Below are 72,089 nucleotides of genomic sequence, written 5' to 3' on the forward strand. Positions count from 1 at the left end.
TTAGCCAAAGAACATGTCTTCATCGAAATGTAATAAATGTAAAATTGTACATGATTATGAAACTTTTATTTAATGTTTTAAATTTTATTTCATATTTTAATAAATACGGCCGGGAGAGTGACTCCCTCCCGCCTTCCAAAAGTTCAAGCCTGCGTCCGACTTCCCATCCTTGGGGATTGTGTTGGGAGGGGGTGACGGGCATCCCGGCCATATGGAAAGGGGCGACCACTCGGTCCCCCCGAACGTATGGTTGGGTGCCCCTATCCTCCCGGGAAGCCATTTTGGGCGGGGGCGTGTCTCGGCTGGTATGCCCGAAGCGGCGTAGCCGGGGCGCGCCTTTTCCCGCCCAAGAGGGGTTGTCCTAGACACCTACACCGAAGACCACGCCCAGTGGGCGTACCGGAGGAGGGTACACGCCCTCCCGCAGAAGAATAAATAGAGCGGGAATCCGAAGAAGCGTCCTCTTGTTCCTGTGCTCTGAAGGCTGCACCCACTCGTTGCTCGTGAGCCCTCGACGGAACAAGCAGCAATTTTGACCCACCCACCAGCCCCTTATGGCAATGTTTGTTTTAAATAAAGTTTTGCTGAGAAGCCTTTTTTCCTTTGTAGAAAAGTAAAGGAATGTTTAAGATATGGATGTGACTTCTGCCTGTAGGATAATGTTTTTCTTGGTAGGAGTGAGCAGTCGATGACACATCGAGGAAATGCAGGATTTTTTCCTTCTTTAGTAGGTAAACAACTGTCGTATTTTTTTTGGTCGGGCGGTAAGGTCATGATCGGTGAGCAGTAATTTCAAGGTCCCTAGAGGGGGGCGCCACCCAGAATGGATGGGAGCGCCCGGGGGGAGGCGGCCATTGGCCCCTCCCACGCCGAGGCGGCACCCACTAAGGATGGGTCACCTAAGGGGAGACGGCCATAGGCCCCTCCCAGGGGAGGAGGCGGCTATATGCCCCTCCTACTAATTTCCCGGGGGCCGGATATCCGCGACGGTGGATAGAGAGTGTGGGGATGGGGGGGAGTCCACACTGTCCTTCCTACAGATACCTCACACGGGAACTCGGACGACCTTTAAGATGGCGTCGAGTGGAAAGGGGGCCCCCACCACGACAAGGGAAATTACAGTTGGCAATGAGGGTAGAGTCCTCTGCGCATGCGCCACACACACCGTGAGGGCGAGAGTTTTGGTAGTAGGGATCTGACACCGGTTAAGACCTTGCCGTTGGCCCTTAATGCTAGGATGTACAATTTTAATTTAGAATGTATGCATTTGCAGGATGTTAGACTCGGCTAGGAAACCTTTGTATTAGAGATTTGTTAAGGTTAGCCAAAGAACATGTCTTCATCGAAATGTAATAAATGTAAAATTGTACATGATTATGAAACTTTTATTTAATGTTTTAAATTTTGTTTCATATTTTAATAAATACGGCCGGGAGGGTGACTCCCTCCCGCCTTCCAAAAGTTCAAGCCTGCGTCCGACTTCCCATCCTTGGGGATTGTGTTGGGAGGGGGTGACGGGCATCCCGGCCATATGATGATGTGCTGCTCATCACCCTGATTAATATTGTTCTTCTATTGTGTTTGTCTATGTCAAACCTTTTCCAAACCCGCTTTCCCATCCATTCATCAAGCCCCTAGTCCTCCTCCCCCTGGCTGCGTTATTTTTGAGTAGAGTACATTTAATTACCCTCTCCAAAATGTTGTTATCCTTAATGTATATATCACATGGTATTCACAACACACAGAAATAATGGCACATTATCAATGAAGAAGACAGAAAATGACATACACCAAAAATTATATACATAAACACAGTTATACATTACAAAAAATTCACAGCGGTCATCAGAGCTGACACACGCTGATGGCCATTGCGAATTGATGAGATAGCACTTTATGCAAATTAAGGAGACATCATTTGATGCAATACTGACAGGAAGACGCGGAGACTGGGTCTTATAATGGCAGACTGGGCAAGTCAAATACAGAGTGTGGAGGGTTTTCCACTACAAATGAGAGGGAGGTAGCTGTACCTCAAGCCTCAAGATGCCATTGTGGCGGTGCAGGTCTAGGCCCACGTTATATAAGATTGATTAATGTCCCATTACCCTTGTCCTGAGGAGGCCAAAGAAGAAAAGGCTGAAACGTAATCACGTTGACAATTCTAAGGAGGAGTCTTTGTAATCACAGATATTTTTTAAATTGTGTAGTGGCGAATTAGAGCTAGAAAAGTAAGCCCCGAGGCCTAAGGTGTTTCACTTTGACTACCTCCTAGTGTATCACCCAGAATTTGTGGGTGGACACCAGTGAGAATAAATTCTCGGGTTTTTTGTAACGTACAACTGGGTTTATATTGATGTATATCATTTTTTGTGTATGTAATTTTCTTGTTTCTTCATTGATTAGATGCCACTGTTTATGTGTGTTGTAAACACATTGTGAAATATACGTTAAGGATAACAACTTTGGAGAGGGTAATTAAATGTACTCTACTCATAAATGTTCTTGTATTTTTTCCTTCTTACCAATTTAGTCTTGTATTGGAGAACCAGGCCTTATGGGCCAAGCGGCGCAGGGCACGCCTTAAATCCCCGAGTTCACCTGCCTTGTCGAACAGAAACACGGGATACTCTGTTGGGCATAGAAAGCCAGGTTTATTAGCTGCAGCTAAGCACAGTTGTCTAGAAGTACACACAGAATGTAAATTCTAAGGAGACTGCCACTTCAGTCCGTGGCACACAATCTCTTATAGTACACATATTTACGACTATACTCCCAACACACACAAAGCAGACCAATAGGAAAAGTTGGAAACAAGCTATCGGGTGTCTCAAATACGCCCCTTTCTCAAACCCCGTGTGTTACTCCTCCCAACAAATTAATCAGTGCTAGTACCCATAATCCAATTTGCAGGTGGCAGAACATATTTGAATGTCTCAAAGGATAGTTGTGTAACAAGAGAATACAAGGAGAGAATAGTGAAGGCCAGTCGGAAAAGATAATGTAAGGAAAGAATAGGAGAAGCCAAATAGTCAGCCGAGACAGGGATCAATCAACGCAGACATGGATTAACGAACTCGGCCAGACCCTGACATCAGTTTCGTAAACAAGGGCACGGGGTTACTCTTTAACAGAAAGGACAGGTAGCAGCTGAGTATAGCAAAAACGCTTCGTTCGCCATGCTGCCTGAGTGAGGGCAACACAAAATGGCGACGAGACACAAAATGGTGGCCAAATACGGGACGGAGTCAGAAACCAAAGAACCTCAGTATATGAGTATGTCCCAAATCCAGGTATAGGAGGGTGATTTGGGTATAACCCTTTTAGCTTATGTATGATTTTTTCAGAACAGTGTCTTTATTTACACCAAATTGATCAAACACTTGATGAGGCCGATCTGGTTAAATGTGACACCAACTCAATGTGAGGCCTTCTATTACCTGGGAAATAGCCTGCACCAGGCCCACTTACCCAACCATGCATAAGTAATAACGTCATTCCTATAAGTCAACATCCTCATTCAGGCCTTTGTTATGTGTAAATAAAATGCTTAGCCTTGTCAACTGCAGAGTACAGAGTTTGAGTACATTTTTCCTGACTTGAGGATTTCATAAATTTTTTCTTCAAATTCTACGCTCCCCAGTCTTTTACTATTGCTTTTTTTTGTTATAATGTGTGTTATTCTTTGGTGTGTCATGGTGATGGTAGTCAGTCCTCAGTCTTTGTAAAGCTACAATATAATTGTGTATGTATCTCATACTAACTCTCATTTTGTTCTTGTAATTTAGTTGCCTGAGATCCTTTTGATTCATTCTACAGTTGGAGATCACCTAGGTGGAATTGGGTCCTCCCTGTAATGCCTTCCTTGTTCGCGAAATACCACTACCACAAAGAAGACTCCTTGGGAAAACCTCAAGCAAGGTGTTCAAAGATTGATAGAGGAAGCAGCTGCCAGCCACTACTTTACTTAGTACGTAACTAACTTCCACTGCAGATGAGATAAGTAATTGTTTCTCTATGTTTCTGTAGGCAATACAGAGAATGACAGCCTACCCTTCTAACTGGCATATAGATTAAAAAGATAGGCTGCACAAAAAGGCATAGTGCAAAGCTAAAGTAAAACACAGAAAACTTCAGAAAAAAAGTGGATTATAAGGATTTTCCCTTTACTAAAATTATAAAATATAAAACCCAATCTCTCCACTTACAAGAGGCCCACCTCTTTCCCTCATATTTCCCTATCCCCAACCAATGTCCAAAATAAACATAAACATTCATGTCCATAAAGAAGAAAAATGCTCTGCCCTGCCCAAATTATCACCCTCTCCACTCACAACAACTCCCTTCCACCCAAAAAGTTTTTTAAAAAAGAGCCAACAAAGGGCATTCTCCTAGAGGGTCAGGTCTCCAGGTGTTGAATTTGGGGATTCTAGGCATGCCATTTTACGGCCACCAGCTCATGCTGCACGTGGTGATGGAGGTGCCGGTCTGAAAGGGGGGTAACAGGGGAACAGACTCCAAGCTGCCGGCTGCGCTGGTGTGGCCTGGAGGCACAGGTGTTTGGGTGGTGGAACTCGGCCCAGGCGCATGGGCATGTGCTGGGCCCTCCTTTCGACAGCCCCTGGTAGTGTACTTTGGTTGTCCCAAGCCTCTGTCGCCAGAGACGGGCCATAATCTTCTGCAAGGTTGGGGGTGGACCAGCAGGAGTTGCTGTATCAAGAAGGAAAAAAAAGACAAATTGTAAAGATTGCTCTGTGCAAACACTTGTTTTTTTAATTATTATTATATACTTGCACAGTATAGGTACATTGCTGGTCCTCTTGGACTATTGTAATTTTTTACGTTATTAGGAAAGTCAATCACAGGGACACGATTTTAACAACACATGCCTCACAAAAAAGCACTGACTGGCTGAAAGGAGGCAGCAGTCGATTAAACAAACAGTGTGAATTTTTATTTTCTTGTAAAGGATTTCTGAAAAAAAGTAAACCACAGAGACATTTTGTGTGGAAAAAAGAAAAATAACTCTGTTTCCTGAGTATCATCCACTATGGAGTACAAGTATTCTATGTGTTAAATGTCTGGAAGGGTGCTGGATAGAGCATTGCGCTACTGTCTGCAGTCAACAGCTGTGGCAGCTGAAATAAACAACACAATTCTATTTTGATTTCAATGGCCATGCTCTTCTCAGAATGCCTTTCAATTCTACCCTGACTTCATAGTCAGGTGATTAAAATGCCACACATGTCATGTATAGCATGTGTATATCCTGTCAGCCATAAGTAGATGGTGGATAAAACGATGCGCTGCAGTACAGGGAAGAAAGTAGGATGAATAAATTTTATTGGCCATGTTCATCACATCATATCCTATCTGCAAAACATGAAATCACAGACACGTAATCTCACTTTACTTCCTAGCCTCACACTCAAACACAAATCTTTTAAATACATTTCATTGGCAGTAAGGGAAGGAAACTTGACTTAGTGACTGATTTAGACTAGAGTTTGGTAGAGAGGTTACTCAGTCACAAATGTGACATATATCGTGTCCGCTGTACCATGATGACATTTGTGACGGAGTTACCCCATCTGCCAAACTCCAAAAATCAGGCCCTTAGTCTGCTGCAGCAAGGTAAGTTGCAGGGAAAAGACCAGGTAGGTGTGGTAGAGGTTTCGCTATAGAATAGTGTGAGGGGGGTACACTGATGATGTAGCTTAGGCTTAGTGAGTCACTGAAGTTGAAACTGAAAGTTGCTGAATGTTAAATATGAACATACGTACATCGATTATGAAAGCCAATTGAACAACCTGCCCCGTAACATGTAGCACATGCCAAAATATTTTTTCCATGTTTCTGGTAGGCTAAAACAGAACTTAGGAACAAATAAAGACGTGTGGTACTAGTAGGTGACTGAGTGGGAACTGGGAGAGAAGCAAAAGACACCTTGCAATCGTTTTGGTTTTCAATCCATTGAAAGCCTTGTAAATGCTACATTTTTAAAAGCAGAAGCACATTTCACAGCCAAGACTGCAGTGCGAGACTGAACCATGCTGCAGTTGGTTGGGGTCATTGCCCATGGGTTGCAACTCATGAAGGATGGGCAGGGAAGTCATGCACGATGATGGGTGGGATCTGCCTCCCTTAACAAATACAGTGGGTATACTAGTAATTGTCAATAAACAACCAATTTGACCTACCATTGCCAGCCTCTGCTGCCGCAGACTCCCCCTTCATCTGCTGTGTTATTATCTGCTTCACTGGTAATGACCTGGTACTGGTGGTCTGTGTGGCTATAAAAAGCATTACACATTTTAGCTGCCATGTACACCCCCCCCTTTATTTTTTTTAAACAAAATACAAATGCAAAACATGAGTATAGTCCAGTTCCCAATATCTCCTCTCCCATCTGAAACAGCACTTTGGGCATTTTGCTGGTTGACAATGTTAGAAAACTCAGTAGTCAAGGCAACCATAATAGAGGGGCAGAGAAATGATGGTGAATGTGACGCATTTGAAAGGCAATGAAGTGTTAGAATACATTGGTCTAAGAAGGACACATAGTTTTGTTTGGCAAATGTAATGGGACCATCCTCATACTACTTTCTTGCCATGCTGCACTCTCATCAAAACTGCTGGGCTAATGAATAATATATTTAATGGAAAACAGGATTGGGAGGGGGTTACCTAAACCATGGCCACGCTCTTGTCATTTGAGCATGACTTTTCTTTGACTTGTATTATTCTTCAAAGGCGGCCAGTCAAAAGTGTGTTTTTCTGAAGTAAAAACCGACATTGCACAAACATCTTCTTCACTTCGCCCTTGATGTTGATAAAGAAGAACATTTTGATGATGAGTTAGATGATGACCGACTTTGGTGTAGATTTGCCTTAGCCGTTGCTGGCCTTGTGGGCATGTGTTAAACATCGATTCTTGAAGTTTTGGGTGGAAATTTTGTCTTTGCACCATGACACACTCACTCTTCCTTTGCCTTGCAACTGTTACAAAATGCAAGGCCAATTGCATTTCAGGCAATTTCTGCGCATTCGTAGAAACTGTTCACTTAAGGAGTACTATTTGCATGAGGCGGAAATCCTAAAAACCAAGCGACTGTCCAGAGGGTATCCAAATAGAGTAGTCAAGAAATCATTGAAACGGGCATGGTACTCCCCCCGGGAGGAAATTTTAAAAAGCCAAACAACAGAAGTAATTAGAGAAAATTGTTAGTGTGACTACTTTTGGCGTACACACAAACAAAATAAGGAAACTAATCACAAAGAACTGGGGCGTAATTGAAAGCTATGACCCAAAAACGGCAATGCCACTATTTGCATACAAAAGAGGCAAACATATAAAAGACCACCTGGTCAGATCCCCTACTGAGATAACTAGACCAAAGGTAAATACACTGGAATCGACATGGGGCCTACCAGAGATCAAAGGCCATCACAAATGTGGTAATTGTGTGGTTTGTCCTTTTACCTCCAATACTCAGACTTTCGAACATGGTTCATGGAAACACACACTGAATTTCTTCTCAAATTGCAATACCCAAAATGTGATTTACTGCATATGGTGTCCGTGTGATTTACCATATATCGGACAGACCCAACAGCCCATAAGAGCCGCATTGGACAACACCGGAGTCACATACGACGCTCTGTGGAAAATGCCCCTCTAGTGTCCCATTACAAAGACAAAAAACATTCAGCGGAGGACATCAGATGGCAAGCCATTGACAAATTGGGTTGGTACCGGAAAGAGGGGGTGATATCTTGCAAATCCTACAGAGACGTAAATGCCATTGGATAGACCGTATTAACTCTATTAATCAAGGTCTAAATACTGATGAAGAATGGTGGGGCTTTGTGGCGACGCTGTTTTGAAACACTCCATATGTAACAGATTATCATTTAAGCATAGGTGTCTATTGATCAACAATGCCATAAGCAACTCTGTCCAAATGGGTCATGTTATGACTCCTACATAGGTTCCAATTCACCCTCAAGTACAGTATAAAATTCACAATTTTGATTTAAAATTTTGAACTACAATTTATGACCATCCACTATGTAATAAATTGTGTGACCAGAAAAATTGGATTAATCTTGGATGAGATAAATCATGAAATAAACATGCAGCCATTATGGTGATCTCAATTAATTGCAAGATAACTGTATCACAACAGCCGTTTTGCAAGCATCGTCCACCTTTTCCACCTTGAACATAATTGGTTATCCTTGTAGTGACAGAATCAAACATAATCACCAGTATGCCCTACCAATTGTGTGCCAGAACTGCTCCTTCATGCCTGATGTCCAATCTATCCCAAAACAGAAGGCACTAAACATTAAGTATCGTTCCACAGGAACCACTGTTTTCTTAAAATACTTAAATCACCCTGGTTCTGTCGTGAGTAGAGTTCCCGGGTCTTCCTTTTCGACAACATTTAAGGATGTCATTGACGCTTATCATTCCCATGGGATAGCCTAGTTTCAATATGTTAAAAACACACTGACGAAAATGGGTCCGAAGGCATTATAGATCAGCCCACTGCAACCCCATTCCCTCTGCTCAAAATTTGAAAGAGCTTTATTAGTCCTCCATATCCTTATAAGAGCAGTGCTTGGTAGAAGGCTCTTCTCTGACCAGGAGGTTTTAAGAATTCAAAGCTAACCTCTTCATGGAGACATATTGGTAAATAAAGCAGGACTTCAAACTCAGGGCAAGATCGATTCCTTTAAATTCATTCATCAGCAAATGGAATTCGAAAATTGATGATTAGTTCCCCATTTGCCCCGGTAAGGAGACTATTCCTCATGTTCTGATCGTCTGTCTCGCCTATGCTAGGCCATGCAAACAATGGCTGAAACCTTTATGTCAGTCCCTGGGGAAGAAAAGCAGTTCCTTTTAACTGACAATCCTGATAGATACTCGTCTGACATTTGCATGTGTGGTTGCCAAGTTCCAAAATCCTGTCATACTTTAACTTTCATCTTCTAACCATCCTAATTTTGGATCATGAAGGCGTATTTCAGTAATGCCGTTCTCCTGTTCACGCCTATGATAGGTTGAAGCCTACACTTTTATATTAGTGGTCCATATTTGTTTTCAACACATTTCATCACATTTTACTGTTTTAACTTCTCCCTTGATGTTATGTATTTTAATGAAGTATCTTCTAAATGACTACTTCCATTTTTACGATCTGAATATAATACGTAGGCATTTTGCCAATCATACTGTTTTATTTTCCTGTTTTATCTGCACATACTATGTACTGTACTGCTTTTATGACACGTGTTGTCAAAATAAAGCTGATGATGATAACATATTTCTTTTGTAAATTTTACAACTGACTTAATATTATGAAAAAACAAAACATGTCTAACAATATTTTTGACCATAAATTCTAATATATGACTTAGAATGCAAATGAAAAAATAAGAATTTGATGCAATGGAAGCCACTTGACAGTGAACAATGTTATGCTATTCTAATCCATAGTTGAAATCAGAAAATTGCCATTCCTTTTTTTTCAATTCACTATGTTAGAAATAAAACAGCTTTTGGAATTATCTGGAATTGATGTCGATGAGTGTGGGATGGGAAATCACATCCATTTGCAAATAATGTGGATCTTGCGACATTCAGGAAGATTAGTCTGTCACTTTGAATAAGCTGGAGTCCAGCGGCATTCAGGCAAGTCACAGGCAGGATCAAATGATTGCAGATGCAATACGACAGCTACTCTTTTAAAGGTGAGCCTGCACCAGAGATTCAGTTCCAGTATATTTGAAACAAATTCAAAGAGGTTTGAACAGGCCATATTTGAATTGCTTGAAAAGCAGCTACTACATTTTCAAGTGAAATTCTGGGGACATCCATCACTCAGCAAACAGGGGAGGAAATATTTAGTCCTTTCTGCTATATCCGTAACTATACAATTTACAAATTGTGCTGGCCCTTTTAATTTCAAGTATTCTTACGACATTTTCTTTCGACAATGATGTGCACCCCCAAAAAGTTTTAAGAATACATATTTCACCCAAAAATAAAACTAAAAGGATTTTATTTGCGCAGACAGTCACAGCCAGAAACCTCTGCCTATTTGTGTGGTATCCCACCTGAAAGGTTTAGCTGTTTGTCGAAGACAGTAGTATTACCAATATATTAAGATAGGTATGCACTCTAAATATCAATGCCCGGATATCGATGGGAATGGGATTACGGACAAAAAAATCGAAAATGAAAGATAACGCTTGATGGAAATGCATGAGCCTGGTCACTCATCACTCTGCCGTCACCTCCACCATCTCACGGTCCTTGCCCATGTACCCTTGGTGCCGCCCTCACCTCCACCATGCCTCTGTACGTTACCACCCTCCCCCACAGGTTTCCAAAATCGAATGCTGCCGCACTCAGTGTCTCTCTCTTTCTCTCCTATCATCCTTCGCCTGGCTTTCTTTCCTTTCACCTTCACTTAAAATCATTAACCATTAGTGGCAGAAATACCTATTTTCAGCCTGCAGAACGCAGGGAACATGGTATATTTAGTGAATGCACAAGAGAATCACACGACATTAATCTATGCACATTTGTATCATGTTTCATCTGCCTGCCTATAGAATATGGGGTCAATTTGTAGATAGACGGTCTATTCCGTCTTTAATGACTGACTTCTTTTCCCCTCCAAAGCTGTTTCACAGAAACAAACCTCAGAGAGCACAGGCCAGCATCAAGGCAGCCATCTCAAAACGGAGCATCAGCTCTTCAACAAATGAATCTCTAAACCAAACTCAAATGAATTAAGGTTAATAATATATTCCGTGTAACCTTGAAGAGGTTATATGCCAAGTCACAGCATGCTACTTTGTGAATATAAGCTTTGAAACTAGTCAGCTATAAATACTGGGCCAGATGTAGGTTAATTCAATTTAGAAAGTCCTTAATAGCGTTTGTTACTAAATCAAGAACGAAATTGAATGTAGGTAGGAATCACAAAAATATTTGATATTCCCTAATATTCCTTAATTGCGAATCGCAAATTGAGATTCACAATCAAGGAATACCTTCCCATTCATTTCAAGAGGCTCATAGAAATGGATAGGATTTGTGCACGCAATGTGCGAGTAACCAAGAGGCACTCACAAATTGCGGGCTCAATTTTAAGGGTGCATGGTTTCCAAAAGGACACCCTGTTGCAACACAGAAATGTGCATAAGTGCACATGTGGTGCACATACATGCCCTAAGGGCATGCATGTGTAACCACATGGCCCTCTGTAAAAGGCCAAAAAGTGCTTTTTGAAATGATATTGAAAAATACCACCAACTTGAAGTTGGTGGTATTTTGCGATTCCTTAAGGTAAAATCGCAATTTGCGATGCCTACCAGCATAGCATTTAGGGAATCGCAAACTGCAATTCTCTAAATGCTTGCGCAAAATAAGAATTTGCGATTCCTTACTTCGCGTGCGGGTATTTGCACCTACATTGCTCACAGCCAAATTGCAATCACCAACACTGAAATTCTGCGAATTTCAGTGTTTGCGATCGCAATTTGGCTTCCTACATTTAGCCCCTAGTCATTTTCTGTTTTATGAGTAGTACTATGTTTGACAAGAAACATGCATCTGTGATATGCTTGTAGAACTGATTCTGTTTCAAGATGCTAATCTATTGGTGATCAACTGATGTCCCTTAGAATGCTAGTTCTTTGTCAATCTCACTGTCTATACCACCCCGGTTTATACACCATTTACCAGTGACGTGTTGCAAGGCTGATGTTCAATGCTTGCTAGTTAAAGAGGCGCAGATCATCGGAATCTAGAGACATTTTTAGGCATGGGCAGCATGAGTGATTGCCCAAGGTCTGCACATTATAAGGTCTCCAGTGGTAAAGTGATTATTCACAGTTTCCATAACTCGGTTTCCCTTTTAATTGTTTCACAACCAGAACTCTCTCCTCACAACTCGACCGTTGTCTCTTTTTGCCCAGTGTCATTTTAAAGTTGTACAAAACACATGATAGCAGTTTTTTTGCAAAACTTTAAGCACTACCCGCCATATTCATGAAAATCGGCATTTGCGATTCTGTAATAGCGAAAAAAAGCGAATCGCTATTCAGAAATCGCAAATCCGAATTCATGAAGAATTGCGATAAAAAAAAGCGATTCGCACGCGATCGCAAATTCCGTTAGCGATGACCGATAATCGCAGAATAATCGCTATTTTCGGCTACCCGCGCCTGGACTGCGAGCTCGCAAATAGCGATATCGCTATTTGCGATATCGCTATTTGCGAGATCGCAAACTCGCGAGATCGGGAAAACGGGAAGTCGCATTTCGAGCCCAGTGATGACATCACAACCAGGAAGCTGCCGGTTCCCACCACCATTCTCCACAGTGAGGCTGACAGAGAGGGAGCAATTTGGAGAGCTGCAGCTATTCAGGAGAAAACCACAGAACCACAACCCTGCTACAATGGCTGAGGAACCTGCACCTGGCACCAGCAGCTCGTCTGGGCGCAAAAGAAAATTAAAATTTTCGGAGCAGGAGCCTGACCCAGCAGCACCAACTAATACAGTGCAGCGAGGACATGACTAGGGTTCTGGAGCACCTCACCACGGCCGTCATTGCACTTCACCCTCCAGCAATTCCATCCACTGTGGGGGGTGATGATGCTAGTGAGGGGGCGTCCAGCGTCAGCTCTCACTCTGCCTCACAGGTCCCACCACACAGCCGCAGCACCAGGCCCATGCCATTGCCTGAAGCCCCGGAGGAGGATGCCCCTCAGAGGCGCTATGGCGCAATGCGCAGTAGGCGCTCCTGAGAACTTCAGACTATCAATGGCACAGGCTGACGTTAAGCCTGCCATGTAGTGATACACAGCAGTATGGCGTAATACTGTTTGTTGTAGTTATTTGGACTGGAACCTTATTTTTATTTTTGTGAATTGAACAAATACTTTTATTTTGCTACACACATTAGCGTTGTGTCATCATTACATTTTGCATGCATTGTTGATTTGTGGGGTGATGGAAGTGGTTGTACTAGAAACTGTTCACTGTGATGTGGTTGCGACGTCTGTGCCCTTCTGCTGGGTTCTCCCCATGTGCATGGCGCGCATGTGCAGGTGGCCAGTTGTCCCCCTCAGATTCACTGCCAGAGATGTCAACAGGTATCCTGCGCTTGGTTGCAATGTTATGTAGTATTGCGCAGACAGCCACAATGCAGCAGCACTTTTCAGGACTGTAATACATGGCCCCACCTGTCTTGTGCAGTATGCGGAACCTGCTCTTGAGCAGGCCAAATGTCCTTTCTATGCAATTCCTTGTCCGTATGTGTGCAATATTGTAGCGCCGTTGCTGGGGTGTAGCAGGGTTGAGGTATGGGGTCAGGAGGTATTCACGGAGGGCGTAGCCACTGTCACCTGAATGAGAGGAGCAGATGGTGATTGCCTGTGCTGCGCTGTTACATCTTAGCAATGTGACATTTCCTACAAAGTGTACTTACCAAGTAGGTGTCCTTCCCCAAACTCTCCCCTGACCAGTCGTGTGTGGAGGCCGCTGTGCTGGAAAATGAAGGAGTCATGGATACTCCCTGGGTACTGTGCGACAATGTCAGTGATGTATGTCTTAGCATTGCAGACCATCTGTATGTTGAGGGAGTGGTAGGACTTTCTATTGCGTAACATATACTCCATGCCAGCTGGTGGGCAGATGGCAACGTGGGTACAGTCTATGCATCCGAGCACATGTGGAAAATGGGCAACATTGTAGAATTGTAGCTTGGTCATGTCCAATTCCTGTTGGCTGGCGGGGAATTTGATGTGACGGTGTAGCTGGGTGAGCATGGCGTCAACAAAAGTTTGGAGGCAGCGTGACATGGTGGGCTGGGATATCCCCCCAGCAGCCGCTACTATCCCCTGGAAACTCCCGGAGGCCAGGAGGTACAGGCTACACAATACCTGCACATGTGTAGGCACAGCATTGGTACGGCTTGTTGGGTGCTGCATCAGGGGGTCAAGGTCCTGTATTAGCTGCATTATCATTTCCCCATTCAGCCTGTATTTAGCATATATCTGCTCTCTGGTTTGGCCCAGCAAGGTGACCCGCTGGCGGAATATCCTGTCCTGGATCCTGCGTCTCCTCCGTGCTAATCGCTCTAACCTTCGACGCCTCACCACCATGTACATTCCTGGCATTGTGGGACTCCTAATGCTGCTGATGATGATGGTCCTTATGTGTGATTGGTCAGGCCAGTACCTGTTGGTGACAGGACAACAGTTTTTTGAATGTTTTTTTTGCATGGCTTTCATGGTTACCACCTGCTTTGAGTTGTCCTTATTTTGCGCGGTGCAAATAGCGATTTTTGGTTTTTTCGCTAATTGCGATTTTTCTTGAATACCGATTGCGAATATATAGTGAATTCGCTATTATTTTCGCAGAATCCGTGGCGTGTCGCTATTTCCGATTCGCCAATGCTCACCTGCCGGGATTCTGCGAATATATTAGCGAATTCGCAAATCTGTGTTTGCGAATTCGCTATTTTGATGTTGAATGCCGATTACGGAAATTGCGCCCGCATTTGCATTTTCGCAGCGATTGCGGGCGCAATTTTACTTCATGAATCAGGCTGTACATTATTTGGCATCATGTAGAATAGATAATAACATTAAAACATGTTCTGAACAGTGGTCCCAAAAACCATTAAATGACACTGATGGCATCTGCCACTCTTAGCACAAGAAGGAATAGCAACGTGGCTGAAGATAGGAATGGTGGCAAATTGTGGCCCGGTGTATGTATGTAATTTAATTTAAAACTATGTAGATGCAATTGCAAAATATTTCATGCTAGCACATTTTAAGAACATGTTTTAATTTAAAAAAAAACGTTGTATGCCTGTGGTCAAGTGTTATGTATATTAATTCTGATTTATTTGATTAATTATCTTGCAGATTTTCTAAGGATGTTGGGCGTTTCTAGTTAAATTAACTTTGTTATTTATAACTCATTGCACACATTTCCCATTTAATGTACGACTGGCAACAAGGAGATTGGACCTTAATAGACTACACAATATATCTTGTCTGTGCATGGCATGGGATAATATCTGTGATTCAAACAGAGATTATTAAATTACATGTATTTTTTCTATTTTCTGCAATGTAATAATGAATTCTTTGAAATTACATCTCTGTATCATGTATTTTGGGAAGAGTCTTTCCTTTCTTCTCTTGACTAATATATTAGTTTTTACTCGTGGTGGTGCGCCGCAAACTGACAAAAGTTGAAAGGCAGAAATGTGTCTTGTGGATTAAACACAGCGATAATTGAATCTTTGGGTACCAGCATTTTCTTCTTCTTTTGAAAATGTAATGTTATTTTAACAACTATTTTTAATTGAAAAATCTAGGGACATTTTTAATACATAATACATACATATAACATTTAATTTAGGCCGTTTTTAAAATAAATCTTTAATGAATAATGTTAATTTAAGTTAATATTCAAATTAATTGAATATTCATTCACAAATAATAAGTTAATAATGCTGTAGTATTTTTTTTCAACATTTAAAATAGGAATATAAAATTACTTTAAATTAATATTTAACTCAAAATTATTTTGACACGTTTTTTAAAGTTGAATAAACTTCCTCAATGCATCCTTAAACGTGCTTTAAGGATATCTCTGCCCCTGTGTAGAAGGTATTCCTATATAAACTATAGAGATTACAAAAAAGTTTTTTGAATTTAAAAATGTATCTCTATTTTACAATAGGGGTACAAAAGGGGGTGGTGATGGACGGAGCATCTGAATCAATCAAACACTCATACCCAGTCAAAAGATCTGGGTTTAATCCATCACCGTTCTTTAGCCCACTCTGCCACCCCAGTTCAGACATGGCTATATGCAAATCAGTCTGACCCTGTGCCTCATGGGAAGAGTCCAGCCCGAACTGCCAAGCCATGTCTTCCCTGGACCGGAAACAAGCTTCCGAGGACTGGTTACTGGCATTCCAGCCGTCTTCAGCCCGGCTTGCTTGAATCCAGTGGCAAAGTGAGCAAGGGACTCACGTCTGAGCATACCCTGCCACACTTATGGCGGCCAAAAGCGGTACAAAAGGGGGTGGTGATGGACGGAGCATCTGAATCAATCAAACACTCACACCCTGTCAAAAGATCTGGGCTTAATCCATCACCGTTCTTTATCCCACTCTGTGTATCACATTCTTCACACGGCGGCCCGGCCGCGCTGAGAGGCACCATCACCTGCAGGGAGCAGAAAGCAACTTTCAGCAGGGCGAGGCTTGAATCTCCAACCTTGTGAGACTCTGGAGCACAACGTTCTCACTTTAATTAACCTTCCAGAGTGCAAAGCAGCCTACTGAAGGTATTTAACGGACTAAGCAATATTTTTAAACAAACAATGGAGCTTACTTAAAGTTGATGTCTCATCGCACATTAAGGTACTTCAAGTCCCATGAGGCATCAGAAAGGCTGTGCACTTAGCAAACGCCTAATGAGGGACTTGTAATGAATAAAAGCAACCGGAAATGTAATCCAGTGCGTGTGTCCATTTTCGTTTATGCAGCCCAAGATGAAGGGGCATGGCAGGCCTGAAACGCGTCGGCACAATAAACAATATGTGGAGCACGAAGGCAGGCTGTGAACTTATGCTGGAGAGCCAGAATGCTGTTGAGTGCTCCCAGAATGCACAGGGCATTTGCGTATCATATATATATATATAAATATATATATACATATATATATATATATATATATATATATATATATATATATATATATATATATATATATATATATATATATATATATTCACAGAAAAAACCATAGGTTATACTCCATATATAATTAGGAATTTGCATTTACAAAACCTTGAAAATTCAATGAAAAAACCATTGGTTTTAGGCCATATATAGTTAGGGATTTGCATTTACAAAACCTTATTTTACTCACACAAAACCATTGAAATTCCATATATAGTTATAAGCGCTAACTATATATCGCGCACCCGCAATCCACTGCTGATGATGTCACATATTACATCATTCATGACATGGTTAGTGACATCACTGATGACATCACTGATGACATCTCAAATGACATCACTGATGACATCACTGATGACAACATCCAGTGACTGTATGTTTCTGTAAAGTTAAAATATCTCTTACATATTGAAGAATGAGTGGATATATAAGTGTCTGGATGAAGGATTTAGTAGGTGCATGACTGACTGTATGAGTGAGTGATTAAATGTGTCTCACTGAGTGCATGGGTTAGTGACTAAACTGTCTTAATTTGTGCATCATTATGTCGGTTGTTCTGTAAACTGTTGCATGTGTTGATAAGTAGCTATATGAGTAACTATATGGGTTATTGATTGGTTGCCCAAGTATTTGTATGGGATACTGAGTGTGTGTGTGGGTGGCTGGGAGGTGTGTGACTCTGTGCATAGATGTGTGAGCAGTTGATTCACTCGATGTATGGTTTCAAAAGTGCATGTGGAAACAGCTGTATGGGCGGTTGACTGTGTGCATGAGTGTATTATTGAGTGAATGGATATCTCAGTGCTACATGTCAAAGTAAGTACATATGTAAAACACAGTACATGTGAGAGTTGACATATATAAATAACTGTGCATAAGAGCCAGTGAATGTGTGAGTGGCTGTATGGATCATTGTGAACTTGTATCAGGGATTGTATAATAGAGTAAATATGTGTTAGTATATGTTTGAATAAGTAAAGTTTGTATAACTGTATAGTTGAGGAAATGGAGGTGTGATTGATTCTTTGCATGACTGACTAGGTGTGTGAGTAACTCCATGGATGAGTGACAGTCTGTGAGTGTCTGTTTACACTGATTGTATCTAAGGTTATATTAGAGTCTGAAGAGGTTCATCGTATTATCACATGAATGATATCATCAGTGATGTTATCAGTCATGTCAAATGAGATGTTTTCAGTGATGTCATCAGTGATGTCATTTGAGATGTCATCAGTGATGTCATCAGTGATGTCACTAACCATGTCATGAATGATGTAATATGTGACATCATCAGCAGTGGATTGCGGGTGCGCGATATATAGTTAGCGCTTATAACTATATATGGAATTTCAATGGTTTTGTGTGAGTAAAATAAGGTTTTGTAAATGCAAATCCCTAACTATATATGGCCTAAAACCAATGGTTTTTTCATTGAATTTTCAAGGTTTTGTAAATGCAAATTCCTAACTATATATGGAGTATAACCTATGGTTTTTTCTGTGAATTTCAATGGTTTTTTAATAGCAAACATCAAAAGCTGTCAAATGTCAAGTACGTGATAGGTAAAAACGTTTTCGTGTTTATGCACGCTGATGTGCTTTGAACGCTGCCCCCCCCCCCTCTTTTCTCTTAGTAGTACTCTCTCCTTGCAGATAGTGAAGGGTAGTTAACGCAGACCTTTACCCCTGTTGTAATCCGTCGTACCTGCTTGTCTCTCCATTTGATTGATTATTATCCAAGCATTTACTGTTTTACAATTGGTTCTCTTTGGATCATTCTCTATTTACAAACAAGCACAAAGTCGCAATACTCTGTTTAGTCTTTGCAGATAGTGAAAAATCGTGCAAAAAAAATAAAAGTAATCGAGCAAAATCAGTAGACCACTAATTCGATCTCTTTTTAACCTCGGTAAAATACAAACATTAGGAATAACCCTTCATGAGAAATACGAAAATAGTGAAATGAATTGAGCTCCACACCATGAGGGCTGCAAAACAGCTCGACTCCGCCACCCACACCGCCCAAAATAACGGCAAACCCTATGCAAATATTATAAATATACACAACACACCACCAAAGAAACAGAATAAAACATTTTATTAAATAACTATTTACATAACTATTTTATACTTTTTATTGCCCGATCCGGCTAGCTCAATCGATCGAGCATGAAAGTCATGCACTGATAACAAGCGTTGAGAGTTTGTAGAATGATGGCTTCAGATTTTCCACATACAGTGTAGTGGCGCGAACTGGCAGGGGGCGTTTGGATTCTACCCCTTCTCCAAATAAGATTTTCATACGTGAATGTTCGTTCATGCTTTTTGTCCCTGAGTTGCTTCCATGTCACTGCCTTACATAAATGGCATAAGTCCTGGTTATTGAGTGCCATACTTCAGAGTTCTAAGCAGTTCTTGTAACACTGTTTAAACCTTATTTGCACCTGCTGCAGCTTCACTATTCAAAGTAGTGGGGTCCATTTGTGGACCTGACTGCATTGGAAAACAATGTGATACGGTGCCTCCCTAAACCGCTTGACGGAGGCTCCCGAGGAGCGATGAGATGGCGCGGACTGAGAGGGGGCGCTTGGCTCCTGCCCCCTCCCCAAGTCGTGTTGCCCTGGTGAGGCCTGAGATCGCCCCCGGCATAGGTGGCCGGCTCCCAGGGTCCGGCGGAATTTTTTCCCTTTTGAAGAATCTTTCATTCTGGACCTTGTCCCACAATCCGTTTCACCTGAAGACACGCTGTCGTAAGGCGCCCCTTTACCGTTTTAGTTGCCATTCCGCCCGCTTTTGGTACTCTGTGCCTCTTCCGCCATTCAGCTGTTTACCGCTCGCTCTTGCGACTACAACGTCTCGCTCACCATGTAGTTGAGTTGCTCCCGCTCTTAAGATTTGACCGAACTTTTTGGACTGCTGAAAGCGGTGGAATTCCGACCGCTGGTTGGTGGAGACATTTTGACTATATTCTGCACCTGCATTGTCGCGTAATGCGTCATATGACGCGACGCGTTAGCGCACCCGGATGTGCTCCGGTGCGCAAGGCGCAGCTTCCCGGAAACGATCCAGAGCGCGCCGCGCAGCGCGTAACGTAAGCATAACAGGTCATGTGACTTGTTAATAAAACTTTTCATTGGTTCATTTTACTTTTCTTTTCCTAATTATGTAAGACTAGGTCATGTGACCTAAAAATAACACTTTTCATTGGATTAAAACTTTTTTTTTCCCAAACGATGAAAGCCCCACCTTGTTTCTGGATGTTTCAGACTGAAGCTGGCGTCACCATGAGAGCACCACCATCTCGTAGCTCCGTCGTGGCCATTCCGCAAGCAATCATGGCAGCCGCTCCCCACCGGAAGCCTGCGGGAGTCGAGGGCGCCCAAGACTTTTGTACAATCTTCAAGGCTGAGAGGACGCTTTCGAGAATGGAACCCAAGCCCTGGCAGACAAGCGTCCGAGTTCCAAGGTGTCCCAGGGCCATTTTACTGGACCAGGCCCAAATCCGAAGAGCCGGCCGCCATTTTAAGAGTCCTGTGGAAGCCGCCTACCGCTGCACCGCAAGAGTGGGAGCAACTCAACTACATGGTGAGCGAGACGCTGTAGCCGTAAGAGCGGGCGGTAAACAGCTGAATGGCGGATGAGGCACAGTGTAGCAAAAGCGGGCGGAATGGCGACTGAAACGATAAAGGGGCGCCCCACTACAGCAGACAAGCCTCCGCCATGTGCTTCAAAACTGCATATGTATCTCGTGATATCAAAGTTGGGCAACCAGTACAGAACAAGCAGTTACGAGTCCCATTTACACCGGCGCCATTTTGGGCGCGGCCGGGCAGGTCCAGGATCTACTGAAACATAAAAAATGAGGCTGACGTCTCTGAAGCAGTTCACGAACAGCAGGACATAGCAAATAAACATGAACTCTCTAAAGCTGTTAACTCACTGCAGAACAAAACAAGTGAACCTGAAACCTCTGGAATAATTGTCGCTCAAAAGAACAACACACAAAACTCTGTAGAGCCTGAAGAAAAAAAAACAGAAGGGCACTGTAGTTTCAGACACACTTAACACTAATGATGAAACAAAGATATCGTCTGTTTATAAAGCAGTTATCATCTTGACAGAATTGACAAAGAAGTGTACAGACACCAATGCATCAGCATTCTCGGAGATAACATCTTAAGGAACAAAGAAACACCTGTTCACTCTTGACACCCCAGGTGCTGTGTATATTGCACTATAGTGCTGCATCGACAAAACGGGCAACACTATTGATGTGGATTTTTCATTATTGATTATTGTAAAGAAATGGCGACTCCCCCCTTTAGCAGATTAGCTAAATGTTTGCGTAATTTAGGCATAAAAGTTATATTATTGTTGTTGTTGTTGTTATCGTTATAGTTCTGGTTAATTTCAAAAAATGGTTAAATATATTTACAGTTTTTGTTGCGTTCGTTATATTTAAATATTAATAAAGTTTTAAAATGTAACTGTCTTGGAGTACTATATTTTTTTTAAAAATCGGGTAAATGGGGCCTTGAATCGGGTTATTGTCATGTGTGGGCTTTGCAAGTGTACTGCTACAAGATCGGACATTTCAAACTCAAATGCACGTTCTTTTTCTTACCTTTCCGAAGCATGGAGCGCAATAGCAGGCAGAGAAAGGGTGATGCACGTGTTGAACACTGCCTGGCCTGCAAATTGCTGCCAGTGCCCCCCCGCCCGCTCCTGAAAGAGGACACACACACACCGCCGCCCCGAGTACTTCACAAATCTTTAAAAGACCATGCGCTTGTTCAATGGGAAGTGGATAACATGGCTAAGAGCATTTGCTGACTAATGCATGAATATCGCTGACTTTTCAGCGATATTCATGCATTGCGGCCGTTTTTTATCGCATTTGCGATAAACCTTGCTAATAGCAAGGTTTATGTGCGATAAAATTCGCCGAAGTGCGGCGATAATTATTGTCTCTAAACAAGTTAGAGACAAAAATTACCGCTAGTTGTTGGAAATATGCCCCCGGGTTTTTCCTTGCAGGAATCGGGAAACGAAAGACTAGCACTGAAATCAGTAGTCTCACACCTGAATCGGGAGGGTTGGCATGTCTGGATACTCTACAGCTGGAGCCATACACTACATCCGCAGGGCTAGGTGATAGCCTAGGTCCGGCCTGGACAATCGGACACAGAGGAAGACAAGTGTCAGAGGGTGCGGTAGTGAATAGGGTGAAAGGGAGGTGTCGAACGGGCACAGGGTGTGATTCTCAGAGAAGAGCAGCGCAGATGGGGGAAGTATATGGCCCATGCATGAGAGAGAGAGCGGGGGTGACCATTGCGTGGGGGAGATGCGTGCGAGGGTGGGGAGCCATGCTGAGAATCGACGGCGTGCAGAGAGTGGCCCTGGTCAAGGCATCTAAAATGGCTGCTGTGCACGACAAAATTGTGGCATTGGACAAAAACGCAAGATGGCGCAGACAATGTTTATCAATAAGGATTCATTTATAACAAAATATTTACTCGCAGTGACAAAATGGTGTTCAACACTTCCTGATTTCCATCGAATCGAACGTTAACAAACGTCACGCAGCAAAAAAAAAAAAAGCTCACGCACAGAGCGGTTTTTAGCCATGTTATCCAATGGAAGGTGGATAACATGGCTAAGAGCATTTGCTGGATAATGCATGAATATCGCTGACTTTTCAGCGATATTCATGCATTGTGGCCGATGTGCGGCGATAATTTTTGTCTCTAAACAATTAAAACGAAGCACAAAATGGCGAATTCCCGTTTCGCTACCAGTTTGCGGCCCAGTTCGCGGCCCGTGAAGCGCTTCTACCGTGAAAAATAATTTTTTTTTTATTTTCCCCACGGGACCCTTTAATAACCCCAACAACATTCCTAGGGGTCAAGAGGGGTATACCTTGCCCCCTTTCAATAAATTCCCCCTTCGTTTTTCACCTCTTCTTCTCTCTCGATCCTACCGAGAGATAAGATGGCGGCCGCTTCGGACTATTTAGAATGTTGACAGACACCGGAGAGCCAATCAGCTTTCTGTTATCCAATGGAAGGTGGATAACATGGCTAAGAGCATTTGCTGGATAATGCATGAATATCGCTGACTTTTCAGCGATATTCATGCATTGTGGCCGATGTGCGGCGATAATTTTTGTCTCTAAACAATTAAAACGAAGCACAAAATGGCGAATTCCCGTTTCGCTACCAGTTTGCGGCCCAGTTCGCGGCCCGTGAAGCGCTTCTACCGTGAAAAATATTTTTTTTTTTATTTTCCCCACGGGACCCTTTAATAACCCCAACAACATTCCTAGGGGGTCAAGAGGGGTATACCTTGCCCCCTTTCAATAAATTCCCCCTTCGTTTTTCACCTCTTCTTCTCTCTCGATCCTACCAAGAGATAAGATGGCGGCCGCTCCGGACTATTTAGAATGTTGACAGACACCGGAGAGCCAATCAGCTTTCTGTTATCCAATGGAAGGTGGATAACATGGCTAAGAGCATTTGCTGGATAATGCATGAATATCGCTGACTTTTCAACGATATTCATGCATTGTGGCCGATGTGCGGCGATAATTTTTGTCTCTAAACAATTAAAACGAAGTACAAAATGGCGAATTCCCGTTTCGCTACCAGTTTGCGGCCCAGTTCGCGGCCCGGGAAACGCTTCTACCGTGAAAAATCTTTTTTTTTTTATTTTCCCCACAGGACCCTTTAATAACCCCAACAACAATCCTAGGGGGTCAAGAGGGGTATACCTTGCACCCTTTCAATAAATTCCCCCTTCGTTTTTCACCTCTTCTCTCTCGATCCTACCGAGAGATAAGATGGCGGCCGCTCCGGACTGTTTAGAATGTTGACAGACACCGGAGAGCCAATCAGCTTTCTGCGCGCAAAGTTCCGTTTCGCGAAAAGTAAGCGAACCGGATCGCTGCCCAGAGCGCTGTTACAGATATATATCTTGGTTTGAACGTTAATTTCTCAAAAACTACTGGAGCACATATATTGAGACCTAGCAAAGGCACATCGGGCTAACAGTCCCTACAATTTTGCCAAGTTTCGTGCAAATCCATTCAGACGTTCGAGCTAAAAGTGAGTCCAACCGCCCTATGGAAAAATGAATGGGAAAAACGCGTTTTGGGACCCCCCTTTTTTCTCAGCCCCCCCTTGACGAAACTCTACCAAATTTTCAGGGGCTGCTCAAAAACAAAATGTGCCATTTTCCTGAAAATTTCAGCCGATTCCGTCCACAAACGCCAAAGTTATTAGACATAGAATTTTCAGAAATCCCATAGGGAATTAATCCTAACTATATATACCTACTGGCTATTGCCAGTAGGTAATATATATATATATATATATATATATATATATATATATATATATATATATATATATATATATATATATATATATATCAGGATTGCTGCATCAACACCACCTTCTGTCTCCTTCCGTATGCAGACCCAGACCCAGAATTAGTGCAAAACTTCAAGTTTATTCCTTGTCGGCCATTACGCGTTTCACCACCGCAGTGGCTTGATCACATGACAACGCTAGTTCAATTGTGGACCAGTTATAAAGCAGCACTAGTTACACATGATTAAAGTGATGAATAGACATAAACGAAACATTCCGGTACCATTCCAACAATCATTGTTTTTAAGAATGTGGAATTATGATTGATTCAGAAAAGGGGGTGGTGATGAACAGAGTGTCTGAATTAAGCAGACCACTCTTACCCAGTCCAAAGATCAAGGCTTGATCCATCACCGTTATTTAGCTCACTACACCATCCCAGCTCAGAACCTGGCTATATGCAAATTAGTCTGTCCCTGGCCCAGTGCATCATGGGAACAGGGCAGACCAAACTACCAAGCCAATTCTTCACCAGAAAGGAGACAAGCTTCCGGGGACCGGTTTCTGGCATTTCAGCCGTCGTCGGCCCGGCTTGCTTGAATCCTGATGGTGCAGTGAGCAAGGGACTCATGTCTGAGTATACCCTGCCACACCTATAGTGGCTAAAAATGATTCAGAAAAGGGGGTGGTGATGAACAGAGTGTCTGAATTAAGCAGACCACTCTTACCCAGTCCAAAGATCAAGGCTTGATCCATCACCGTTATTTAGCTCACTGCACCATCCCAGCTCAGAACCTGGCTATATGCAAATTAGTCTGTCCCTGGCCCAGTGCATCATGGGAACAGGGCAGACCAAACTACCAAGCCAATTCTTCACCAGAAAGGAGACAAGCTTCCGGGGACCGGTTTCTGGCATTTCAGCCGTCGTCGGCCCGGCTTGCTTGAATCCTGATGGTGCAGTGAGCAAGGGACTCATGTCTGAGTATACCCTGCCACACCTATAGTGGCTAAAAATGATTCAGAAAAGGGGGTGGTGATGAACAGAGTGTCTGAATTAAGCAGACCACTCTTACCCAGTCCAAAGATCAAGGCTTGATCCATCACCGTTATTTAGCTCACTGTACCATCCCAGCTCAGAACCTGGCTATATGCAAATTAGTCTGTCCCTGGCCCAGTGCATCATGGGAACAGGGCAGACCAAACTACCAAGCCAATTCTTCACCAGAAAGGAGACAAGCTTCCGGGGACCGGTTTCTGGCATTTCAGCCGTCGTCGGCCCGGCTTGCTTGAATCCTGATGGTGCAGTGAGCAAGGGACTCATGTCTGAGTATACCCTGCCACACATATAGTGGCTAAAAATGATTCAGAAAAGGGGGTGGTGATGAACAGAGTGTCTGAATTAAGCAGACCACTCTTACCCAGTCCAAAGATCAAGGCTTGATCCATCACCGTTATTTAGCTCACTGCACCATCCCAGCTCAGAACCTGGCTATATGCAAATTAGTCTGTCCCTGGCCCAGTGCATCATGGGAACAGGGCAGACCAAACTACCAAGCCAATTCTTCACCAGAAAGGAGACAAGCTTCCGGGGACCGGTTTCTGGCATTTCAGCCGTCGTCGGCCCGGCTTGCTTGAATCCTGATGGTGCAGTGAGCAAGGGACTCATGTCTGAGTATACCCTGCCACACCTATAGTGGCTAAAAATGATTCAGAAAAGGGGGTGGTGATGAACAGAGTGTCTGAATTAAGCAGACCACTCTTACCCAGTCCAAAGATCAAGGCTTGATCCATCACCGTTATTTAGCTCACTGCACCATCCCAGCTCAGAACCTGGCTATATGCAAATTAGTCTGTCCCTGGCCCAGTGCATCATGGGAACAGGGCAGACCAAACTACCAAGCCAATTCTTCACCAGAAAGGAGACAAGCTTCCGGGGACCGGTTTCTGGCATTTCAGCCGTCGTCGGCCCGGCTTGCTTGAATCCTGATGGTGCAGTGAGCAAGGGACTCATGTCTGAGTATACCCTGCCACACCTATAGTGGCTAAAAATGATTCAGAAAAGGGGGTGGTGATGAACAGAGTGTCTGAATTAAGCAGACCACTCTTACCCAGTCCAAAGATCAAGGCTTGATCCATCACCGTTATTTAGCTCACTGCACCATCCCAGCTCAGAACCTGGCTATATGCAAATTAGTCTGTCCCTGGCCCAGTGCATCATGGGAACAGGGCAGACCAAACTACCAAGCCAATTCTTCACCAGAAAGGAGACAAGCTTCCGGGGACCGGTTTCTGGCATTTCAGCCGTCGTCGGCCCGGCTTGCTTGAATCCTGATGGTGCAGTGAGCAAGGGACTCATGTCTGAGTATACACTGCCACGCCTATAGTGGCTGAAAATGATTCAGAAAAGGGGGTGGTGATGAACAGAGTGTCTGAATTAAGCAGACCACTCTTACCCAGTCCAAAGATCAAGGCTTGATCCATCACCGTTATTTAGCTCACTGCACCATCCCAGCTCAGAACCTGGCTATATGCAAATGAGTCTGTCCCTGGCCCAGTGCATCATGGGAACAGGGCAGACCAAACTACCAAGCCAATTCTTCACCAGAAAGGAGACAAGCTTCCGGGGACCGGTTTCTGGCATTTCAGCCGTCGTCGGCCCGGCTTGCTTGAATCCTGATGGTGCAGTGAGCAAGGGACTCATGTCTGAGTATACCCTGCCACACCTATAGTGGCTAAAAATGATTCAGAAAAGGGGGTGGTGATGAACAGAGTGTCTGAATTAAGCAGACCACTCTTACCCAGTCCAAAGATCAAGGCTTGATCCATCACCGTTATTTAGCTCACTGCACCATCCCAGCTCAGAACCTGGCTATATGCAAATTAGTCTGTCCCTGGCCCAGTGCATCATGGGAACAGGGCAGACCAAACTACCAAGCCAATTCTTCACCAGAAAGGAGACAAGCTTCCGGGGACCGGTTTCTGGCATTTCAGCTGTCGTTGCCCGGCTTGCTTGAATCCTGATGGTGCAGTGAGCAAGGGACTCATGTCTGAGTATACCCTGCCACACCTATAGTGGCTAAAAATGATTCAGAAAAGGGGGTGGTGATGAACAGAGTGTCTGAATTAAGCAGACCACTCTTACCCAGTCCAAAGATCAAGGCTTGATCCATCACCGTTATTTAGCTCACTGCACCATCCCAGCTCAGAACCTGGCTATATGCAAATTAGTCTGTCCCTGGCCCAGTGCATCATGGGAACAGGGCAGACCAAACTACCAAGCCAATTCTTCACCACAAAGGAGACAAGCTTCCGGGGACCGGTTTCTGGCATTTCAGCCGTCGTCGGCCCGGCTTGCTTGAATCCTGATGGTGCAGTGAGCAAGGGACTCATGTCTGAGTATACCCTGCCACACCTATAGTGGCTAAAAATGATTCAGAAAAGGGGGTGGTGATGAACAGAGTGTCTGAATTAAGCAGACCACTCTTACCCAGTCCAAAGATCAAGGCTTGATCCATCACCGTTATTTAGCTCACTGCACCATCCCAGCTCAGAACCTGGCTATATGCAAATTAGTCTGTCCCTGGCCCAGTGCATCATGGGAACAGGGCAGACCAAACTACCAAGCCAATTCTTCACCAGAAAGGAGACAAGCTTCCGGGGACCGGTTTCTGGCATTTCAGCCGTCGTCGGCCCGGCTTGCTTGAATCCTGATGGTGCAGTGAGCAAGGGACTCATGTCTGAGTATACCCTGCCACACCTATAGTGGCTAAAAATGATTCAGAAAAGGGGGTGGTGATGAACAGAGTGTCTGAATTAAGCAGACCACTCTTACCCAGTCCAAAGATCAAGGCTTGATCCATCACCGTTATTTAGCTCACTGCACCATCCCAGCTCAGAACCTGGCTATATGCAAATTAGTCTGTCCCTGGCCCAGTGCATCATGGGAACAGGGCAGACCAAACTACCAAGCCAATTCTTCACCAGAAAGGAGACAAGCTTCCGGGGACCGGTTTCTGGCATTTCAGCCGTCGTCGGCCCGGCTTGCTTGAATCCTGATGGTGCAGTGAGCAAGGGACTCATGTCTGAGTATACCCTGCCACACCTATAGTGGCTAAAAATGATTCAGAAAAGGGGGTGGTGATGAACAGAGTGTCTGAATTAAGCAGACCACTCTTACCCAGTCCAAAGATCAAGGCTTGATCCATCACCGTTATTTAGCTCACTGCACCATCCCAGCTCAGAACCTGGCTATATGCAAATTAGTCTGTCCCTGGCCCAGTGCATCATGGGAACAGGGCAGACCAAACTACCAAGCCAATTCTTCACCAGAAAGGAGACAAGCTTCCGGGGACCGGTTTCTGGCATTTCAGCCGTCGTCGGCCCGGCTTGCTTGAATCCTGATGGTGCAGTGAGCAAGGGACTCATGTCTGAGTATACCCTGCCACACCTATAGTGGCTAAAAATGATTCAGAAAAGGGGGTGGTGATGAACAGAGTGTCTGAATTAAGCAGACCACTCTTACCCAGTCCAAAGATCAAGGCTTGATCCATCACCGTTATTTAGCTCACTGCACCATCCCAGCTCAGAACCTGGCTATATGCAAATTAGTCTGTCCCTGGCCCAGTGCATCATGGGAACAGGGCAGACCAAACTACCAAGCCAATTCTTCACCAGAAAGGAGACAAGCTTCCGGGGACCGGTTTCTGGCATTTCAGCCGTCGTCGGCCCGGCTTGCTTGAATCCTGATGGTGCAGTGAGCAAGGGACTCATGTCTGAGTATACCCTGCCACACCTATAGTGGCTAAAAATGATTCAGAAAAGGGGGTGGTGATGAACAGAGTGTCTGAATTAAGCAGACCACTCTTACCCAGTCCAAAGATCAAGGCTTGATCCATCACCGTTATTTAGCTCACTGCACCATCCCAGCTCAGAACCTGGCTATATGCAAATTAGTCTGTCCCTGGCCCAGTGCATCATGGGAACAGGGCAGACCAAACTACCAAGCCAATTCTTCACCAGAAAGGAGACAAGCTTCCGGGGACCGGTTTCTGGCATTTCAGCCGTCGTCGGCCCGGCTTGCTTGAATCCTGATGGTGCAGTGAGCAAGGGACTCATGTCTGAGTATACACTGCCACACCTATAGTGGCTAAAAATGATTCAGAAAAGGGGGTGGTGATGAACAGAGTGTCTGAATTAAGCAGACCACTCTTACCCAGTCCAAAGATAAAGGCTTGATCCATCACCGTTATTTAGCTCACTGCACCATCCCAGCTCAGAACCTGGCTATATGCAAATGAGTCTGTCCCTGGCCCAGTGCATCATGGGAACAGGGCAGACCAAACTACCAAGCCAATTCTTCACCAGAAAGGAGACAAGCTTCCGGGGACCGGTTTCTGGCATTTCAGCCGTCGTCGGCCCGGCTTGCTTGAATCCTGATGGTGCAGTGAGCAAGGGACTCATGTCTGAGTATACCCTGCCACACCTATAGTGGCTAAAAATGATTCAGAAAAGGGGGTGGTGATGAACAGAGTGTCTGAATTAAGCAGACCACTCTTACCCAGTCCAAAGATCAAGGCTTGATCCATCACCGTTATTTAGCTCACTGCACCATCCCAGCTCAGAACCTGGCTATATGCAAATTAGTCTGTCCCTGGCCCAGTGCATCATGGGAACAGGGCAGACCAAACTACCAAGCCAATTCTTCACCAGAAAGGAGACAAGCTTCCGGGGACCGGTTTCTGGCATTTCAGCTGTCGTCGGCCCGGCTTGCTTGAATCCTGATGGTGCAGTGAGCAAGGGACTCATGTCTGAGTATACCCTGCCACACCTATAGTGGCTAAAAATGATTCAGAAAAGGGGGTGGTGATGAACAGAGTGTCTGAATTAAGCAGACCACTCTTACCCAGTCCAAAGATCAAGGCTTGATCCATCACCGTTATTTAGCTCACTGCACCATCCCAGCTCAGAACCTGGCTATATGCAAATTAGTCTGTCCCTGGCCCAGTGCATCATGGGAACAGGGCAGACCAAACTACCAAGCCAATTCTTCACCAGAAAGGAGACAAGCTTCCGGGGACCGGTTTCTGGCATTTCAGCCGTCGTCGGCCCGGCTTGCTTGAATCCTGATGGTGCAGTGAGCAAGGGACTCATGTCTGAGTATACCCTGCCACACCTATAGTGGCTAAAAATGATTCAGAAAAGGGGGTGGTGATGAACAGAGTGTCTGAATTAAGCAGACCACTCTTACCCAGTCCAAAGATCAAGGCTTGATCCATCACCGTTATTTAGCTCACTACACCATCCCAGCTCAGAACCTGGCTATATGCAAATTAGTCTGTCCCTGGCCCAGTGCATCATGGGAACAGGGCAGACCAAACTACTAAGCCAATTCTTCACCAGAAAGGAGACAAGCTTCCGGGGACCGGTTTCTGGCATTTCAGCCGTCGTCGGCCCGGCTTGCTTGAATCCTGATGGTGCAGTGAGCAAGGGACTCATGTCTGAGTATACCCTGCCACACCTATAGTGGCTAAAAATGATTCAGAAAAGGGGGTGGTGATGAACAGAGTGTCTGAATTAAGCAGACCACTCTTACCCAGTCCAAAGATCAAGGCTTGATCCATCACCGTTATTTAGCTCACTGCACCATCCCAGCTCAGAACCTGGCTATATGCAAATTAGTCTGTCCCTGGCCCAGTGCATCATGGGAACAGGGCAGACCAAACTACCAAGCCAATTCTTCACCAGAAAGGAGACAAGCTTCCGGGGACCGGTTTCTGGCATTTCAGCCGTCGTCGGCCCGGCTTGCTTGAATCCTGATGGTGCAGTGAGCAAGGGACTCATGTCTGAGTATACACTGCCACACCTATAGTGGCTAAAAATGATTCAGAAAAGGGGGTGGTGATGAACAGAGTGTCTGAATTAAGCAGACCACTCTTACCCAGTCCAAAGATCAAGGCTTGATCCATCACCGTTATTTAGCTCACTGCACCATCCCAGCTCAGAACCTGGCTATATGCAAATGAGTCTGTCCCTGGCCCAGTGCATCATGGGAACAGGGCAGACCAAACTACCAAGCCAATTCTTCACCAGAAAGGAGACAAGCTTCCGGGGACCGGTTTCTGGCATTTCAGCCGTCGTCGGCCCGGCTTGCTTGAATCCTGATGGTGCAGTGAGCAAGGGACTCATGTCTGAGTATACCCTGCCACACCTATAGTGGCTAAAAATGATTCAGAAAAGGGGGTGGTGATGAACAGAGTGTCTGAATTAAGCAGACCACTCTTACCCAGTCCAAAGATCAAGGCTTGATCCATCACCGTTATTTAGCTCACTGCACCATCCCAGCTCAGAACCTGGCTATATGCAAATTAGTCTGTCCCTGGCCCAGTGCATCATGGGAACAGGGCAGACCAAACTACCAAGCCAATTCTTCACCAGAAAGGAGACAAGCTTCCGGGGACCGGTTTCTGGCATTTCAGCTGTCGTCGGCCCGGCTTGCTTGAATCCTGATGGTGCAGTGAGCAAGGGACTCATGTCTGAGTATACCCTGCCACACCTATAGTGGCTAAAAATGATTCAGAAAAGGGGGTGGTGATGAACAGAGTGTCTGAATTAAGCAGACCACTCTTACCCAGTCCAAAGATCAAGGCTTGATCCATCACCGTTATTTAGCTCACTGCACCATCCCAGCTCAGAACCTGGCTATATGCAAATTAGTCTGTCCCTGGCCCAGTGCATCATGGGAACAGGGCAGACCAAACTACCAAGCCAATTCTTCACCAGAAAGGAGACAAGCTTCCGGGGACCGGTTTCTGGCATTTCAGCCGTCGTCGGCCCGGCTTGCTTGAATCCTGATGGTGCAGTGAGCAAGGGACTCATGTCTGAGTATACCCTGCCACACCTATAGTGGCTAAAAATGATTCAGAAAAGGGGGTGGTGATGAACAGAGTGTCTGAATTAAGCAGACCACTCTTACCCAGTCCAAAGATCAAGGCTTGATCCATCACCGTTATTTAGCTCACTACACCATCCCAGCTCAGAACCTGGCTATATGCAAATTAGTCTGTCCCTGGCCCAGTGCATCATGGGAACAGGGCAGACCAAACTACCAAGCCAATTCTTCACCAGAAAGGAGACAAGCTTCCGGGGACCGGTTTCTGGCATTTCAGCCGTCGTCGGCCCGGCTTGCTTGAATCCTGATGGTGCAGTGAGCAAGGGACTCATGTCTGAGTATACCCTGCCACACCTATAGTGGCTAAAAATGATTCAGAAAAGGGGGTGGTGATGAACAGAGTGTCTGAATTAAGCAGACCACTCTTACCCAGTCCAAAGATCAAGGCTTGATCCATCACCGTTATTTAGCTCACTGCACCATCCCAGCTCAGAACCTGGCTATATGCAAATTAGTCTGTCCCTGGCCCAGTGCATCATGGGAACAGGGCAGACCAAACTACCAAGCCAATTCTTCACCAGAAAGGAGACAAGCTTCCGGGGACCAGTTTCTGGCATTTCAGCCGTCGTCGGCCCGGCTTGCTTGAATCCTGATGGTGCAGTGAGCAAGGGACTCATGTCTGAGTATACCCTGCCACACCTATAGTGGCTAAAAATGATTCAGAAAAGGGGGTGGTGATGAACAGAGTGTCTGAATTAAGCAGACCACTCTTACCCAGTCCAAAGATCAAGGCTTGATCCATCACCGTTATTTAGCTCACTGCACCATCCCAGCTCAGAACCTGGCTATATGCAAATTAGTCTGTCCCTGGCCCAGTGCATCATGGGAACAGGGCAGACCAAACTACCAAGCCAATTCTTCACCAGAAAGGAGACAAGCTTCCGGGGACCGGTTTCTGGCATTTCAGCCGTCGTCGGCCCGGCTTGCTTGAATCCTGATGGTGCAGTGAGCAAGGGACTCATGTCTGAGTATACCCTGCCACACCTATAGTGGCTAAAAATGATTCAGAAAAGGGGGTGGTGATGAACAGAGTGTCTGAATTAAGCAGACCACTCTTACCCAGTCCAAAGATCAAGGCTTGATCCATCACCGTTATTTAGCTCACTGCACCATCCCAGCTTAGAACCTGGCTATATGCAAATTAGTCTGTCCCTGGCCCAGTGCATCATGGGAACAGGGCAGACCAAACTACCAAGCCAATTCTTCACCAGAAAGGAGACAAGCTTCCGGGGACCGGTTTCTGGCATTTCAGCCGTCGTCGGCCCGGCTTGCTTGAATCCTGATGGTGCAGTGAGCAAGGGACTCATGTCTGAGTATACACTGCCACACCTATAGTGGCTAAAAATGATTCAGAAAAGGGGGTGGTGATGAACAGAGTGTCTGAATTAAGCAGACCACTCTTACCCAGTCCAAAGATAAAGGCTTGATCCATCACCGTTATTTAGCTCACTGCACCATCCCAGCTCAGAACCTGGCTATATGCAAATGAGTCTGTCCCTGGCCCAGTGCATCATGGGAACAGGGCAGACCAAACTACCAAGCCAATTCTTCACCAGAAAGGAGACAAGCTTCCGGGGACCGGTTTCTGGCATTTCAGCCGTCGTCGGCCCGGCTTGCTTGAATCCTGATGGTGCAGTGAGCAAGGGACTCATGTCTGAGTATACCCTGCCACACCTATAGTGGCTAAAAATGATTCAGAAAAGGGGGTGGTGATGAACAGAGTGTCTGAATTAAGCAGACCACTCTTACCCAGTCCAAAGATCAAGGCTTGATCCATCACCGTTATTTAGCTCACTGCACCATCCCAGCTCAGAACCTGGCTATATGCAAATTAGTCTGTCCCTGGCCCAGTGCATCATGGGAACAGGGCAGACCAAACTACCAAGCCAATTCTTCACCAGAAAGGAGACAAGCTTCCGGGGACCGGTTTCTGGCATTTCAGCTGTCGTCGGCCCGGCTTGCTTGAATCCTGATGGTGCAGTGAGCAAGGGACTCATGTCTGAGTATACCCTGCCACACCTATAGTGGCTAAAAATGATTCAGAAAAGGGGGTGGTGATGAACAGAGTGTCTGAATTAAGCAGACCATTCTTACCCAGTCCAAAGATCAAGGCTTGATCCATCACCGTTATTTAGCTCACTGCACCATCCCAGCTCAGAACCTGGCTATATGCAAATTAGTCTGTCCCTGGCCCAGTGCATCATGGGAACAGGGCAGACCAAACTACCAAGCCAATTCTTCACCAGAAAGGAGACAAGCTTCCGGGGACCGGTTTCTGGCATTTCAGCCGTCGTCGGCCCGGCTTGCTTGAATCCTGATGGTGCAGTGAGCAAGGGACTCATGTCTGAGTATACCCTGCCACACCTATAGTGGCTAAAAATGATTCAGAAAAGGGGGTGGTGATGAACAGAGTGTCTGAATTAAGCAGACCACTCTTACCCAGTCCAAAGATCAAGGCTTGATCCATCACCGTTATTTAGCTCACTACACCATCCCAGCTCAGAACCTGGCTATATGCAAATTAGTCTGTCCCTGGCCCAGTGCATCATGGGAACAGGGCAGACCAAACTACCAAGCCAATTCTTCACCAGAAAGGAGACAAGCTTCCGGGGACCGGTTTCTGGCATTTCAGCCGTCGTCGGCCCGGCTTGCTTGAATCCTGATGGTGCAGTGAGCAAGGGACTCATGTCTGAGTATACCCTGCCACACCTATAGTGGCTAAAAATGATTCAGAAAAGGGGGTGGTGATGAACAGAGTGTCTGAATTAAGCAGACCACTCTTACCCAGTCCAAAGATCAAGGCTTGATCCATCACCGTTATTTAGCTCACTGCACCATCCCAGCTCAGAACCTGGCTATATGCAAATTAGTCTGTCCCTGGCCCAGTGCATCATGGGAACAGGGCAGACCAAACTACCAAGCCAATTCTTCACCAGAAAGGAGACAAGCTTCCGGGGACCGGTTTCTGGCATTTCAGCCGTCGTCGGCCCGGCTTGCTTGAATCCTGATGGTGCAGTGAGCAAGGGACTCATGTCTGAGTATACACTGCCACACCTATAGTGGCTAAAAATGATTCAGAAAAGGGGGTGGTGATGAACAGAGTGTCTGAATTAAGCAGACCACTCTTACCCAGTCCAAAGATCAAGGCTTGATCCATCACCGTTATTTAGCTCACTGCACCATCCCAGCTCAGAACCTGGCTATATGCAAATGAGTCTGTCCCTGGCCCAGTGCATCATGGGAACAGGGCAGACCAAACTACCAAGCCAATTCTTCACCAGAAAGGAGTTAAGCTTCCGGGGACCGGTTTCTGGCATTTCAGCCGTCGTCGGCCCGGCTTGCTTGAATCCTGATGGTGCAGTGAGCAAGGGACTCATGTCTGAGTATACCCTGCCACACCTATAGTGGCTAAAAATGATTCAGAAAAGGGGGTGGTGATGAACAGAGTGTCTGAATTAAGCAGACCACTCTTACCCAGTCCAAAGATCAAGGCTTGATCCATCACCGTTATTTAGCTCACTGCACCATCCCAGCTCAGAACCTGGCTATATGCAAATTAGTCTGTCCCTGGCCCAGTGCATCATGGGAACAGGGCAGACCAAACTACCAAGCCAATTCTTCACCAGAAAGGAGACAAGCTTCCGGGGACCGGTTTCTGGCATTTCAGCTGTCGTCGGCCCGGCTTGCTTGAATCCTGATGGTGCAGTGAGCAAGGGACTCATGTCTGAGTATACCCTGCCACACCTATAGTGGCTAAAAATGATTCAGAAAAGGGGGTGGTGATGAACAGAGTGTCTGAATTAAGCAGACCACTCTTACCCAGTCCAAAGATCAAGGCTTGATCCATCACCGTTATTTAGCTCACTGCACCATCCCAGCTCAGAACCTGGCTATATGCAAATTAGTCTGTCCCTGGCCCAGTGCATCATGGGAACAGGGCAGACCAAACTACCAAGCCAATTCTTCACCAGAAAGGAGACAAGCTTCCGGGGACCGGTTTCTGGCATTTCAGCCGTCGTCGGCCCGGCTTGCTTGAATCCTGATGGTGCAGTGAGCAAGGGACTCATGTCTGAGTATACCCTGCCACACCTATAGTGGCTAAAAATGATTCAGAAAAGGGGGTGGTGATGAACAGAGTGTCTGAATTAAGCAGACCACTCTTACCCAGTCCAAAGATCAAGGCTTGATCCATCACCGTTATTTAGCTCACTACACCATCCCAGCTCAGAACCTGGCTATATGCAAATTAGTCTGTCCCTGGCCCAGTGCATCATGGGAACAGGGCAGACCAAACTACCAAGCCAATTCTTCACCAGAAAGGAGACAAGCTTCCGGGGACCGGTTTCTGGCATTTCAGCCGTCGTCGGCCCGGCTTGCTTGAATCCTGATGGTGCAGTGAGCAAGGGACTCATGTCTGAGTATACCCTGCCACACCTATAGTGGCTAAAAATGATTCAGAAAAGGGGGTGGTGATGAACAGAGTGTCTGAATTAAGCAGACCACTCTTACCCAGTCCAAAGATCAAGGCTTGATCCATCACCATTATTTAGCTCACTGCACCATCCCAGCTCAGAACCTGGCTATATGCAAATTAGTCTGTCCCTGGCCCAGTGCATCATGGGAACAGGGCAGACCAAACTACCAAGCCAATTCTTCACCAGAAAGGAGACAAGCTTCCGGGGACCGGTTTCTGGCATTTCAGCCGTCGTCGGCCCGGCTTGCTTGAATCCTGATGGTGCAGTGAGTAAGGGACTCATGTCTGAGTATACCCTGCCACACCTATAGTGGCTAAAAATGATTCAGAAAAGGGGGTGGTGATGAACAGAGTGTCTGAATTAAGCAGACCACTCTTACCCAGTCCAAAGATCAAGGCTTGATCCATCACCGTTATTTAGCTCACTGCACCATCCCAGCTCAGAACCTGGCTATATGCAAATTAGTCTGTCCCTGGCCCAGTGCATCATGGGAACAGGGCAGACCAAACTACCAAGCCAATTCTTCACCAGAAAGGAGACAAGCTTCCGGGGACCGGTTTCTGGCATTTCAGCCGTCGTCGGCCCGGCTTGCTTGAATCCTGATGGTGCAGTGAGCAAGGGACTCATGTCTGAGTATACCCTGCCACACCTATAGTGGCTAAAAATGATTCAGAAAAGGGGGTGGTGATGAACAGAGTGTCTGAATTAAGCAGACCACTCTTACCCAGTCCAAAGATCAAGGCTTGATCCATCACCGTTATTTAGCTCACTGCACCATCCCAGCTCAGAACCTGGCTATATGCAAATTAGTCTGTCCCTGGCCCAGTGCATCATGGGAACAGGGCAGACCAAACTACCAAGCCAATTCTTCACCAGAAAGGAGACAAGCTTCCGGGGACCGGTTTCTGGCATTTCAGCCGTCGTCGGCCCGGCTTGCTTGAATCCTGATGGTGCAGTGAGCAAGGGACTCATGTCTGAGTATACCCTGCCACACCTATAGTGGCTAAAAATGATTCAGAAAAGGGGGTGGTGATGAACAGAGTGTCTGAATTAAGCAGACCACTCTTACCCAGTCCAAAGATCAAGGCTTGATCCATCACCGTTTTTTAGCTCACTGCACCATCCCAGCTCAGAACCTGGCTATATGCAAATTAGTCTGTCCCTGGCCCAGTGCATCATGGGAACAGGGCAGACCAAACTACCAAGCCAATTCTTCACCAGAAAGGAGACAAGCTTCCGGGGACCGGTTTCTGGCATTTCAGCCGTCGTCGGCCCGGCTTGCTTGAATCCTGATGGTGCAGTGAGCAAGGGACTCATGTCTGAGTATACCCTGCCACACCTATAGTGGCTAAAAATGATTCAGAAAAGGGGGTGGTGATGAACAGAGTGTCTGAATTAAGCAGACCACTCTTACCCAGTCCAAAGATCAAGGCTTGATCCATCACCGTTATTTAGCTCACTGCACCATCCCAGCTCAGAACCTGGCTATATGCAAATTAGTCTGTCCCTGGCCCAGTGCATCATGGGAACAGGGCAGACCAAACTACCAAGCCAATTCTTCACCAGAAAGGAGACAAGCTTCCGGGGACCGGTTTCTGGCATTTCAGCCGTCGTCGGCCCGGCTTGCTTGAATCCTGATGGTGCAGTGAGCAAGGGACTCATGTCTGAGTATACACTGCCACACCTATAGTGGCTAAAAATGATTCAGAAAAGGGGGTGGTTATGAACAGAGTGTCTGAATTAAGCAGACCACTCTTACCCAGTCCAAAGATCAAGGCTTGATCCATCACCGTTATTTAGCTCACTGCACCATCCCAGCTCAGAACCTGGCTATATGCAAATGAGTCTGTCCCTGGCCCAGTGCATCATGGGAACAGGGCAGACCAAACTACCAAGCCAATTCTTCACCAGAAAGGAGACAAGCTTCCGGGGACCGGTTTCTGGCATTTCAGCCGTCGTCGGCCCAGCTTGCTTGAATCCTGATGGTGCAGTGAGCAAGGGACTCATGTCTGAGTATACCCTGCCACACCTATAGTGGCTAAAAATGATTCAGAAAAGGGGGTGGTGATGAACAGAGTGTCTGAATTAAGCAGACCACTCTTACCCAGTCCAAAGATCAAGGTTTGATCCATCACCGTTATTTAGCTCACTGCACCATCCCAGCTCAGAACCTGGCTATATGCAAATTAGTCTGTCCCTGGCCCAGTGCATCATGGGAACAGGGCAGACCAAACTACTACCAAGCCAATTCTTCACCAGAAAGGAGACAAGCTTCCGGGGACCGGTTTCTGGCATTTCAGCCGTCGTCGGCCCGGCTTGCTTGAATCCTGATGGTGCAGTGAGCAAGGGACTCATGTCTGAGTATACCCTGCCACACCTATAGTGGCTAAAAATGATTCAGAAAAGGGGGTGGTGATGAACAGAGTGTCTGAATTAAGCAGACCACTCTTACCCAGTCCAAAGATCAAGGCTTGATCCATCACCGTTATTTAGCTCACTGCACCATCCCAGCTCAGAACCTGGCTATATGCAAATTAGTCTGTCCCTGGCCCAGTGCATCATGGGAACAGGGCAGACCAAACTACCAAGCCAATTCTTCACCAGAAAGGAGACAAGCTTCCGGGGACCGGTTTCTGGCATTTCAGCCGTCGTCGGGCCGGCTTGCTTGAATCCTGATGGTGCAGTGAGCAAGGGACTCATGTCTGAGTATACCCTGCCACACCTATAGTGGCTAAAAATGATTCAGAAAAGGGGGTGGTGATGAACAGAGTGTCTGAATTAAGCAGACCACTCTTACCCAGTCCAAAGATCAAGGCTTGATCCATCACCGTTATTTAGCTCACTGCACCATCCCAGCTCAGAACCTGGCTATATGCAAATTAGTCTGTCCCTGGCCCAGTGCATCATGGGAACAGGGCAGACCAAACTACCAAGCCAATTCTTCACCAGAAAGGAGACAAGCTTCCGGGGACCGGTTTCTGGCATTTCAGCCATCGTCGGCCCGGCTTGCTTGAATCCTGATGGTGCAGTGAGCAAGGGACTCATGTCTGAGTATACCCTGCCACACCTATAGTGGCTAAAAATGATTCAGAAAAGGGGGTGGTGATGAACAGAGTGTCTGAATTAAGCAGACCACTCTTACCCAGTCCAAAGATCAAGGCTTGATCCATCACCGTTTTTTAGCTCACTGCACCATCCCAGCTCAGAACCTGGCTATATGCAAATCAGTCTGTCCCTGGCCCAGTGAATCATGGGAACAGGGCAGACCAAACTACCAAGCCAATTCTTCACCAGAAAGGAGACAAGCTTCCGGGGACCGGTTTCTGGCATTTCAGCCGTCGTCGGCCCGGCTTGCTTGAATCCTGATGGTGCAGTGAGGAAGGGACTCATGTCTGAGTATACCCTGCCACACCTATAGTGGCTAAAAATGATTCAGAAAAGGGGGTGGTGATGAACAGAGTGTCTGAATTAAGCAGACCACTCTTACCCAGTCCAAAGATCAAGGCTTGATCCATCACCGTTATTTAGCTCACTGCACCATCCCAGCTCAGAACCTGTCTATATGCAAATTAGTCTGTCCCTGGCCCAGTGCATCATGGGAACAGGGCAGACCAAACTACCAAGCCAATTCTTCACCAGAAAGGAGACAAGCTTCCGGGGACCGGTTTCTGGCATTTCAGCCGTCGTCGGCCCGGCTTGCTTGAATCCTGATGGTGCAGTGAGCAAGGGACTCATGTCTGAGTATACACTGCCACACCTATAGTGGCTAAAAATGATTCAGAAAAGGGGGTGGTGATGAACAGAGTGTCTGAATTAAGCAGACCACTCTTACCCAGTCCAAAGATCAAGGCTTGATCCATCACCGTTATTTAGCTCACTGCACCATCCCAGATCAGAACCTGGCTATATGCAAATGAGTCTGTCCCTGGCCCAGTGCATCATGGGAACAGGGCAGACCAAACTACCAAGCCAATTCTTCACCAGAAAGGAGACAAGCTTCCGGGGACCGGTTTCTGGCATTTCAGCCGTCGTCGGCCCGGCTTGCTTGAATCCTGATGGTGCAGTGAGCAAGGGACTCATGTCTGAGTATACCCTGCCACACCTATAGTGGCTAAAAATGATTCAGAAAAGGGGGTGGTGATGAACAGAGTGTCTGAATTAAGCAGACCACTCTTACCCAGTCCAAAGATCAAGGCTTGATCCATCACCGTTATTTAGCTCACTGCACCATCCCAGCTCAGAACCTGGCTATATGCAAATTAGTCTGTCCCTGGCCCAGTGCAACATGGGAACAGGGCAGACCAAACTACCAAGCCAATTCTTCACCAGAAAGGAGACAAGCTTCCGGGGACCGGTTTCTGGCATTTCAGCTGTTGTCGGCCCGGCTTGCTTGAATCCTGATGGTGCAGTGAGCAAGGGACTCATGTCTGAGTATACCCTGCCACACCTATAGTGGCTAAAAATGATTCAGAAAAGGGGGTGGTGATGAACAGAGTGTCTGAATTAAGCAGACCACTCTTACCCAGTCCAAAGATCAAGGCTTGATCCATCACCGTTATTTAGCTCACTGCACCATCCCAGCTCAGAACCTGGCTATATGCAAATTAGTTTGTCCCTGGCCCAGTGCATCATGGGAACAGGGCAGACCAAACTACCAAGCCAATTCTTCACCAGAAAGGAGACAAGCTTCCGGGGACCGGTTTCTGGCATTTCAGCCGTCGTCGGCCCGGCTTGCTTGAATCCTGATGGTGCATTGAGCAAGGGACTCATGTCTGAGTATACCCTGCCACACCTATAGTGGCTAAAAATGATTCAGAAAAGGGGGTGGTGATGAACAGAGTGTCTGAATTAAGCAGACCACTCTTACCCAGTCCAAAGATCAAGGCTTGATCCATCACCGTTATTTAGCTCACTGCACCATCCCAGCTCAGAACCTGGCTATATGCAAATTAGTCTGTCCCTGGCCCAGTGCATCATGGGAACAGGGCAGACCAAACTACCAAGCCAATTCTTCACCAGAAAGGAGACAAGCTTCCGGGGACCGGTTTCTGGCATTTCAGCCGTCGTCGGCCCGGCTTGCTTGAATCCTGATGGTGCAGTGAGCAAGGGACTCATGTCTGAGTATACCCTGCCACACCTATAGTGGCTAAAAATGATTCAGAAAAGGGGGTGGTGATGAACAGAGTGTCTGAATTAAGCAGACCACTCTTACCCAGTCCAAAGATCAAGGCTTGATCCATCACCGTTATTTAGCTCACTGCACCATCCCAGCTCAGAACCTGGCTATATGCAAATTAGTCTGTCCCTGGCCCAGTGCATCATGGGAACAGGGCAGACCAAACTACCAAGCCAATTCTTCACCAGAAAGGAGACAAGCTTCCGGGGACCGGTTTCTGGCATTTCAGCTGTCGTCGGCCCGGCTTGCTTGAATCCTGATGGTGCAGTGAGCAAGGGACTCATGTCTGAGTATACCCTGCCACACCTATAGTGGCTAAAAATGATTCAGAAAAGGGGGTGGTGATGAACAGAGTGTCTGAATTAAGCAGACCACTCTTACCCAGTCCAAAGATCAAGGCTTGATCCATCACCGTTATTTAGCTCACTGCACCATCCCAGCTCAGAACCTGGCTATATGCAAATTAGTCTGTCCCTGGCCCAGTGCATCATGGGAACAGGGCAGACCAAACTACCAAGCCAATTCTTCACCAGAAAGGAGACAAGCTTCCGGGGACCGGTTTCTGGCATTTCAGCCGTCGTCGGCCCGGCTTGCTTGAATCCTGATGGTGCAGTGAGCAAGGGACTCATGTCTGAGTATACCCTGCCACACCTATAGTGGCTAAAAATGATTCAGAAAAGGGGGTGGTGATGAACAGAGTGTCTGAATTAAGCAGACCACTCTTACCCAGTCCAAAGATCAAGGCTTGATCCATCACCGTTATTTAGCTCACTGCACCATCCCAGCTCAGAACCTGGCTATATGCAAATTAGTCTGTCCCTGGCCCAGTGCATCATGGGAACAGGGCAGACCAAACTACCAAGCCAATTCTTCACCAGAAAGGAGACAAGCTTCTGGGGACCGGTTTCTGGCATTTCAGCCGTCGTCGGCCCGGCTTGCTTGAATCCTGATGGTGCAGTGAGCAAGGGACTCATGTCTGAGTATACCCTGCCACACCTATAGTGGCTAAAAATGATTCAGAAAAGGGGGTGGTGATGAACAGAGTGTCTGAATTAAGCAGACCACTCTTACCCAGTCCAAAGATCAAGGCTTGATCCATCACCGTTATTTAGCTCACTGCACCATCCCAGCTCAGAACCTGGCTATATGCAAATTAGTCTGTCCCTGGCCCAGTGCATCATGGGAACAGTGCAGACCAAACTACCAAGCCAATTCTTCACCAGAAAGGAGACAAGCTTCCGGGGACCGGTTTCTGGCATTTCAGCCGTCGTCGGCCCGGCTTGCTTGAATCCTGATGGTGCAGTGAGCAAGGGACTCATGTCTGAGTATACCCTGCCACACCTATAGTGGCTAAAAATGATTCAGAAAAGGGGGTGGTGATGAACAGAGTGTCTGAATTAAGCAGACCACTCTTACCCAGTCCAAAGATCAAGGCTTGATCCATCACCGTTATTTAGCTCACTGCACCATCCCAGCTCAGAACCTGGCTATATGCAAATTAGTCTGTCCCTGGCCCAGTGCATCATGGGAACAGGGCAGACCAAACTACCAAGCCAATTCTTCACCAGAAAGGAGACAAGCTTCCGGGGACCGGTTTCTGGCATTTCAGCCGTCGTCGGCCCGGCTTGCTTGAATCCTGATGGTGCAGTGAGCAAGGGACTCATGTCTGAGTATACCCTGCCACACCTATAGTGGCTAAAAATGATTCAGAAAAGGGGGTGGTGATGAACAGAGTGTCTGAATTAAGCAGACCACTCTTACCCAGTCCAAAGATCAAGGCTTGATCCATCACCGTTATTTAGCTCACTGCACCATCCCAGCTCAGAACCTGGCTATATGCAAATTAGTCTGTCCCTGGCCCAGTGCATCATGGGAACAGGGCAGACCAAACTACCAAGCCAATTCTTCACCAGAAAGGAGACAAGCTTCCGGGGACCGGTTTCTGGCATTTCAGCCGTCGTCGGCCCGGCTTGCTTGAATCCTGATGGTGCAGTGAGCAAGGGACTCATGTCTGAGTATACCCTGCCACACCTATAGTGGCTAAAAATGATTCAGAAAAGGGGGTGGTGATGAACAGAGTGTCTGAATTAAGCAGACCACTCTTACCCAGTCCAAAGATCAAGGCTTGATCCATCACCGTTATTTAGCTCACTGCACCATCCCAGCTCAGAACCTGGCTATATGCAAATTAGTCTGTCCCTGGCCCAGTGCATCATGGGAACAGGGCAGACCAAACTACCAAGCCAATTCTTCACCAGAAAGGAGACAAGCTTCCGGGGACCGGTTTCTGGCATTTCAGCCGTCGTCGGCCCGGCTTGCTTGAATCCTGATGGTGCAGTGAGCAAGGGACTCATGTCTGAGTATACCCTGCCACACCTTTAGTGGCTAAAAATGATTCAGAAAAGGGGGTGGTGATGAACAGAGTGTCTGAATTAAGCAGACCACTCTTACCCAGTCCAAAGATCAAGGCTTGATCCATCACCGTTATTTAGCTCACTGCACCATCCCAGCTCAGAACCTGGCTATATGCAAATTAGTCTGTCCCTGGCCCAGTGCATCATGGGAACAGGGCAGACCAAACTACCAAGCCAATTCTTCACCAGAAAGGAGACAAGCTTCCGGGGACCGGTTTCTGGCATTTCAGCCGTCGTCGGCCCGGCTTGCTTGAATCCTGATGGTGCAGTGAGCAAGGGACTCATGTCTGAGTATACCCTGCCACACCTATAGTGGCTAAAAATGATTCAGAAAAGGGGGTGGTGATGAGCAGAGTGTCTGAATTCAGCAGACCACTCTTACCCAGTCCAAAGATCAAGGCTTGATCCATCACCGTTATTTAGCTCACTGCACCATCCCAGCTCAGAACCTGGCTATATGCAAATTAGTCTGTCCCTGGCCCAGTGCATCATGGGAACAGGGCAGACCAAACTACCAAGCCAATTCTTCACCAGAAAGGAGACAAGCTTCCGGGGACCGGTTTCTGGCATTTCAGCCGTCGTCGGCCCGGCTTGCTTGAATCCTGATGGTGCAGTGAGCAAGGGACTCATGTCTGAGTATACCCTGCCACACCTATAGTGGCTAAAAATGATTCAGAAAAGGGGGTGGTGATGAACAGAGTGTCTGAATTAAGCAGACCACTCTTACCCAGTCCAAAGATCAAGGCTTGATCCATCACCGTTATTTAGCTCACTGCACCATCCCAGCTCAGAACCTGGCTATATGCAAATTAGTCTGTCCCTGGCCCAGTGCATCATGGGAACAGGGCAGACCAAACTACCAAGCCAATTCTTCACCAGAAAGGAGACAAGCTTCCGGGGACCGGTTTCTGGCATTTCAGCCGTCGTCGGCCCGGCTTGCTTGAATCCTGATGGTGCAGTGAGCAAGGGACTCATGTCTGAGTATACCCTGCCACACCTATAGTGGCTAAAAATGATTCAGAAAAGGGGGTGGTGATGAACAGAGTGTCTGAATTAAGCAGACCACTCTTACCCAGTCCAAAGATCAAGGCTTGATCCATCACCGTTATTTAGCTCACTGCACCATCCCAGCTCAGAACCTGGCTATATGCAAATTAGTCTGTCCCTGGCCCAGTGCATCATGGGAACAGGGCAGACCAAACTACCAAGCCAATTCTTCACCAGAAAGGAGACAAGCTTCCGGGGACCGGTTTCTGGCATTTCAGCCGTCGTCGGCCTGGGTTGCTTGAATCCTGATGGTGCAGTGAGCAAGGGACTCATGTCTGAGTATACCCTGCCACACCTATAGTGGCTAAGGATTCAAGCAAACCGGGCCGAAGACGGCTGTAATGCCAGAAACCGGTCCCCGGGAGCTTGTTTCCTTCCCAGTGTAAGAATTGGCTTTTGTAGTTTGGTTTGCCCTGTTCCCATCATGCACTGGGACAGGAACAGACTAATTTGCATACAGCCAGGTTCTGAAACTGGGATGGTGCAGTGAGCTAAAAAACGGTGTTGGATCTAGCCCTGATCTCTTGACTGGGTGAGAGCTTTCTGCTTAATTCAGAGACTCTGTCCCTCACCACCCCTTGTTGTAAATATTTTTGTCCACCCTAAGCGTGGAAGTGTATTCTCAGATGTGAGACCCTTGCTCATTGCACCATCAGGATTCAAGCAAACCGGGCCGAAGACGGCTGTAATGCCAGAAACCGGTCCCCGGGAGCTTGTTTCCTTCCCAGTGTAAGAATTGGCTTTTGTAGTTTGGTTTGCCCTGTTCCCATCATGCACTGGGACAGGAACAGACTAATTTGCATACAGCCAGGTTCTGAAACTGGGATGGTGCAGTGAGCTAAAAAACGGTGTTGGATCTAGCCCTGATCTCTTGACTGGGTGAGAGCTTTCTGCTTAATTCAGAGACTCTGTCCCTCACCACCCCTTGTTGTAAATATTTTTGTCCACCCTAAGCGTGGAAGGGTATTCTCAGATGTGAGACCCTTGCTCATTGCACCATCAGGATTCAAGCAAACCGGGCCGAAGACGGCTGTAATGCCAGAAACCGGTCCCCGGGAGCTTGTTTCCTTCCCAGTGTAAGAATTGGCTTTTGTAGTTTGGTTTGCCCTGTTCCCATCATGCACTGGGACAGGAACAGACTAATTTGCATACAGCCAGGTTCTGAAACTGGGATGGTGCAGTGAGCTAAAAAACGGTGTTGGATCTAGCCCTGATCTCTTGACTGGGTGAGAGCTTTCTGCTTAATTCAGAGACTCTGTCCCTCACCACCCCTTGTTGTAAGAATTATGATTGAAACATATACTTCTGATGTACTCTATTTGTCATAAGTAGATTCACTTTCATAGATATTGCATTTTAAATAATCATATACTATACATTTTAAATAAATGCGTTATAAAAATAGAAAAAATAAATTCAATCTTTACAAATATCTAAAATCTCAATTGGTAAGGGGAGCTTTAAATTAAGCATGGGCAAATTTTGCGAATCTGGTGTTCGGGAATTTGCGCATTTGCGAACTCGCAATCCGCAAAATCCTTGAATTCTCGCGAATTTGCGGATTTTTTTGGGGGGGTTCTCAAGGGTTTTTGCCAGTTTGCGAGTGTTTTGTACCAGTTCGCAATTGCGAACTTACTTGTCGGCTCACAACGGTCGCGACTATGTTGTTTCTACGTCTGGTTCATCATCACAGGTTCCCAGCACCCTCTGTTTCACCACTGCCACCCTCTGTTTCACCCATGCCACCCTCTGGTACATCAATGCCACCCTCTGGTTCATCATTACTGTAGAATATGGGGGGGAAAAGCAAGTACACCTGCCCTGCTTCAACTGACATGAATACATTTGGGGTTGGTTTAATAATGTGTCACTGTTTTAAAATTCCAGTCTGGCACCTGCTTCCTTATCTGTAATTTGCTTAATGTTGCAGTGCAATTTTTTTTTCCAGGACCTTTGTGGCCTACTTGTAGCTATTCTATAAGCCTGCTGTGAGGGTCAGGGCAGGGTCATACAATTGTTGCAACTAGCAACTGAACTCTGGAGGGGCCCCAGTCAGGAAGCACTACAGGGAATGGTTACTAATGATGAGTTTGAACTTTTGCACGTGCTGATTGCTTTCAGTTTTGCAAAACTCATTTTTCTGCAATTTCACGGGATTCGCGGGGCGCGAACTTGCGCGAGATCGAATTCGGAAGCCGCAAATTCGTGCAAATATGCGATTTGTTTTTTTGCGGCGTGTTAGTTCGCAAGGTTTTGTGCGTTTTAGCGAGCCGCTTGTAGCTCAACGGCGCGAAATTACCCTTGCGGTCGTTCCCGGGCGCGGCCATCTTGTTTGCATGACGTATTTCCGTTTCAGGGCGCGATGTGTAATCTCGCAAAGTGTGCGGCTCGCTAGTACAATTTCGCGTGTGATCGCGAGGAAAATCTCGCGCAAACTTACCCACGTGGTCGTGAACGGGCGCGGCCATCTTGTTTCTCATTCATTGCTATGGTTCTGGGCATGCTTTTTGTATCCTCTCTAAATCTCTGCCATCCTTTGCTTGTTTGAAGTTTTTTTTTATCTATTTTACTTATTATCTATCCGTCTATTTTTCTAGCCCTATATTTTTGTGTTTTCTGCTACTTTTGGTTAATTTTAAACTACTTTTTTAAACTCTTTTCTTTTCTTCTCTTCCCTATTCTATTTTCTTTATTATTTAGCTTCCTTTCCGCCCAGACCATGGTGAAGGGAGCCGGGAAGCATCCCGAGAAGGGGAAGGGTCCCGCACCCCGGCCGAGCTCCCGTGCGGGCGTTTGAGGGGGGAGACAGTCGCACCCCGGGAGATCTTCAGCCCGGAGGAGGTGGCCGCACTAATTTTTTATGTTCAGCGCCGCCTCCCCAGGACCATAATGACAGGCGGCAGGATCGGTAGCGGGTACGGGATCCGGGAGCGCCGGAAGCAGTGGGAGAGGGTGTGCCGGGCCATGTACCACCACTCTCGTTTCCAGCGCACCTACAACCAGGCCACCCACCGCTGGACGGGTGTCCTGGACCGTGAACGCGATCTGCTCGACCTGCTTGGCCTTGAGATCCCCGGGCTTGGTGAGTAGTAGTAGCTATTTCTTTACGACTCTGTTTTCTCCTGCTCTGTGTGTTATTATATTGCAAATGTTTGTTTTTTACCAAGAGCAATAATGCGGCTGATTACATTGTAGGTAAATTATATTTCAAAATCTTCTGTGCATTTCAGGTGCACTGCTCTCCTTCTCAGTAGTGTTGCTACTATGATTATTTGTTTTCGATTTTGTGTTCATTTCATTGGCCTGTGAAATTATGCATGAGTGTATTTTAAAGAACTGCGTAATGCTAGACACTAAGGATCAGATTTTTAATTACCGGCGCATCACTGTAAAGTAGCAGGGATGCGCCAGTAATTGTGCGCCACGCCACCACCACCCATGGCGCGCCGTAATTACAATGCGGCGCACCATGGGCCCAAAACGTCACCAAAGCATTACGCATCTGTGCCATAAAGGCGGCGCATTGCTGGAGTTGTGTCGCAACGATGGCGGAGCTCCATCAATGCTCTGGGGTGCCCTATCCCCCCAATGCTGCGTCAAGCCATACGTCTGCTTCAAGCAGGCGCAGGGTTTGAGTCACGTATCATTGTCCTTAAAGTGACTGATTGAAATCTTGTAAATTTCCCTCAGCCACTTTTAGGATGCGTTCCTGCGCAGGAACGGCCTCCCTTGCGCCGGAACGCCCCCTGATGGTGCAGGGCTTTACAACGTGATGCATCTCCCATATGCGTCACGTTGTTAATATACGCTGCACCATTGCGCCTCCTTTGTTCTGCCACTGCGTCACAAAAGTCACGCAACAATGGAGCAAAAGAGCCACAAGGGGCTTCTAAATCAGCCCCCACAGACTCAAGTCAGTCCTTCCTTTGTACACATGGGGATAAGAAGAAATAGTGGTGGTGGATTGATAGTTTGAGAATTTTAATGACTGGTTAATGTAGTGGGAAACTTTAGTGTTGTCGCTGATCTGCAATCATGATGGACTTTGTCTGTCACTTCGCGTGCAGCGGACTGCTGCCTGCCAATCCTAGGCAAACCTTCTTAGTACTTTGTTTAGTGAGTTACATAAGAACTTTCCAATTCGACGGTCCGCAAATCAAGCAATACTAATAACGTTGTAGACCACATGAGATCGGTCAATATATCCCGTGGAATAGTTGTCTATTTGCTATTTCGCCAAAATATTTTGTTATTGTTCTTTTGAAATGTTTGATTTGGTTGACAAATATCATCCATGTTTTCTGGTCTTTCTTTCTTTCATGTTGTACATCAAATCCCCCCAGGGGCAAGAGGACACAGGAGGAGGAGGAGGGTGCTGTTCAGGATGCAGGCCAGGATTGGGCAGGCGAGGGCTCCTTTGCTGGCCCCAGTAAGTTTTAATTTTAATATAGAGTACTTATTTTTTCCTAGCGTTCCTCATTCGATTTTTCTAAATCGTCTTTGATCTTCTTGTAGACTGGATCTAAATTCTTATCCTGCCTCGACTATGACTCCCTGTGGTATTACTAGATTATTCTTATTAGTCTGTCTGTGTAGCTAACTAAGATTGCACATTTGGCAATTCCATTGGACTCCCATTCTAGTCAGCAATAGCTCTATGCACTGAGTGCAGTCCTCTGGGATTGTCCATAATGTCTTTTCAAGTCTTCTAAATGTTTATGATTTGACAATTGCCAACAATAAAAAGGTGAATGACCACCAAGAAAGAATAAGATACTACTTTACTTTTGGTTTGGATAGTAGGACAATCCATTCTACTACTGTTGCAGAGACAAATCTGCACAAACAGAACTATGGACACTAAATAATGCATTGCTTAGCTTATCAATTATAATAGGTGCTGTTAGACTTTCCACAAACCTCAGTGATAACAGACTTTGTAGTTGAACCCCCAATCTCCTTACTGACTAGATAGTGTGGCAGAGTCATTTAGCTCCCAAAGTCACCGATGATTGATCCCCAATGATGATTAGATTATCCAATGCAGGACAAGAGTACGGAGTCAGAGTCAAGAAGTGCGGACTCATGCTTGCAAACATTCCAAAACCTTTAGCTCATCCACTCTAGTCTGGAGGACCAAAAACCACAGAGTCTATTTAGGTTTAAAAGCTTTATTAAAAGTAAACACATTTATTAAAATCAAGTTTGTCATAACACTAAACGTTTAACTGAAAATGGAAAAGTGCTTAGTGCTGACGATTAATTGGACACATTTCTTGTGGTCGAGCCGAGCTCTCACCTGGTTTGAACTTGATCCTGCTAGTGTTCTTAGAAGTCAAGCTTCTGTCTGTTAGGAGAAAAAGTGGTGCGTGTTAAAAATAAAAAGCAAGCATTCATCAGTTGTGCCAAAAAGTGCAGCAAGAAACAGCCTTCCCTGGAAAAAGGGACATTTTTACTTTAGAGTAGACAGTCACAAATTATTACATTGTATTCTGTTTTTTTCACATTTCTTTATTCCTCCTAGACCAAATATTATATAGTAGTGAGTGGTGTATTCTAACATTCTTAAATGTACTTTGTAGGTGGAACATCTGGAGGCGGGGCCAGCGCGGAGGTGGTGGTATTGGACGAGGGAAACAACTCTGGGGAGGAGGCGGTGCAAGTGCCGGACATGCCTGTGAGGGTTAACACGGTGGTGGCGGGCAGAGGTAAGCTATATATTCCTTACTTATTGAGATTGAAGACTGCAGAGTGTGCTTTCTGCACGGGTGTATTATAAATCAACCAGGTAGTAGCCTCCTCTAAATGTACTTCGACTTAGCTGTGAAGTTTTTGGCGAGAAGAATCCCAATCAGATCTGAGATGAACTTGATGGATGGGATGAACGAAAAGCAAAAGAAGGGTGTAAGTAAGTGTGGAAGGGCGAGAAATTTAATGATGACTGGCAAAGAAGAATGATATGTGTTTGCTTGGTCCCCGACTTGGCTGGGAAGGAAAGAATATGGTATGGTGCATGGCTGGGTGAATGATGAAGCAAGGATGGGTGGAAGGAGAACAGCCTGGGTGGGTGAAACAGAAACTGTATGTGTGCATATACTTTGAATGGATGGATGCCTGGATCATGGTACTATCTGACTCTTAGATAACATATGTGTATCTAGAGAGAGTAGACGGTCACTGGATGAACTAAGTGTTACTTTGAAGAGCATGTAACACCGCACCCGCACGTCCTTTCCAGTATAGGAAAGGCAAGGAAAAGAAGTTGAAATTTTGTCCAAATACTACCATGAATAGTAGCAGTAGTTTGTATTGCAACTGCAAGCACAGCATATATCCGGTTTTTATGGTGGACACTCCCTACCTCTCTTAATAACTTTAGTTTAGTAGTAGTACATCATTCATGTGTGGGTGTATCACTGTTCACTCAATAATAAGCAAAGCACTTAAAGTCATCCCATATGTCATCAAATACATCCCATGTGAAGTGATAGATAATCAGATTATTTAGCTTCTTCATTTTCCTTTTCTAGTACTCATTTTCACTGTTATGTGAAAGCTAAATTAATTAAGCAGTAGCCCTTTTAACAGAGTATTCTCAGTGCCACCCGTAATAGAAAAGTAAGAGCTTCACCACCTGCATGTACTGGACCGGTACAGTAACGCAAGTCTGTCTCACTCATCATGGTGTGCGTCTGTTTTTTTCGGGTGCAAGTTCACTGCGCTGGCATTATGCCGGCTTGCATAAGATAACGTACCAATTTTCCTAAACAAGAGAGAAGAAGAAGAATAAGACTGGTGTACTGTCATAGTCGACTGTAATGGAAGTCCATAGTGCTCGTAGAATTTGTTCCTTAAACTCCCACTAATGTTAGAGCAAGGATGAAGAAGTCGGAGGTTACATAGATACTGTCCTCAATAGTTATGTACTGTGCTTTCAATTTGCTACTTGTACTGTGACACAACTTTCTGCTCAATCATTTTGTGTTAATCTTAAGGAGCATTGGTTACAGACTATGTCTTTCTTTCTTCATATAGTTGCTCCTTCCAAATCAAACAGACCATCAAGGAGGGAGCTGGCTCGAATGACCCGGCAACGGAGGCTGGATGCCACTGTCGCCGAATATCCGCGGCTGGTGGCCCTGGAGGAGGAGGACACGCAGTCTACCGGTACAACAACAACATCCACTGGGACAGCTGCATCTTCCTCCGTGCCCCCACGGGCTGCCAGCCAGCGCAGTGCTCCAGCGGTACGGAGCCGGGCTACCAAAGCCAACCGCCACCGCCGAGCAGCAAAGACAGCAGCTGCCCCCCACAGGATTTGCAAGGCACGCCAGCACCGCTTATGCCTCAGAGTGTCCTACCTGGAGCAGGAGGTCCTAACCTATAAGAACTTGGTGGAGGGCCTCCGCTTCGACCGTGCCACCCTCTGCTCGAGGTATGTTGCCCTGGCCGCTAAAGTCAACAGCATCCTGCCGTAGGCTCCCTTGCTCCTTTTTTAGAGACTTTTGGGGGGTGGGAATTGGGAGTTGGGTTGTTTTTGGGACTTTTGAAGGACAATTGTTGGGGTTAGGGAGTGTCTTGCGGGAGATTATTTTGTTAGGGCTACAAAAATATACTTTTTGAAACTTTATCTGACCATACCTGTTTTTTACTGCTTTTGAGTCTGGTGGATGGGGGTTTAACAGTAAGTTTGTTTTCCTGAATAGTCCTAGGACTTTAGTAGTACTACCGTCAATCTCTCGTCTCTCCTAATACTCCATTATACTACCTCCAACCAAACGCTTATCTTACCTGTAATTTGTGTTTGAAAGTAGGGCTAGGCCCAGGGCTGGCTCCACGGGAAATGGTGATTAAGGTTGGCAATCCTTGGCGGATGAAATGTCCTCCTCATTGCGGTGGTACTAGTGGTGTGGACACAGTGGCAGTTGCATGCCTATGGAAAAAAAGAAACTGAAACCTGGTTTGTCCTTACTGTAGCATTACAACGGCACGATAGAGAATATAGCAGGTGACAGTACACTAGAACAGTGCCACAATGTAGCCTAACAAATGGTAAAGTATTGAAAGTATAACTTGAACTTGTGTTGGATTTCTTTGACATTGGCTACTACTACAAGAAATAGTACTGAAGCTGAGGAAGTCTAGAATATATCCTCGGATTCCTTCACCAGCCTTTTGATATGACCTTATCCTCCCCAGCAAGTGTGTGGAATTATTGATGTCATTTAGTCACACATCAAGCAAAACCACACAGCCCGGGGGAAGAGGGTTAGGGTTTGGAAAATGGATGGGAATGGGGGTTTCTTTTTGGGTAGGTTTTGTTGAGGGGAGAAAAAAAAGCACAGCATGGACAAACAATAATTGAAGATAAAGAAATCTTTGGGTACAAAGCTAACCATAAATCTATTAAGTGACATAAAGGAAGTGCATGCATTACTGCATGCATTGTTACTGAAAAGTAAGTAGTACTAGAATGCGACAGTACAGGACTGCAGCGTTTTCACTTGCTTATCTCTGCACTCAGAGAAACACTTCTTACATTAAATTAGGCTTAAAAAATAGCCGAAGTAAAACCTATAGAATGGCTGTAGGGATCAATTTAGAAGCAGAGAGAGATCCAAGAAATGCAGTCACACTCATAGAAGAAAACAATGGATACTGTATCTGTATGTTGTTGTAGTTGTCCTGTTGAATTTGGTAAGTAAGTTGCATGCAGCAAACAATTCCTCTTATTAGCGGCACTCCTCCATTCCAGCTGACGCTTCGTCCATCAATGTTGGTGACCAGAAGACACCCTGTCCACTGCCTGCCTGGCGGATGCTGAATTGCGGCTCGCTAATGTGAAGCCTGACTCCATCCTTTTTTCCCCATTGCACAGACTGAAACCCGTCCTGTAATTATTGAACGAAAAACAGGAAGTGATATATATTACAACACCACTGATAAATAAATATAAGGTATGTACGCTGTGTAGTGCAAAAAGTCACACTTTGATTTTCCTAATAGAGAGTACAATATTTTTGAAAGTGCGTACTCTGTCTGAGTCACCTTTTGAAGGATAAATAAGTATGGGCAAATTAATTTAGCGGATCTTTCCCCTCAAGCTAGGTGTACTGTAAACTGTGTTTTAGAACAAAATTAGACCTTCCCAGCAGTTCTCCCACCCAGACCCTTACTAAAGCCAGTCGCAAAAATGTAGAAGATCCCCAATCGGATCTCAAAAAAGGAGGCCTAGCAGAAAACTGGTGACAAAACGTACTTTGAAAGTAAAAGTAGGCCCAAATACCCCCTTACCCACCGTGGATTGTATTCAAATCACTTGAAAGCAAGCAAAAGTATCCATAGCCAGCATCGCTCCAAGACTCAAACCCCCCCCCCCCACCCAAACACATGCAATAGAAATACTGCTAACCCTAACGAGCCCTAAGTTAAGAATAGTGGCAAAGGCTGTCTTTAACTATGCCAAATCCCCCCTTTCCCACCATGGATTTTCTTCAAATGACTTGCACCCAAAATTACACATTCTCACGAGTGCTCTAAGACCCCAGAACTCAGTTGCAAAAATCTAGAACACCCCGAAACACATGCAATCCTGCTGCTAGGGCTAACCCTAACGAACCCTAAGTTACAAAAAGTGCCAAAAGGCTTTTCCTTATGGATTTTGTCCAAACCACTTCTATCCAGTATTAGACCTTCCCAGGAATGCCCCAAGACCCGCCAACCCACCCGCAAAAAAGCACAACACCCGCAAACAGCCAAAAAGGAAAATCTCATACTTACAATATTTCTCATCCTTCGGTCCAAACGCGCTGTGCAGCTAGGTCATAACTCCCGTTTTCCACCACGGATTTTCTGAAAAGCAAATGCAATCAAGATTAGACTGTCCCAGCAGTGCTCCCAGACCCCAAAACTCACCCACAAACACCCGGAACCCCCCAAAGAGCACCTCAGAGGCAAGCAAGTCAGCAAAAACACAAAAAAATGTCCGCCTCCGATTTGGTCCAAACCACTTTTATCCGGTATTAGAGCTTCCCAGCAATGGCCCCAGAGCCGTCAACCCAGGAGAAAACTAGTAGAAGACCCCTAAACAGCCAAAAAGCAAAAGTACAAAAATGGGTACTTAGTCATTTTCTTGCCAATTTCCAAAATCACTCCGCGCGCGCTCTGCAGCTCGGCCCTAACTCCCCTCTGCCACCATGGATTTGCTTCAAACCTCTTGCAAACTAAAGTATCCATAGCCAGCAGTGCTCCCAGACCCCGAAACCCACCCACAAACACCAGGAAGCCCCCCAAACAGGCCCCCGAAAACGCTACATTGAGCAAAATGTCAGAAATAGCAAAAAAAAATTCTGCATGGATTTTGTCCAAACCACTTCTATCCGGTATTAGACCTTCCCAAGAATGCCCCAAGACCCGCCAATCCACCCGCAAAAAAAGCACAACACCCCCAAACAGCCAAAAAGGAAAATCTCATACTTTCAATATTTCTCGGCCTTCGGTCCAAACGCGCTGTGCAGCTAGGTCATAACACCCGTTTTCCACCACGGATTTCCTGAAAAGCAAATGCAATCAAAATTAGACTGTCCCATCAGTGCTCCCAGACCCCAAAACTCACCCACAAACACCTGGAACCCCCCAAAGAGCACCTCAAAGGCAAGCAAGTCAGCAAAAACACAAAGAAAATTCTGCCTCCGATTTGGTCCAAACCACTTTTATCCGGTATTAGAGCTTCCCAGCAATGGCCCCAGAGTCGTCAACCCAGGAGAAAACTAGTAGAAGACCCCCAAACAGCCAAAAAGCAAAAGTACAAAAATGGGGAGTTAGTCATTTTCTTGCAAATTTCCAAAATCACTCCGCGCGCGCTCTGCAGCTAGGCCCTAACTCCCCTCTGCCACCATGGATTTGCTTCAAACTTCTTGCAAACTAAAGTATCCATAGCCAGCAGTGCTCCCAGACCCCGAAACCCACCCACAAACACCAGGAAACCCCCCAAACAGGCCCCCGAAAACGCTACATTGAGCAAAATGTCAGAAATAGCAAAAAAAGATTCTGCATGGATTTTGTCCAAACCACTTCTATCCGGTATTAGACTTTCCCAGGAATGCCCCAAGACCCGCCAACCCACCCGCAAAAAAGCACAACACCCCCAAACAGCCAAAAAGGAAAACCTCATACTTACAATATTTCTCATCCTTCGGTCCAAATGCGCTGTGCAGCTAGGTCATAACTCCCGTTTTCCACCACAGATTTCCTGAAAATCAAATGAAATCAAGATTAGACTGTCCCAGCAGTGCTCCCAGACCCCAAAACTCACCCACAAACACCCGGAACCCCCCCAAAGAGCACCTCAAAGGCAAGCAAGTCAGCAAAAACACAAAAAAAATTCCGATTTGGTCCAAACCACTTTTATCCGGTATTAGAGCTTCCCAGCAATGGCCCCAGAGCCGTCAACCAAGGAGAAAACTAGTGGAAGACCCCCAAACAGCCAAAAGCAAAAGTACAAAAATGGGGACTTAGTCATTTTCTTGCCAATTTCCAAAATCACTCCGCGCGCGCTCTGCAGCTAGGACCTAACTCCCCTCTGCCACCATGGATTTGCTTCAAACCTCTTGCAAACTAAAGTATCCATAGCCAGCAGTGCTCCTAGACCCCGAAACCCACCCACAAACACCAGGAAGCCCCCCAAACAGGCCCCCAAAAATGCTACATTGAGCAAAATGTCAGAAATAGCAAAAAAGTCAGCAAAAACACAAAAAAAGTCTGCCTCCGATTTGGTCCAAACCACTTTTATCCGGTATTGGAGCTTCCCAGCAATGGCCCCAGAGCCGTCAACTCACCCGCAAAGAAGTAGAACACCCCCACAAGTGCAGAGTCTTTCTTCATTGGGCGTAATCCAGCCGTCTGCTTTGAGGGAAATAGGAGTCTGGAGGAGGAGGAGCATGTTCTTGTGAACCTGAGGGATGCAGACTGCGGCACCTTCAAATCAGTAAGCAAACAAGTGAAGACAGTTCTGCTGATGGGCTTGTTTTTGTGATTAGGTGATTAAAGTTTGAATTATATTAACTGTCCACAACAAAGAAAGACAGACACACAGGAATAAAAGTGAATAAGGACGAAAAAGAAAGTTATTGATTCATTGTCTCATTTTCAGGGCTCGGTGTCAGTGAATAAGAATAAGGCTTCATCATCATACTCTGCGAACTCAGGCAGGGTGAGGTAGTGTCACCTAACAGAGAAGAAATTCCTTCATCTACGTTGCTGTCCACCTCGTCTTCATCCGGCGTGCTTTCTCGTACTTTGTAATCTGGTGGTATGAGGTGCTGATTCATCTTGATCATTGTTAACCTCTCCACATTTTTGGGCGAGAGGCGGCTCCGTTTGGAAGTTACAATGCCACCAGCAGCACTGAAAACACGTTCAGAAGACACGCTTGCGAGTGGGCAAGACAAGTAGTTTATAGCCAGGTTGGAGAGCTGTGCCCACAATTCTTTTTTCCCATGCCAATACGTCAATGGGTCAGAATTAACATAGACCTCTGTTGAGTCATTCAGATAGTCCTGCACCATCGACTCAAGGTCCTCCAAGGTTCCTCCACTAGGCTTACTTTTTGCTGTGACCTTTTGAGAACCAAACCCAAGCAGAGTTAGCCAATCCTCTTCTGCATCCAATGTTACTGTTGTGTCTGGTGCAGATGATCCAGTTGCTGGTGTCTTTAACAAGTGAGAGGTCACTTGTGCCACAGCCACAGGTGCAGAAGTGGATTCTTTTGACTTGGGAAGGCCTGCTGATGCTGATGTACTGCCGTTTCCTTCAATTTCCTGCTGTTCTCTTTCAAACCTCTTGGCTGACAAGGCTAGCCAACGTTTGTTCTTTGTAACCTCTTGATCACCAAAAGGAAAGAATGCTTGGCCTGCCAGCGCCTTTTTGTAGCGTGGATCCAGAATAGTAGCACAAATGTAATGCTGTTCTGAGTGGATCATTTTAAGACGTTCATCGCCAAGTAGGCGCTCTAATAATTTCTCTGCCAAAAGAAAAGCGTCTTTCATTTCTTCATCTTTTTCAAACATAGAAGACACCGCCTTCAGTTGGTGCTCCAGCATGCGCAACAATGGGATAGCTTTTTCCAAATTACAGTCCTCCTTGCTGACTGAACGCGTGAAGACCTCAAAAGGACAAAGCATGTCTGTCAGGCTTTAAATTAGGTCCCATTGTGCCACATCTAGCCTCAGGTCCTTCAGAGCTGTACCCAGTGTTAAGAAATACTGATCAAGTACCGTATACTGCTCATACAGACGCTCAAGCATGTAGAAGGTTGAGTTCCAACGTGTTGCTACCTCCTGGATGAGTCCTCTCACTGGCATTCGACGTTCATGTAGCAGGGTCCTCAGATGCTTCCGGGCCTTAAAAGAATGGCTGAAATGGTTGCACATTCTTCAGCAGATGGCCACTATCTCACACTCTGGACTGTCTTCATCACTCAAGAATTTTTTAACAACTAGGTTTATGCAGTGCGCCAAACACGGCACTCTGAAATAGTCACCCAGCTCCATGGCCTTAACTATATTGGCGCCATTATCCGTGGAAACATAACCAATCTGGCATTTTTTTGGGGACAGCTAGTGAAAGACCTTTGTGTTAAACTCATCCAAAAAGTTTTGTGCTGTGTGACGTTTCTCCAAGCCAAACATGGCTAGTGTTGCATGTTTCCGAGCAGCTTTAAAAACTTGGTCCGGGTCAACACCTGCGTTTAGCTTTGCTTTAACCCCTGAAAAAGAGACCCAGTGTGCAGTGATGCACATGTAATCAGCGCCTGCGCCACTGGTCCACATGTCTGTTGTCAGATGTATAGTGTGAACAGCACTCTTCTGCAAAGCTGCCCCAATCACCTCCAGCACATCTTCATGTAGTGCTGGAACCGCAACTCTGGCAAAATAGAACCGGCTAGGAACCTTCCATTTAGGGCAGAGCGCTGCCACTAATTCTAGAAAACCAACCCCTTCTACAAAAGAAAAAGGGAGAAGATCCAGAGCTAGCATTTTAGCCAGCTTAGTGTTATACAGACGCGTCAGTGGGTGGTTGCGTTCATATGGCGCTTCTGTAAACAACTTGGTTCTAATGTTACCCTGGACCAAGCATTTACGGGATGATGATGATGATGACTTCTTCGACCCTGTTACGCTCGCTGATGAACTTTTTCGAATTGGTGTCTCACTCTCTCCCACACTCTTAATGTGGCTCACATGGGGTGTGCTGCTAACAGGGGTACTGGGTGTAAGTGAAGTGTTTGACACGTCTTCTTCCTCCTCGTCATCATCAGATGAAACATCAACGTTTTCTTGACGTGCAATTCGGGCTTCCTTGATCGCCTGTAGGTGCGCAAACCATTGGACAGCGTGCTGTCTCTTAAGATGACCTCTCTGGCCTCCGGTACCATAGTTGGTACCAAACTTACCACGACTAACTGCAAGCTTACAAATGCTACAAATGGCGAAGTTTTCCCTTTTTGGGCAAACACTAAATAAGTCCCAAGCTGGGGACTTGAATTGTCTGTGGGGGCCGGAGGAGGTGATGGTCATGCTGCTAATGCCAGATGAAGTGGAGGATGTGGATTGCCGAACTTTAGTAGGTTGTGCACTTTCACCACCACTAATTGAGGTCGAGGTGGATGGAGGTCCCTTCTGGCGAGGAAGAAATATGGAAGCGGTACGTGTTGGTGTACTAGTTAACTCCAATGATTGTTGTGTTTCCACAGCCTCCTCGTCGACATCATCATCATGCTAAGCAGCTTCTCTGGCTGGGGTCAAAATGTCTGTTTTCTGCATGCCCGCTGGGGCTGCAGTGACCTTTATGATGACTGGGTCATCGTCATGAGAGCCTTCATCAGCAGCAGTATCCGCCACTTCTTGTGGAGCCTCATCACACTCCATAACTATGAGTTTTTCGACGACCTTCCTTTTACGCTTAACTACCTTTGTCAGATCATGGTGTGCCTCACTCTCAGACAGCAGTGATGGTTCCCAATTTAGATCCGTATCATCAGAAGGAGGTGGGCTTGAAGAAGATGTAGACACCACCCTTGATCTTTTCCTTGCTAGGGATGTGGAAGACAATGAATGATCATCAGGAGGATTGGCTTCCTCAAATGATACCTCGGCTTGATTGTCGATTTCCTGATGTGCCCCTACTTCGGGAGGAACAACTATTGTGGGCACTTGTGACCCTCCATGCACCTCTGCTTGCGCATCTCCTTGCGCTGCCTCTCCTTCCACATGTACTTGGGCTTGTACTTGCACATGTGGTTGTTGTTGCGGCTGTGGTTGTTCAACACTCGTCAGATGAGTTACAACAACCTGTGTTGATTGAGGGACATTGCTGCTACTTTCTTGCGATGAGCCAACATCACTGGTCGATGGTGATTGAACAACTAGACTAAGTGCCTCTGCAGCACTCAAGCGCTTGGACTTAAGTTGGTGTGGTGGTGGTGGTGGCACTGAGCCCGAAGGAGTGGGGGTGCTGCTCCCAGCTTGGTCCCCAGCAGATCCCGCCGCTGCTGCAGGCATACTTTTTTTTTTACTCCCAAAAAATGTGGCAGGCGGCACACCAGTCTCCTTGGTAACTTGCTTCTTCTGCTCCTTACTGGCAACTTTCTTGCTAGAGGAGCTACGGGGAACTTTTTTTGGGGCCATCTTCTTCAGAGCAGGACAGAACAGCAGGCCACAGTTGCACGAGTTGCAGAGTTGTCTGTGGCCAGACGTGACGTCGCGTGACGTTATGCTGCACACACACACCGCTGCAGGACTTCTTCCTGGCACTGGTGGTTCTCTTGAGTCTTGTGCACCTAAAAGCAATGGAAGACAGAGGAACATCAGTTCAGTTATACACCCCCAAAAAATCGAAAAACACAGAAAAATCAGCACAATCCCATGCATCCAGGCCCTCCATGATGTATAAAATTCAAGACACCCCACAGAAAGACTAGGCCCATGCACCACTCACTACCCCTGGTGAAAAGGCCATAACAACAGCCCAAAAAAACAAAAATCACAGAAAAATCAGCACAATCCCAAGCCATCCAGGCCCTCCATGATGTTTAAATTCAAGACACCCCACAGAAAGACTAGGCCCATGCAACACTCACTACCCCTGGGCATAAAGGTTAAAAGCTAGGCAAAATGGTTGCAGACCTAAGAACACTGACTGCATTCAAAATGGCCCCCTGCCTCCCAGCACATGGCCAGGGCCTGCCTGTAGCAGCACTCAAAATGGCCCCCACCCACATGGCCTGTCCCCATGAACACCCCAAAAAATCGAAAAACACAGAAAAATCAGCACAATCCCATGCCATCCATGCCCTCCATGATGTTTAAATTCAAGACACCCCACAGAAAGACTAGGCCCATGCACCACTCACTACACCTGGTGAAAAGGCCACAACAACAGCCCAAAAAAACGAAAATCACAGAAAAATCAGCACAATCCCAAGCCATCCAGGCCCTCCATGATGTTTAAATTCAAGACACCCCACAGAAAGACTAGGCCCATGCAACACTCACTACCCCTGGGCATAAAGGTTGAAAGCTTGGCAAAATGGTTGCAGACCTAAGAACACTGCCTGCATTCAAAATGGCCACCTGCCTCCCAGCACATGGCCAGGGCCTGCCTGTAGCAGCACTCAAAATGGCCCCACCCACATGGCCTGTCCCCACGAACACCCCAAAAAATCGAAAAACACAGAAAAATCAGCACAATCCCATGCCATCCATGCCCTCCATGATGTTTAAATTCAAGACACCCCACAGAAAGACTAGGCCCATGCACCACTCACTACCCCTTGTGAAAAGGCCACAACAGCCCAAAAAAACGAAAATCACAGAAAAATCAGCACAATCCCAAGCCATCCAGGCCCTACATGATGTTTAAATTCAAGACACCCCATAGAAAGACTAGGCCCATGAAACACTCACTACCCCTGGGCATAAAGGTTGAAAGCTAGGCAAAATGGTTGCAGACCTAAGAACACTGCCTGCATTCAAAATGGCCACCTGCCTCCCAGCACATGGCCAGGGCCTGCCTGTAGCAGCACTCAAAATGGCCCCCACCCACATGGCCTGTCCCCATGAACACCCTAAAAAATCGAAAAACACAGAAAAATCAGCACAATCCCATGTCATCCATGCCCTCCATGATGTTTAAATTCAAGACACCCCACAGAAAGACTAGGCCCATGCACCACTCACTATCCCTGGTGAAAAGGCCACAACAACAGCCCAAAAAACGAAAATCACAGAAAAATCAGCACAATCCCAAGCCATCCAGGCCCTCCATGATGTTTAAATTCAAGAGACCCCACAGAAAGACTAGACCCATGCAACACTCACTACCCCTGGGCATAAAGGTTGAAAGCTAGGCAAAATGGTTGCAGACCTAAGAACACTGCCTGCATTCAAAATGGCCCCCTGCCTCCCAGCACATGGCCAGGGCCTGCCTGTAGCAGCACTCAAAATGGCCCCCACCCACATGGCCTGTCCCCATGAGCACCCCAAAAAATCAAAAAACACAAAAAAATCAGCACAATCCCATGCCATCCATGCCCTCCATGATGTTTAAATGCAAGACACCCCACAGAAAGACTAGGCCCATGCACCACTCACTACCCCTGGTGAAAAGGCCACAACAGCAGCCCAAAAAAACAAAAATCACAAAAAAATCAGCACAATCCCAAGCCATCCAGGCCCTCCATGATGTTTAAATTCAAGACACCCCACAGAAAGACTCAGTCCACCCACCACTGAGTACCCCTGGGCAAAAGGCCCCAACAACAGCCCAAAAATCGAAAATTCCAAAATTGTAGTTGCAGCAACTGTAATGCCCCAAACAAACTTACTTGTGAAATTTCTAATCCAAAACTGATCCAAAGAAAGTCAAAAAGGCCTCAAATACAAATATCCAGCAGCATCCACAAAAAGTAATCCTTCCAGGTGAAGAATCCGAATGAAAGTGACCAGCACATGAAGAAAGCACTGGGAGGAGCCTGCTGGACAGGAACAGGAAGTTGGAGACTGTGGGGCACTTCCTTCCTCCCACCCCCCCCCCCAAAAATGGGCTCCTTGCAAAAAAAAGTGCAGGCAAATGTCAACCTGAGGAGTCATTCTGATAAAAATCATCATTTTCAGAAGGTTTATGCTGCTTGCTGGTGGATTTCTTGTGCAGAATTGCAAATTTTGTATTTTCGCGAGCACAGGATTGTTGCTGCCCGCCGCATGTACGGGTTCGCAATTGCGAACTCCAGCGATACGTGATCACGGCGTACTCGCGTTGACAAACTCTCGCTGTGCAAGGTGGCGGGCGCAATGACGTAATCGCGGTCGCCAAACTCCCGTGGGATCTCGCAGCAAGATCCAAAATGGCGCAGCACTCGCAAAATATCGAGAAAAACAACTCGGCAAACGCTGAATGACGGACAGTGAATGCCGCGCACCGCAAAATTGTATCACCAAGAAAAAAAAATCCGCTACGTGCGAATTTGCGGATTTTCGGTAAATTCGCGTGCGTTCGCGGATTGCGGATTTACCGAAAATCCGCAAAATCCGCGAGAGGAAAGGATTTTCCGCCCATGCTTACTTTAAATACATCATGCCAATAATTTTCATTAACATGCTTTCTCATAAGCGTCAATGAATCAAGTAATGCAATACATTCCAAATATAACATTTTTTCTGTGATAACTGTATGAATGCATGTTTCAACTCTCAATACAAATTTCATATAGTGCTAAAACCCACAAATGTTTCGTTATAAAAAGTGATAAAACCTATTCCTATGAATAAAAGTGCATGACGTGAAAAACATAAATTGTTTAAAAATCAAAAATGGCTTTGATTTGGAGAAGGGACAGCTCTTGAAAGTCTTTCGAAGGATTGTTATTTGGGCAAGAGCGAAGAAAATATACTATTTATGTTTCTTCTAAAAAGGTATAAATACATATCAGTAATTCATTGTTAGAAGGCAAGGCCTAGAGAATTATTTGCTGGTTCGAGACCAAAGGTGGATTTTTAAAATTCATAAACATGTGTGTAGGTCCTCTGTGTTATTCAGGCCTCCAGGGCATTTACTGTTAAAGTTTAGTATATAGCGTGTCTCTAATTTCCTCATTGCCTGCTCCCTGTCGCCACCCTTTTTGGTCTTGGGGATAGTGGCAATAACATTCTACGAGAGGTCATGTAAATTGCTTTCATGAAACTCGCGAAAATCTCGCGCGACGGGGTAGGTCGGGTCACAGTTTTTAATGGCCTAAATGTGTTGCAACACTCTTTTATTTGCTGGCTGTTTTGTGCTGCCCACATATCAAAGAGGGCAGGTACACTCTAAGACGTAAATCGCGTATTCAGTTTTGCAATGCAGAGGTTTAGAGATCATGATTTCTTTTTTACTAAGAGCCGTACAGTAACTCTTTTTGTTTATCCCATGTTGACACGCCTTGCATGACCTACAGGCAATGAACCCATTAGATGTTGCTAGCCAATTGTTTGATGGTGATGTTTCAGGATTACTCGTAACCAAGTCCCCATACATTGAAGGTGCTCTCCTAAATGTTATGCTAGGTCTAATCGGCATCTCAGCACCTATTACTGGGTCACTTCTCGCTAGCGCCCAGTTTCTGTTAATGATTTTGGTGATGTTTTTCTCCTGAGCACTGTATGGAATAATTAGTCTTACAGGGTCAGGATTACCAACTGTCATATCATTAGGTTCTCTGATTTTTTAAGGGACAAGTAGGGTATTTCTGTCTAGCTTCTGGGTTTTATCAATAGCTGCTTGTATTGTTTTAAGAGGGTATCCTCTTGCGAGGAACCTCTCTTTGCAGCCAAGAAGGGCCTCTGCTAAATCTGCTGGGTTACTGCAAATTTATAAAGTGGCGAAGATGAAAACTTGTAAAATGCAGAATAGAATTTCCAGTTGTTTCCTTTCTATATAACTTGGTTTCCAGCCTGTCATCACTGACCATGTCATGAATGATGTAATATGTGACATCATCAGCAGTGGATTGCGGGTGCGCGATATATGCCCCAAGATGGCCGCCTGGTAGGAGCTCCTGTGAGGAGCTCCCAGTGCTGGGGATCCCATGTGGGCATTATCCCTGTTAGCGCCTACCAGTACGACGGAACGAAAGAAGAAAAGAAGATCGAAATGAAAGAGCAACAACTGGATTGATTTCTGTACCCTGAACTACCAGTACGACGGAACGAAAGAAGAAAAGAAGATCGGAATGAAAGAGCAACAACTGGATTGATATCTGTACCCTGAAATGCCTCGCGATCAGACCATCGACTCAGACACCCTCATCACTGACGCGAGAGCCTGCTGAGCCGACACGGAACACCCGGCCGGCATCGCGGACCACCCTTGCCACCAGCCCGGCACCGGATCCAAGGCATCACAACTTCACATCACACGGGCAGCTGAAACTCCAGGAGCCTAGTCCCGACAGCTCGACGACTCCGGAGGGCTGGAAGAGGTCCCCCGCTACACAGCGGAGGAGGGCACTGGAGCTCGATTGCTGTCCCGTCCCTAAACTGCGGCTGAAACTGCGGCTAAAACGCCAAGAGCCTGTTCCCGACAGCCTGACGATATCGGAGGGCTGGAAGAGGTCCCCCGCTACACGGCGGAGGAAGGCACTGGAGAGTGGCTGCAAAGGAAGCCATAAGGACTGCACGGCAGCATCGGAGGGCACCCCCGGCAACATAGGAGGGCGCCCCCCTAGAGCCTGCTGTGCTGGAACCGCCCGCCCGCCCGCTCCACCGCAGGGATTTGCAGTCTCTGCGAGCTACAGCGAGCGACACCAGAGGACTGAGAGTACCCCTCCACCATCCGCTCCAAGGTGGAGGACGCCGGCTTCTAACAAGGAGCAGTCCCCCCCACCACCCGCATCGCACAGCAGCACCGGAGACAGGTCACAGGCTCAGGAGATGGATGAGCCTGGTGTGTATGACACCACCGCTGACCAGGGGAGCGACTGAGGATAGCCCTGGGTCCAACAACAACGGGACCGGCTCGGTGACAGAAGGCTAGTGTCTGCCCCCATCGGATACGTTGGAGACCGGGTGTTTACCTACGCGGTGCAGGACCTGAGGCACATTGTGGATTAAATGCAGGACTGCTGAAAGACTCTACGGATGGACTCAGGGGACACACAGAGACTTGAGGTATTTGTTTGTCCTCTTCCCGCCTGCTCACTTTTTAATCTACGTCCGTTTTTCAAAATGGCTGGAGCCATAAACCTGTAACAATAAATCCCCCCACCCTCCCCCCGTACCTCTGTCCACGAGGCTCCTAACTTTAACTCCCCCACACAGCATTCCTCCCAGATAGCTGTAGCAATGCGGACTCGGATCGAAAATGAAACTCCCCCCCCCTATGCTGAAAGCAATAACAACAGACAGAGGACTAATATTTCCACCTCCCCTGCAGACATGAAGGAAAAGGGAAGCTGCAACAAACAAAGGACTGATGTCTCTATCCCACCTACTTGGCGGACATATTTGACTAGTCTCTTTCAGGGACGGACTTCCTGGACTATTCATTCTCTGCCTTAGCTGAACACTCGCTAAGAATTGTACACTCTAGAATAATCACAACTACTGAGCACTTGGCTCAGTTACGTATCTACACCTTCTTGTGATAGAATGCCTGCCTATAATTGTATCATTTTACATTTAACTATATTCTGAACATGTGTAATGCCCAGAATGCTACCTCATACATGAAAGAATGTCTGCCTACTATTGCAGCGCACACCCCCCGCCCGAACTCTTTCACTCAACCTTTCATTACTATTATTAATTGCCTGATTATTCACATGTTGGTCTTTGTAGCCTTTTTCACCTGCGCTATTTCATACACAGACTGGCCTTGTAGCCACTTATTTGTACCATTTATACTATGTGACCTATTGATCTACCTGTCCGACTATGCTCCCCCATGTACTTCTCTTGTAAAGCGCTCTGATATCCGCGAGGATCATGTCCGCGCTATATAAAACTTTCAAAATAAAATAAATAAAATAAATAAACATAGTTAGCGCAACTAACTATATATGCGAATTTCAATGGTTTTATGCGAGTAAAATAAGGTTTTGTAAATGCTAATCCCTAACTATATATGGTCTATAACCTATGGTTTTTTCAGTGAATTTCAATGGTTTTTTAATACCAAATATCAAATGCTGTCAAATGTCAAGTACATGATAGGTAAAAACATTTTCGTGTTTATGCACGCTGATGTGCTTTGAACACTGCCCCCCCTCCCCCTCTTTTCTCTTAGCAGTACTCTCTCTTTGTCTTTGCAGATAGTGAAGGGTAGTTAACGCAGGCCTTTACCCCCGTTGTAATCCGTCGTGCCTGCTTCTCTCTCTATTTGATTGATTGCTATCCAAGCATTTACTGTTTTAGAATTGGTTCTCTTTGGTTCATTCTGTATTTACAAACAAGCACAGAGTCGCAATACTCTGTTTAGTCTTTGCAGATAGTGAAAAATCGTTTAAACAAAAAAAGGAATCGAGCAAAATCAGTAGGCCACTAATGGGATCTGTTTTTGACCTCGCTAAAATAGAAACATTAAGAACAACCCCTCATGAGAAATACGAAACTAGTAAGATGAACTTAGCTCCACACCATGATGGCTGCAAGACAGCTCGACTCCGCCACCCAAAATAACGACAAACCCTATGCAAATATTATAAATATATACAACACACCAGCAAAGTAACAGGGTAAAACGTTTTATTAAATAACTATATACATGGCAGCCTGCTGCAAAATCGATCCAAATGCCTTTTGGTGACTCTTCCATTGTGAACATTGTCCCACAATCCGTTTGACCTGAAACGATTACACAAATAAAACATTTGTGAGTTTTAAATTTCCGCAGAAGTATAATTCACCAATAGTTTTCTCTGTAGATCTTTTTCCATTAACAATCCCAGTTCCATCACCCGCCCAGGATATCACTACTGTTAGTTGTCATTGTTGCTTCTGTTTTAATAAAAAATGTTTTAAGGTGTTTACTGTTTTTGTTGCGATGTATATATTTATAAGTTATTAAAGTGTTATAATCCTACTAATTTTTTTATCGATTATTGCTGTTTGAGATATTCCCTGTCTACAAACAGAGAAGAATAGAAATATTCTGTCTCCCTTTGCAGATAGTGAAGGATAGGTAATGCAGACTTTTGTCCCCCGTTGTAATCCGTCATGCCTGATTGATTGATTGGCTGGACATTTATTGTTCAAGGAATAGTTCTTTCGAGGTACTCTCTGTTTGCAAATAACGTGGAATAGAAATATTCTGTCTAGTCTTTGCAAGTAGTGAAGGGTGGGTAATGCGGACCTTTGTCCCCCGTTGTAATCTGTCATGCCCATCTACTCCCCACTGATTGAGAAACTAGTTCCACCCGGACCATTTATTAGAGGTACATCATCTGACTCAACCGGAGAGAACCCCTAATAAAGAAGACATATGTAAAATACGAAGTAATCCCTGTATCCTGTTAAACAGAAACTTTAGCATGAAACACACTTGAAAAGGAAGGGAAAGAAATCGAACAAAATCAGTAGGCCTCTGATGAGTTTTTGACTTCGCTATAAATAAGAAACATGAAAGTGGTGAAAGAATCCAAGCTTGACGTTACGGCAGCCACAAGGTAGCTAGGCTCCGCCACCCCCCACTGCTCCAAGCATGTCTGTCCCACCGCCCGCCACCCCCAATAACGGTAACATGAAATAGATACAAATCAGAAGATACCTACCCCCAATCCGGAAACTCCCGAAGTGCAACAGGTTCGCGGCTACGCCCATCCGGAAGACGAGGCCTTCGGCACGTGTAGGGCGGGTCCTGCTGGCAGCCGTCGGCCGGGGAGGTCGTCGCGTAAGGTGGGCCAGGAGAGGAGCCGAGGCCGACGGGATCCCTCTTCTTTGTTCAATAATGGCTACGACAACGGGGGGGATGTCTTGCACATGCCACCGACCCCCCCCTCCCCTCGTACCTCCTGGTCTGGCCCCGGCTTGATATGAGCTCCCCGTTCGGGCCTGAAGCGGCGCCCTGCAGGCCACGGGGGGGATGTCTTGCCTCTGCCTCCGACCCCCCCCCTCTTATCGCCTGGTCCGGACATCACGGATATCAACGCCAGGTGACGGCGTGGGGTGCGCTGGGAGGGAGAGGCGGCGCGAACGAGCCTCTCCCACCCCCCTGAGGTTCCGTGACAATTATAAGTGGTGCTTTCGACTCGTACGAATATGGTCGAGTCTGGTATCTATGAACCGCAAATGACGAGTTTAGTAAGTGTGCGCAGTTTCGCTGTGCTAACTTAAACCGTTCGTTTGTTATGTGGGTTTTTCATCTGTACCCACGGGTTCCATCTTAGATACGGCATCCATTTTTGTCTCTTGCCCTCAAGTAGCCAGCGAACGGACGCTGTCCGCTTCGCGACCCTGGGACTCCCAAGATATTTGCGGAAGACACATGTCCTTTGTAAGTGTCTTTATGACGAGGGGGATGTTACTGTAAGGCAGATGGCACCGCTCAAGGCTCATCTTGCCGCACGGACTTATTGTCTCAGCCGTGCATCTCATTAGGCACGTCCCTTTGATGCCTGTATCTCGTGTTTCCCGATACCTCCCCTTTTACACCCTTTCCGATCTCCTCACTGTCTCCGTCTTCCTCTGCACCTGTCTTTGTTCCTATTTCGATCTGTTTACTACCGATTGGAATGCACTAATGTTGGGAAGATGGGTTTTTACAGTTGGGAACCGCCAAATGTTTCCGCATTTATGTTCCGGACCTCATGTGTTTCAAAGTGACCAAAGCGACCCCTCTGGGGGATGATGGTGGGAACCGGGTTGTAAACTTTTGTGTACCATGTTGTCTTATGGGTAAAAACTGTATAAAAGGAGCGATCCACAGAACCAATTTGAAGCAGTCTCCCCAAGTTGCACGTGCGTTGCTTGTCGTGACTTCTGTGTTCCCTGCAGTAAATAAACCTTGAATCTTTGACGCCGAAGGAAGTGTCCCGTGTCTCTGTGATTCGTACGCCGGAGCAGGTTACCCACGAAGGTTTCAGGTGTTGTGCCCTGGCACCGCTGGGTCTTAAAGAACCCAGTCCTTCAGTTGGCGCCCATCGTGGGGCTGCATCAGTGGTACCGGTCCAAGCCCGACGATCGTGAGGAACTTCGTGTGAAATCTCCGAGGGAAGGTGCACTCCGCTTCATCGATCCTGTTGTCGAAATAAGTGGCCCGAAGACTTTTCCCGCGAAGATTCCCGCCTCCGGACGGCTGCGACGGACTGCTGCCCTGACTGTAGACCTGTTTTGGTGCCTGGCGTAGACCTTGGTATAGCGAGACGATAGACGGGCCTTCCTGGTGACGCCATCGATCTTTGAGTTAAGTATTTGTGGGTCGCTCCTCTTGGTTGTTGACACTTTAGCGAGTGTTTTTGTTGTTAGCGCTGTGTGAGTGTTTTTGTCGGTGACACTTTGCTAGCGTTTTGTTGTTGTATTATTTGACGACTGCAGCCGCCAAAAACCGAGGGTTTTGTTTCTTTGCTGGGACTTGGTAAATCCCGTAACCCTTGAAGTTTGTGAAACTCGGCTAGTGTGCAAGATGCCTGGTCGTAGTACTTTGTTTAGTTGTTTCAGACCTTGTGGTGTGGATTCCCGACTGGAGGACTCGTGTCCGATACCTCCGGTTGGAACTCCCACTTATGAACTATATAGTAAACATGGACTAGGTCCAATTACCTTTAATGATTATTGGATTAAATATACGAAGAAAGACGGCGACCTTCGTTGGCCACCTCACGGTAGCTTCGAGGCGCCGATCTTAGATAATCTAGAAATTAAGTTGTTCGAACGAAAATCAAGGCCGGCCATGTTTGATGCCTTTCGGTTGTGGCGCAAAGAAGCCCGACAGAAAGAAATCAGACAGAATAAACGTAATCAGCGAGATAATGTTGCTACCATAGTGAAGAAAGCAGAGCAGTTTCAGCATGATAAGGAGGTTAAGGATAAGGAAGTGTTTGATAGACTACAGCGTATGACTATAGATAAATGTTATCCCGCTCTGCCTACGGAGTCGGAAAAGAAGGAAGAGCCAGTTGAGGATCCTTTAATGTCTTATCTTATGAAGTCGCCACCTCCCTACGTGCAGGGTACCGCAGCTTCTGTGGTTCCCGCCGTACCTATTCTTCCGCCTATTCTTCCTGTGCCTGTTCCTCAGCCTGTTCCTCAACCTGCACCTGCTCTTCCGACTGTCCCTGTTTCTTTGCCCGTTTCTATCCCTACTGCTCCTCCGCTTCCACATACTCCTGCTCCCGCTGTTGCTCCTGTTTTGTTGACTCCTGCTGTTGCTACTGTTTCTACTCCTTCACTTGTTAGTCCTGTGTCCTATACTTCTCCTTCTACTCGTTCTCGAAACTCTCCTCTTGCTGCTAGTTTCTTTCATTCGCTTGGGCCTGTTCATGGGTCCGCTAACTCCGATGGTCCTCAGAGACGTAGTCAGCTTCCTGGAAACAGAGAACGCGTTGCGCTATATATTATGGCGATGGGTTGGATGGTAAACCCTCTCAGAAATCCGCCACGTGTTGTTCTCGAAACGTTTTGTCAGTTCAATATACCAACCCAAAGATACGTGTTTGATGAAATGTGTAAGTTCCTTCGCGATCAGATATCGGCTGATGCGCCTGACGAGGTGCTGGCCGCTTTGTCTGATCTTCAGCTTCAGTTCTCGAATGGACTGATAGTGGATACTAATGTTCGACGTGCTATTGAGCGGTTGCTATCTCTTCGCCCCGCTCCAATACCTCATGCA

This window comes from Lissotriton vulgaris, chromosome 9 (genome assembly GCF_964263255.1).
Source record: "Lissotriton vulgaris chromosome 9, aLisVul1.2, whole genome shotgun sequence".
Taxonomy (NCBI): domain Eukaryota; kingdom Metazoa; phylum Chordata; class Amphibia; order Caudata; family Salamandridae; genus Lissotriton; species Lissotriton vulgaris.